The sequence below is a fragment of the Mustela putorius genome, unplaced genomic scaffold (assembly GCF_011764305.1).
Source record: "Mustela putorius furo isolate JIRA1106 unplaced genomic scaffold, ASM1176430v1.1 tig00000139_pilon_pilon_pilon, whole genome shotgun sequence".
Classification (NCBI taxonomy): Eukaryota; Metazoa; Chordata; class Mammalia; order Carnivora; family Mustelidae; genus Mustela; species Mustela putorius.
The window spans coordinates 7,924,492-7,980,337 of record NW_025421293.1 but is presented as its reverse complement, the minus strand read 5'-3'; the positions used below and the strand labels follow the sequence as shown (position 1 = coordinate 7,980,337).

Sequence of the window (55,846 nt, the reverse complement as noted above, 5' to 3'; positions counted from 1 at the left end):
CACAAAGGACTATATCAAGATTAGAAACTGATTACGGAAGCTCTCCCAGCTTGTTTCTTAACGAAGCATCTACCTTACAGAGTGCTGATGCATTATATGATCTATGCAGATAACTTACTGTACCTTTAGGCACTGTTTTCAGGTGCCGGTTGGTTCATTGAACCCTCCCGTAGCAACCTTATGCAGGGTTCTGGTTAATCCCCATTTTACAGATGAGAAAACGTTGCCAGGTTGTGCTAATGTTGATGGTACCCGTGCAGAGTGAGGAGGCGGGGTGGGGAGGAGGCGAAAATCCCATCTCCCGGAGGTTCACAAGTCCTGTCATCTCTGCTGGAGGGGACAACACCGCAAAGGCCGGTAGGAAAGCAGCAGGAGGACGTTGTGGACAGACGGTGGCCTGTGCAGCCGGGGCTCACCGGGATCAGCGGCCGATGGCTCCCTCCGATGGCTGACGCGGAGAGCGCAGCCGGTGGGATGTACCGGCCGTGAGGGGCGGGCCTCCGCGGGGGTGAGGGCCGAGGCCGGTACCCCAGAGACATTCCCGGGATTCGAGAAGCTGGACGAATGGGACTCCGGAAGGCGCCGAGCGACGTGGCCCTGCGTTCCCGGCGACGCACCTGGGCCAGGTGTCACGGCCCCGCCCACCTGCAGTTACCTTCCGCGGTCACTGCACGCCCCTTTCAGTGGTGGCTCCTCTGGGCGCCTCCGTGAGCTCGGATTGGGGTCCGCCCGTAAAAGCGGGCGCTTGTTTGCTTAGGGGCGGATGGGCGCCTTTGGAGCCGTGGCCTACACCATGCCCTCAGGGACGACCTAGAGCAGCATCCCGGGCGCACGTGGAGTGGGAGCCGGGGCCGCGCGGGTCCCGGGAGCCCGAAAGGGGCGGGGCTTCCTGGGCGCACCCACGGGGCGGGGCTGAGCCCGGGGACCAATGGGGCGCGTGGGCTGGGGGGGCGGGCTCCCGGCCTGGCATCCCGGTAGCCGCAGCTGGCTTTTCCGGCACCCGCGCCCCCTCGGCCGGTAGCAGACCCCCCTCCGGCTGTCGGGGATCGCCCCCGGCCGGCTGCGTCCTCCGGGTGGGTGAGTGAGCGCCCTGCCGCACCCGGGCTGTGGTAATGCGCCTGGCCGGAGAGAAGCGGATCTCGGCCCCCTCCAACCCGCCCAGGGAGAAAGTGGGCAGGAACCGGTGGGGGGAGGAGGACCCACCTTGTGTTGCTGGCCTGCGTCTTTGTTTTGGTAGTCGAGGGGTGTGTTTGGGTTGGTCGAGATTGGAAGGCGCCTTGTGTGGGTGGGAGGAATCTGGGGAGGCTGGGGGAAAGGAGCTGGTCTGATACGGGTTGGGAGGGAGGATTGATGGAGGGCGGGGCTTTGGAAGATTCGGAAATTCTTGTAGCCACGGATGAGGTGAGTGCTTGGGGGAGTTGGGAGGGGGACAGCTCAGGACATCGGGGGAGGGGGTGAGGAGGGCTTCCTGCCCGGAACTCACTTCCCTTTTTGGGGGATTTATTTCCTCTTGCACTGCTAGTTGAAAAGGGAGAGTACCTTTGCCTCTTCCCAGAGCCATTGCCATCCTTAGTCTCAGGGATATGGGGGCGGGGGTCCCCAGGAGCTGGGAGGGGACTTGGTACCCAAATGCTAAGGGTGCAGCGTCTGCCATTGTCCCTGGAAGTGGCAAAGACCAGTCTGCCCCTCAGGAACTCTCTGAGTTGCTGGTGAGTTTTTGCAGTCTTCCCTTTTGGGGAAGTTTCCAGGTGTTTTTGAGGGGCTCTGTGGAGCTGCTTTCCATTAAGCAAACTGTCTTTTGCAGGCCTCATAACGCACTCTGGCATGGCCAGCGAGAACTCTCCTCTGCTGGCCTACCGGCTCCTGGGAGATGAGGGGGTTGCCTTCTCTGCCAATGGGGCCGGGGGTCCTGGAGGGGCATCTGCCCGGAAGCTCTCCACCTTCCTTGGTGTGGTGGTGCCCACGGTCCTGTCCATGTTCAGTATAGTTGTTTTTTTGAGGATTGGTGAGTGGGGTGGTGGGGCTTCCTCAGGGGTGCAGTGGGGTGGGGGAGGGGTGAGACTGGGGTGAGGTGGGGGAAGGGTCCTGGGAGAAGCGGGTGGATGAAGGGCTTGGGGAGAGGGCTTCCTGTGGCCTTGTGTTCAGCTCTGCCCCAGCAGGTGACTGATGCTGAGGACCAGTGTGGTGTGGGAGTACATGAGCCACCCTCTGACCTGCTTTGCCACTCCCAACCCAGGGTTCGTGGTGGGCCATGCTGGGCTGCTACAGGCTTTGGCCATGCTCCTGGTCGCCTACTTCATCCTGGCGCTCACCGTCCTCTCTGTCTGTGCCATCGCCACCAACGGAGCTGTGCGGGGGGCGGCGCCTACTGTATCCTCAAACATTGGTGGACTGGGGTCTGGGCTTTTCTGCCTGGTAGGGCAGAGGTGGGGCTGGGGCCAGGCAGGAGGGAGGCAGGTTCTAATTGAACGTTCAGCAGGCAAGCCCATATGGGAAAGGTGACCAACATGGCTTGACATGTATGTCAGTGCTGGTCTCCTGTCCGCCAGGTGCTTCTCAGCTGTCATCTTGGTTCTCCCAACAGTCTCGTCAATTGGATCGTTCATTTTACGAATGAGGAACTGGGAGCTCAAGAGTATTAGTGACTTGTGTAAAGCCACGTGGCTTGGGAGTGGCTGTGCCAGGCCAGCTTGACACTGGGGATGGTTCTGGTGTGTGCAGGGAGACAAGGCTGCAGAGTGCTTTGTGCCCCGACCCATTCTCCTGCTCCGTTTCACTCTCGTTTCCCTTAACGCTCACCTCCTTACACATTTAGTCATGATCAGCCGGACCCTGGGGCCTGAGGTTGGGGGCAGCATCGGCCTCATGTTCTACCTGGCTAACGTCTGTGGCTGTGCCGTCTCCCTGCTGGGGCTGGTGGAGGCCGTGCTCGATGTCTTCGGGGCTGGTCTGTGCTCCAGGCGGCTCTGCGGGTTTGCGGGGTTGGGGATTCTGGGGGCGACGTGCTCCGTTAGCTTGGCTTTCTTTTTTTTTTTTTTTTTTTTTTAAAGATTTTATTTATTTATTTGACAGAGATCACAAGTAGGCAGAGAGGCAGGCAGAGAGAGAGGAGGAAGCAGGCACCCTGCTGAGCAGAGAGCCCGATGTGGGACTCGATCCCAGGACTCTGAGATCATGACCTGAGCCAAAGGCAGCGGCTTAACCCACTGAGCCACCCAGGCGCCCTAGCTTGGCTTTCTTGAGCACCTCCTGTGTTTCCCGCCTTCTGGGGTCATCTGAGAGATGGTCCTGGCCCACAGGCAGCTTACCCTCTAGTTGGGGAAGCCCAGACTCACACCCCTAGCAAGATAGCTGCTCCCCAGCAGGGAGGGGTAGGATACTAGAGGACAGTTGAGTAGGGGAATGAGAAAGATAGCCTTTGAGGACAGTGGAGGCAAAGAGGGGATTTGTTCCTGCTCTGATTCATGGTTGGGATCCCTCCTAGGGGTCTGGTCCTCTAACTCTCTTTCTTCTTCTTTGTAGACTCCACGAAGCCCAGTGGGCTTCAGGTCTTGCCCCAGGGCTATGGCTGGAGCCTGCTCTATGGTTCCCTGCTGCTGGGCCTTGTGGGTGGGGTCTGTACCCTGGGGGCGGGTCTCTATGCCCGCGCCTCCTTTCTCACATTCCTGCTGGTGTCTGGATCCTTGGCCTCGGTGCTGGTCAGCTTTGTGGCTGTGGGGCCCAGGAGCATCCCCCTGACCCCTCGGCCCGGCCCCAATGGCTCCTCCCTGCCGCCCCAGGTCGGCCACTTCACTGGCTTCAACAGCAGCACCCTGAAGGCCAACTTGGGTGGTGAGCTGGGCACAGGGGTGACAGGGTTCTCCGGGCAAGGGGTAAGCCCGTGTGGGAGCCGGGCTTTTGGAATCCCTGGGAAAGAACAGACAAAGGAGAGAATCAGGGGGCGGAGGTCAGATCTCTGAACAGTGCAGGTCATTTAAGATCTGGCTCGCATGTCTGGCCCAGTGGGGCCCCAGCATGACCACGAGACAGTTCCTGCCTTAGAGGAACTTTATTTGGTTGGAGAGAGAAAATGGACATTCAGGAAACAATTACATCGCACAGTAAGACCGAGAATGATGCAAGTGGATGAGAGTCAGGCGAGGTTGGGATTTTGGGTAGGAGCCAGAGGGAAAGTGTCTCAGGAAGGAGCAAGGGTGAAGGCCTGGAGGGAGGAAGGAGAATGGGGTTGGGGGGAGGAGGTGAGGGGCCCGCTGAGCCTGGGCCTGTGGTGGGTCAGGGCTGGGGTCTTGGGGTGGGTGGTGGGGGAGGCACAGGGATTGCGGGCATGTGGGGAGAGGTTGGCAGGGCCAAAATGCCTGGATCCCTGTGAGGGGTACAGACGCTGTCTCCTCCCTTGGAACCATCCCTTAGCTGGCTACGCCAAGGACTACACCACGGGGGCCATGATGACCTTCGCCAGCGTCTTTGCTGTCCTTTTTAATGGCTGCACGGGCATCATGGCCGGAGCCAACATGTCAGGTGGGGGAGCCTCTGCCCCCTGCCCCCTGTGGGCAGCCACCCTGGGCCCCTGTGGGAGTGCTGAGGGCTCCGGGATGTAGGGCATGGGGAGGGCTGACCTCTGTCTTTCTCCTCCTCTTCCTCCAGGGGAGCTGAAGGACCCCAGCCGGGCCATTCCTCTGGGCACCATTGTCGCTGTCGCCTACACCTTCTTCATCTACACTCTGCTTTTCTTCCTCTCCGGCTTCACCTGTGACAGGTGCCTGGGGAGGGGGCCAGCCTGGCCTTTGAGGGGGTGGAGCGGGGTGGTGGCACAAGGCTGCCACACTTGGATCACCCAGGACAGCACAGGCTCGGGGGCAGGTACCCCCCATTGTCAGGGTGTAGGGAAAACCAAGACTGTTCCTCCCACCGAGAGAGAGAAGGCTCTGCTGCCGCCACGGATAGGGGGGACAGCTAGCTAAATGCCGGTTGCCAGCCTATAGCCTGATTTGCTGTGTCCCTGGGACTCCTGTGGTGCTTGGTTTGGGGGTGGGGGATGGCTTTCTAATCAATTTGTATTTCCATAAATATTTGGGTTCTTGTACAGATACTGTTAGGAATGTCTACCATGTGAGGAAACCCGAAGCAACCCAGATGATAACCGGAGAATGCCCTGTCTTTCCCCTCCGGGTACACATGATGCATTACAATGGGCTTTGAGTTTGGGGCTGGGAATGCCAGCTCCTCACCTCCTGCAGAGTCAGAGCGCTCCTCTCCCCATGGCCCTGGGATGGGGGCCCCTGCGTGATCTGCCTTCTCCTTTCCCTCCCCCACCCAGGACCCTGCTGCAGGAGGACTACGGGTTCTTTCGTGCCATCAGCCTGTGGCCCCCACTGGTGCTGGTCGGTATCTACGCCACGTCGCTCTCAGCCTCCATGAGCTCGCTCATCGGGGCCTCCCGCATCCTCCACGCTCTGGCTCAGGATGACCTCTTTGGTGCGCCGTCCCCTGCTCCTTGCCTGGTTCTGTGTCTCCACTCCCCGCCCCGACCCCGCCACCCCACAACAGTCTTTCTCAGTTGCCACTTGGCCCAGGCTGATGTGTCTGTTGCATTTCTGGTTGCACAGGAGTGATCTTGGCGCCGGCCAAGGTTGTGTCCCGAACGGGGAACCCCTGGGGGGCTGTGCTCTATTCTTGGGGCCTAGTGCAGGTAAGCCTTCCTTTCAAGCTGTCCCTCCCCTTCCCCTAAGGCCCTCCTGGTTCTGCTTCCAGGAGGGGCTTGGGCTTGGGCTGGAAGAGGGATCGACAGAGGCAGGACGGGTTGGCCTTTAGCCCGGTGGGGTGGGGTGGAGGGCCGGGGTGGGGGGTGGGGGGGCGGTCATGCACGACCGCCCAGCCTCTGGGTCCTTGTCTAGCTGGTGCTCTTGGCTGGGAAGCTGAATACACTGGCTGCTGTGGTCACTGTCTTCTACTTGGTGGCCTACGCTGCAGTGGATCTGTCCTGCCTGAGCTTGGAGTGGGCCTCGGCCCCCAACTTCCGGTGAGATTCCCGGGTGCCCAGAGTCGAAGAGGGAAGAGTGGGAGGGCTCAGTCCGGGGCGGGGGTGGGGGGTGCTGAGGTTGGCGATGGAGTGCAGCGGCAGGCCCCGAGCACCCTCTCTCTCTCTCTCTCCCCCGCCCCCAGCCCCACCTTCAGCCTGTTCTCCTGGCACACCTGCTTGCTGGGCGTGGCCTCCTGCCTGCTCATGATGTTCCTCATCAGCCCCGGGGCCGCCGGAGGCTCCCTGCTTCTCATGGGGCTGCTTTCTGCCCTGCTCACAGCTCGGGGCGGCCCCAGCAGCTGGGGCTACGTCAGCCAGGCCTTGCTTTTCCACCAGGTTGATGGGGGCTCAGGGGAGGGCGGGGAGGGGAGGAGGCGGTCTGGGAAGCGCCCCCCACCAAGTAAGCCCCCTTTGGCCGTGGCTGGAGTCGGGGTTCCTGTCCGAGAGGTGGTCAGTGGGGGCTGCCCGTTGGAGCCCTGCCTCTCTGCACCTTACCCCCGGCCCCAGGTGCGGAAGTACCTGCTCCGGCTGGACGTCCGGAAGGATCACGTGAAGTTCTGGCGGCCCCAGCTGCTGCTCCTGGTGGGGAACCCCCGGGGCGCCCTGCCTCTGCTGCGGCTGGCCAACCAGCTCAAGAAGGGGGGCCTCTATGTCCTGGGCCACGTCACCCTGGGAGACCTTGGTGAGTTGCCCGCCTCGTTCCCTCCCCAGCTTCCTTCTCCCTCTTGCCTCTTTGTGTTTTTTGGGTCCAGAGGCCTCATGCTTCTTCTCTGATGATGCTTCCAACCAGCCAGAGCCCTGCCAAGACCTTTCTCTTTGGCCCATTTGGTATTTGGATTCCTGGAGAAAAGTACGTGGGTTTGGCCCACATCTGCCTCCTCCCTTCTCTGCAGACTGCCTGCCCTCTGACCCTGTGCAGCCCCAGTACGGGGCATGGCTGAGCCTGGTGGACAGAGCCCAAGTGAAGGCCTTTGTGGACCTCACCCTCTCGCCCTCCGTGCGCCAGGGGGCTCAGCATCTGCTTCGGATCTCTGGCCTTGGTGAGCTACTCCTCCCTGGGTCCCCTCGACACCCCCTCTGCGGCCTCTTTCAATCTCTGCTACCGTCTGCCAGAGAGTAAACCACAAACTGCAAACTCTGAAAAGAACTCAGGGTCTAGTGCAGATAAGACACAGTGCTCAAGTTTAAAGATAACAGAGGACACGAAAGTCCCAAGGAAATGCTTAAGGACTGAAGATGAGTGCCACTGACCGTGTTTTGTTTGGTTTTTTCTTTGACCCCCAACATTAGGGCACAGGCTCTGAAGACCATGTTTTGTGTGTCTGGGGACAATGGGAGAATGATTTGAGGCTGGGGGGCTGCTCAAATCTAGGGCAGATGGTTTCTAGCCATCTGATTTCAAGACCGCTATGCACTGATGTGGCTGGGGACAAGATGGTATCTCAGCTGGGGCTTGGAAGGGGCAGAGGAGGAAGGGGTGGTGTGACATTGGCCTCCAGAGACCGCAGAGGATGCAGAGGGTGTGTGGGGCTGATGCGTTCTGAGCGCGTGGAAGATTCCCCCCGGCTTTGCTACCCTGCCTTGGTGCCGAGGCCTCCAGCCTTGCATCCTGGCTTCTTGCAGACCCGGGCTGAGCTGCCACCTCCTTTCTCAATGCCAGGCGGGTGTCAGTCCCTTCCCTGAGTGCGTATGCACTCCCTTCTCCATTGAGCTCTGGCTAAGGTTCAAGTGTTGGACAATATCCTGTTCAGGGTAAATCAGAGCTCTGGGCAATGCTCAGGAAGGGGTGACGGGTTCCACTTGCAAGATCGGCTGGAGTTCACGCCGGCACAGGTGCTTCTGGGCTGTTGTCAAGTGTTATTAGAGAGCCTGGTGTCCCCTCAGCCCCACCCTTTGTGGGGGGAAACCGTGCCGGGAGATCATTGCTTTCTACCACATGGATGCTGTGGAAAACGATTCAGATGAAGGGAAAGAATTAACTCTGAACGGGAAAAACTCCTCCTGGAGTGCAGACCTGGATTTATGGGTGGATTTTCAGCAACCTGGTTCACGAGAAATAAGCCTTAGACAAGATCTGAGAGTCTTTCTGTAAATTCAGCCCCGTTAAAGTGGGCGGTGGTGGTGGTGGGGAGGGGTATCCAGTTTCGCCATGGTTCTTCAAAAATTTAAAAACCAGGACACACACACACACACACACTCAACTCACACACACACAGGTCAGAGGCTCAGAGATTAGGCTCTGGTGCTGGGTACCTTGTGATCACCTGCGGACCCCAGAGATCAGTCAGGAGATCTCCTGACTGTGAGCCTTGGGGCAAGTGACTTCACTTCTCTGTGCCTCGGGTTGCTTATCTGTGAAAGGGGTGAGTAAGGAGTCCCTACTTCATAGTGTTGCTTTAAGCACGAGAGGAGTTAAAACACAAAGTGTTTTTAGCAGGACTAGCTCTGAGTAAGTGTGCAGAGGGTACCTGTTTCTTCCCCGGAGAGCAGGTGGGGCCTCGCCATCATGAGTGGTCGGTAGATCAGGCCAGTTCCCTTCCTCCCCCAGCAGAGGCTGGGGTGCTGTCTCCCTGGGGACTGAGGCCACGACCTTGACTGTTGCCTACTCAGGGGCTCTGCTCGGGCCCCATGAAGTCAGACCCTCCTCTCCCATCACGAGCTTGGAGCGGAGGCATCCAAACTGCCATGGACCGGAAGTGCTCATTAGTTCAGAAGAATCGCTCCTGAGGCGAACTTCGATTTACGTGGGGGGGGAGATGAGTCATGCAGATGCAACAAATAAACTCATGCAAAAGCATTTGGGAAAACGAAAAGTCATTATGCAAACGTGCATAATGTCGTGGGGAAAGCCTGAGCGCAGAGCCAACGCCATACCTGATGGCTGACGTGTGTCGCTGACGGGTGCGTGTTAGTGTGGGGTGAACTCAGCCACGAGTGTGACTCCTATCCGTTCCCTCCCAACCTCCCCCTCTCTCCCCCCAGGTGGCATGAAGCCCAACACGTTGGTCCTGGGTTTCTACGATGATGCTGCACCCCAGGACCACTTCCTGACTGACCCGGCTTTCTCTGAGGCTGCTGATGGCACCCTGGAGGGCGGGTCCCCAGCCCTGAGCACCCTGTTTCCTCCACCCCGGGCTCCCGGGAGCCCCCGGGCTCTGAGTCCCCAGGACTACGTGGCCACGGTGGCAGACGCCCTCAAGATGAACAAGAATGTGGTCCTGGCCCGGGCCTGCGGGGCGCTGCCCCCCGAGCGGCTGAGCCGGGGGTCGGGGGGCACCTCGCCGCCGCATCACGTGGACGTGTGGCCCCTCAACCTGCTGCGGCCCCGGGGGGGGCCTGGCTACGTGGACGTGTGTGGCCTTTTCTTGCTGCAGATGGCGACCATCTTGGGCATGGTGCCTGCTTGGCATAGCGCCCGGCTCCGGATCTTCTTGTGCCTGGGGCCCCGAGAGGCCCCCGGGGCAGCGGAGGGGCGGCTCCGGGCACTGCTGAGCCAGCTGAGGATCAGGGCCGAAGTGCAGGAGGTGGTGTGGGGCGAGGGGGCTGGGTCTGGGGAGCCTGAGGAGGAGGAGGAGGGGGATTTTGTGAACGGCAGGCGGGGGGACGCCGAGGCAGAGGCCCTGGCTTGCAGTGCCAACGCCCTGGTTCGGGCCCAGCAGGGGCGCAGCCGGGGAGGAGGGCCCGGGGGCCCCGAGGGTGGGGATGGCGAGGGTGGGCCTGCCACGGCCCTCACTTTCCTGTACCTGCCTCGGCCGCCGGCTGATCCTGCCCGCTACCCTCGCTACCTGGCGCTGCTGGAGACTCTGACCCGGGATCTGGGCCCCACGCTGCTCATTCATGGCGTCACCCCCGTCACTTGCACTGATCTCTGACGCCCGGGGCCTGAAGCAGAGGGTGCCCGGCTCTAGGGACCCACTTTGATTCGTGGATGTGGAAGGGAAGGGCCGCAGCCTCCCGCCCGTTCCACATGCGGGGCGTGGAGCCCGGTGGAAGGACTAGGGGATCCTGGGCTGGGCATCCTTCTGTCCCTGGGAGAGGGGCTCTCGTGCACTACTGCAGGCAGCTGTCCCGTCCCCACCACGCTGGGGGTGGAAGCCAGCAGCCCTCCCCACTGGCCTCCCTTCCTTCACCGGTGCCTTGATGGAGGCTGGGTCTCTGCTTTGACTCTTGGCTACCTCAGTCTCCCCTAGCCCAACAGACTCGCAGACCCCTTGAGGTTGTGATGTTTTTGTTCTGTTTTATTTTTCTAACCGCTGATCGTGAATAAAAGACCAAAACACTACAGGCTGGCGGAGCACTGCTGTGGGTGGGGGGGGGCCGTGAAGGTGGGGCGGGGAGAGGGAGAAATCTATATGGGGGAGTGTGGGAAAGAGCCGCACTGGAGCGTCCCAGCGGCGAGGTGGCCTTGTGCAGGACTTGGGGCGCCAGTCTGGGGGGGACGGGTGGAAACGGAGGCGGCCGTGGAAGGCCCTCCCTGCTCGGCAGGAGGGGGCTGACTGGGGGAGGGACGGCGGTTTAGGGCCTAGGGGCCACGTGACCCTCCCCCAGGAATGCGGTGACGTCACCGGGGGCGTGGCTGTCCCCAAAATTGGGGAGGAAGGGGGGGAAAAAAAAAGCCAGAAAAAGTTTCTTTCCTGGAGTTCCAAACGAGGCGTGGGACGGAAGAAGCGGTCAAGACCAGAGGCTCGGGACTACACGGGGCCTGACTGCTATCTGGAGTCCCCTGTTCCAGGCCATGTCGGGGCCCACCTGGCTGCCCCCAAGGCAGCTGGAGCCTGCAAGAACCTCTCAGGGGAGAGCACTCCCCCGAGGCGCCCCAGGGCCGTCGCCCGCCCATGGAGCAGGTAAGACAGCCCCGGTGCCGCCGAGGAGGCCACTGGCCATTCCGCGCTCACCTCTGTCTTCTGCCTCCTGCCTCCCGCCTGTCCCTGCCGCCCCCTCCCTGAAGCCCTTCCGGCTTCCTGCTCCTCCTGCTATGTTCTCGGACCCCAGGTGTGTGGGGGAGGGAGGAAGAGGGACCCAAGAGGGCAGCCTCCACACGTGTCACCCTTCTCTCCTTCTCTGTCTCCACCTTGGCTCTCTCTTCCCTCACCCCAGCACTTCAGCCCCACCCCAGGGTCAATTTTTGCCCCCTCCCATCTGAGCAGTGTTACCAGGCCCCCGGGGGACCGGATGATCGGGGGCTCGCCTGGGTGGGGTGCCATGGAGCACCCCAGCGCTCACAGGTGAGAACTGGAATGGGGGGGTGGAAGGTGGGGGCACTGGGGCAAGTGATTTGAATTCTCCCTGCTTTTGCTTCATCCCCAGGGGCTCCCCCCGGATAGGGGGGCCTTGCGTCCAGGGAGTCTGGATGCCGAGATAGATTCGCTGACCAGCATGCTGGCTGAGCTGGATGGAGGTCGTGGTCATGTTCCACGACGGCCAGACCGGCAGGTGACCCCCCCCACCCCCCATCCCTGCCCTCCTCCACATTCCCCAGCCTGGTCCCTTCTCTAGATTTTCAGCCTAGCCCCCCTCAACCTCCTCCCCCTCCAAGTGTGAGTGATGCATACAGGAGCATGGAAGAAGCTGGACCACCAAGGCTTTTTGTTTATCAGCCTCTTGAACGTGGGCCCTTGTCAAAGCCCAGCTCTTGCCTTGGGGTCACACCCACACGGGGCGGGGGGTTCCTACAGATGTGTGTCCTGGAACGGGTCTGCTCACTCCTGGTCTGTGTTTCTCCCCAGGCTTATGAGCCTCCTCAGGCCCATGCCTACCGCACGGGCTCAGGCTCCCTGAAGCCGAATGGAGGGGGTGTTCCTATTCCTCCCCAAGAGCTCTCAGCATCTCCCTACGGGGGCCCCACTCCGGCCTCCTATGCCACAGCCAGCACCCCCGCTGGCCCTGCCTTCCCTGTGCAAGTGAAGGTGGCACAACCAGTGAGAGGCTGTGGCCCTCCCAGGCGGGGGGCCTCTCAGGCCTCTGGGGCCCTCCCGGGCCCCCACTTTCCTCTCCCAGGCCGAGGTGAAGTCTGGGGGGCTGGCTATAGGAGCCACCGGGAGCCAGGGCCGGGGGTTAAAGAGGAGGCTACAGGAGGAGGAAGAGGAGGCGGGTACGGGCCCCAGGTAAGCCCCGGGTACTGGGATTTGGGGGTCCTCACAGACACTGATTGGGTGCAGTGGGGGTGGTGTTTCATGTCCTGGTGGTCGGAGGCCAGGGGTGTTGGTGCTCTGGATCCCCCAGGGGTGTGGTGCTGGTCAGGAGACACAAGAGGGAGGAGCGGGAGCTGTACCTTGGCTCCTAGGGGTGCGCCCCTGGGGCCCTGGGCTGAGACCTCTTCAGATGAGCTTTTGGGTGGAATTGCCTGGTCCCCTCAGTGAGTCTGACAGCATAGGGAGCGCTGAACCCCTGGTTCCCCCCTCACAGGTCCCCCTGAGCCAGCCTCCTGAGGAGGAGCTCGAGAGGCTGACCAAGAAGCTGGTGCACGACATGAACCACCCTCCCACTGGGGAGTACTTCGGTGAGCGGGCAGACCGGAGGTGGGAAGAGCGGGGGACCGGGGACTGGAGAGTCAGAAGGACCGCCAGTCCACCTTCCTGATCTACGCTGATGGACCCTGTCCCTCCTTGTCCCCAGGGCGCTGTGGCGGCTGTGGAGAAGACGTGGTTGGGGACGGGGCTGGCGTTGTGGCCCTGGACCGCGTCTTTCACGTTGGCTGCTTCGTGTGCTCCACGTGCCGGGCCCAGCTTCGGGGCCAGCATTTCTATGCTGTGGAGAGGAGGGCATACTGTGAGAGCTGTTACGTGGTGAGTAGGTGTGCTGGGGGCTGGGGGCTGGAGTCAGCAGCAGCAGGAGGTGGGGGGCTTCCATCTAAGGTGGGGACTAGATGTCCAAGCCCCGAAGAGGAGCTCAAAGCCAGGGGACGAAACCGATAGGAAAGAAGGGAGGAAAGTAGCAAAATCACTGGCTGCTGGAGGGAAAGGACAAGACTCCTTTACGAACATGAGACGTTTATTTTAGAGTTAAGGGGATGTATGTTGTTAAATTCCCACACCACTACCCCCCGACGGAGCAGCCATTCCTACGGAAGGAAACCGAAGCTCAAAGACAAAAATCACTTCTCCAGGAAGCCGCGGTGCTGGGACTTACACTCAGATCTGTTCAAGGCCGCTTTTCCCTGAATCCCTTGCAGGGAGCTACGAAAACAGATGGGTGGCCCGGCAAGGTGCCTGCCTGGCCTGGGCCGCCTCAGCCCCGAACTTCCCACCTTTCTTTCTAACAGGCCACCCTGGAGAAGTGCTCCACGTGCTCCCAACCCATCTTGGACCGGATCCTGCGGGCTATGGGGAAGGCCTACCATCCCAGCTGCTTCACCTGTGTGGTGTGCCACCGTGGCCTCGATGGCATCCCTTTCACCGTGGATGCCACCAGCCAGATCCATTGCATCGAGGACTTCCACAGGTCAGGCCGCATCTCCCATCTTTGGCTCGGGGTGGTTGACCCTCCCCATCTTCATTCCTCCTTCTTGCCCCAGTCCCAGCCTCTCCAGTTTCCCACCCCTGGCTTTGTTTCTTTCTTGTTACCCGTCTCTCTCTCTTCTAAGATCCAATACCATACCTCGGACCTCTTCCGTTCCCTCGAGTATCCGACCCTCTCTGGTTTCCATGGTTAGTCCCCTCCAGCTCAGGGACTTAACAACCTTGTTGGTTCCCTTCCCCCCTCCCCGCAGGAAGTTTGCCCCGCGATGCTCGGTGTGTGGTGGGGCCATCATGCCGGAGCCAGGTCAGGAGGAGACCGTACGAATCGTTGCTCTGGATCGCAGTTTTCACATTGGCTGTTACAAGTGCGAGGTCAGGGGGCCTGGGCAAGGGGAAGGGGAGGTTCTTGGGGGTCCTGGGTGCTGTGTGGAACCCAGGGCTCCAGGCCTGGTAGAAAGCTGTTCCTTCTGTCTTCACAGGAGTGTGGGCTGCTGCTGTCCTCCGAGGGCGAGTGTCAGGGCTGCTACCCATTGGACGGGCACATCTTGTGCAAGGCGTGCAGTGCCTGGCGCATCCAGGAGCTCTCGGCCACTGTCACCACTGACTGCTGAGTCTTTTCAGAAGCATTGTAACACTCCCCCTTCCCATCAGCCACCCTCCCTGACATCAGCCTTTACAACTTTGTCACCAAAGGCTGTCTCCTCTTCCTCCGATCGTGAAATAATAATTCCTCAAGAGTTTCCAAAATCACTTTGAAGTGTATTGTCTCATCTGATTCTCACAGCAGCCTAATGCAAGCACACCTGCTGCGAGTGTCTGCCTTTTTGTAGAAGCCATCAGACTGCACGTTCCCCGATGGCCACGATCAGAACCTGGCTGGGTCTTCTTAGACCTAGTTTTTTGCAACGCCACTAGGCACTCTCGCAGACGTAGTTACTTGATGTAAAGACACCCCACGTCTCGGTACTTGGAGTGAGGCTGCAGCATGCCCTATGAAGCCTTTCCACTCCGCTCCCCGGACAGGCACTTGGCGTTATCTGCGGGGTTGGTGGTGCATTTAGACGGCGTCTGTCGATCAAGACCTCAACCTATAACCAGGCCAAGTACTGGTTGGGGAGAAGACAGGTCTGCGGCTTTGCCTACAAGTTGGGGCGCCTCTGTGGCAGAACAGCAGTAGTAGGGGTTTGCAGGTGGTAAATACCGAGCCGGCAATAAGGCCGGGCTCTGGCGCAGCACAAAATGGTGGGAGATGCTTTAAAATGGTGCTAAAGGCCTGCACTCCCCAACTCCGCGCCTTGCGCCAGAATAAGGGGAAACAGCCCCGCATGAGGGCAGGAGGCTCCCCGAGCAGAGTTGGGGGGTCAACAACTGGACACGAACTGGTTCAGGCCCCGGACACATCCGAGGTAGGGCAACCTTAGACCTCGGCAAGAAGAAGGTCTCCTTCAAGCCCAGAAACCCCAACCGTCCTCCCGAGGCCTCGCTTGGACCACCTCGGCTGCCGTAACCACTGCCGTCCGCGCAGTTCTCGCTCCGGAAAGCGCGCGAGACTTCCGGATCCCCGCCCCTTCCCATCAACCCCGGGCGCTCCCTGCCTCTCGCTGTGTGTTTTAAGTTCCAGCTCAGGCCGCGGGGGTGTAGTTTGTGGCTGGGGCTCCGTTCCGTCGGTGACGCGGGCGCAGCGGGAGCGGCGCGCGCCGACCGCCCATTCCCGGCTGTCCCGCTTTCTCTTCGTCTCCTTGGCCCTCTCGTTAAGAGCCCCGCGTCTCCCTCTCATCGTCCGCGCCGTCCTCGTCGCGCGCCCGAAGCAGGAGGCGGGCCCAGGTCTCCCGGAAAACTCGCCCGCGGGAACGCGAGGCTAACGGCCGCGACCGCTCCCAGGTGGGGGAGGGGCGGGGCCTGAGGAGCCGGGGATGCGGCGGGCGGGAACGGGTTCGGGCGGCCGGCGGGCGTGGGCAGGGAGACTCCCCCCCCCACACCCCCCCCCCCCGGGGCCCGTAGAGTGTTGGAGCAGTCCACCTGCGCGGGGAGAGGGCGTAGGATGGAGGGGACAGCGGAAGGCCGGCTTTTGTGGAGGGAGGCGAGCGTGCAGCTCCGGAGCGGCTCTGGAGCCTTTCCTCTCCTCGTCATTGTTCTGCACCCTGACCCCCCCTGTCTGGGCTCCAGGCCCCCTCAGACCGCGCCATGGGTGACAGCGATGACGAGTATGACCGAAGGCGCAGGGACAAGTTCAGAAGAGAGCGCAGCGACTATGACCGTTCCCGGGAAAGAGATGAAAGACGTCGAGGGGACGATTGGAATGACCGGTAAGACTTTGCCCCAGCTTTGTCCCCCTGCCTCATTCTGTGGCCCTCCGCCCTCATTGCATTGCCTTTATTACTATTTTATAGAGCGAACCCCATGAAGTCGCTTATACTCCACCGTTTCGGGTCGGTCAGCCCATTCGAGGTTGGCCAGAGATTTTTTTTTTTCCCCCCGCTCGATTTTTGAAACGTCCACTAGTTTGAGTAGGAGGAAGTAACATTTATGCATGTACTTTAAGATGCGTGAGTTTCATTGTTTGTAAGTTACCCCTGAAACAGGTGGATTCAAAGAAAGTGATGTTTTAGAGTTGACTGGACTGGAGGGCTTGTCAGACCAGACCTGTTCCCTGGCCGAATGTGGTTCAGTTTCTTCCCTAAAATCAGAAAGAGTTCTCTGGGGCAGTGAGGGTTAGGCTAATTCAGCTAGTCATTCGCGTTCTGGGATGCCCTTGAGTTAAATATTTTTAAGGTTTTTTCATTGAGGGAAATCTGACATCGTTTCCGAAAAACTAATTAAGAGAAACGATTTTTTAAAAAAGATTTTATTTATTTATTTGACAGACAGAGATCACAAGTAGACAAAGAGGCAGGCAGAGAGAGAGAGGGAAGCAGGCTCCCTGCTGAGCAGAGAGCCTGATGCGGGACTCGATCCCACGACTCTGAGATCATGACCTGAGCCGACCTGAGCCGAGATCATGACCTGAGCTGAAGGCAGCGGCTTAACCCACTGAGCCACCCAGGTGCCCGATATTTTTTTTTTAAATCTAAAGGATATCACAAAACTTTGAGGTGACTTACTGGCGTAGCATTTATTCATTCAGTATTATTTTGAAAAACGAGGTCAGGGAAGCTTCCAGTCTGTAGTCCGTGTATTTCTTCAGTGGGGAGACCATGTGGTGCTTTTTCTCCCCTTCTGTTTTGTAAGGAAGAAGAAAGTCAGAGGTGTTCCGAATTCTGAGAAGGGCCAAGAAGTAATTACTGTGATTAAATAATCTATAGTCTGGGGCCCAGAGTGGAGGGCAAAATGGCCTTGGGTGTGCTGCAGTTGAGTATGTACGAGGGATCGTCATAAAGATGGTAAAGAGTTGAAGGAGCAGATCTCAAGTAGGGGAGTCGTGTTGGAGGTGATCATGTCGGAGAGAGCCCAGGAAAGTGACACTTAGCAAGACTTGGAGAGATGAATGGGAATTCCCCAGGCACAGGTGGAGTCAACAGTTTGGACTTGGGGACATAAAATTGTGTGCAGAAAAGAGCCCATGTTCTAGTTCTTATTTGTTTGTTTTTAAGTAGTTCTTGGGGCGCCTAGGTGGCTCAGTGATTAAGCTTGTGCCTTGGCTCAGGTCATGATCCCAGTGTCCTGGGATTGAGCCCCATGTGGGCTCCCTGCTCCCCAGAGAGCCTGCTTCTCCCTCTCCAGCTCCCCTGTGCTTGTGTTACTTCTCTCGCTATCCCTCTCTCTCATAAAATAAATAAAATCTTCTTTTTCTTTTTTAATAAAATCTTTAAAAAAATAAAGTAGTGGTTCTCAGAGGTGGCTGGGAGGGTGCATTCGGTTAAGTGTCAGACTATTGATTTTGGCCCAGGTCATGATCTCACAGTGTGGAGATGGGCCCCGTGCTGGACTCCTGGCTGGGCAAGGATCCTGCTTAAGATTCTCTCTCCCTCTACCGCTGCCTCTCTCCTCCTCTAAAAAAATGATAATAAAGTAGCAGTTTTCAAAATCGGGCCCACAGACCCCAGGGACTTGTGGTGTTAGAAGTATTTTTATAGCAACTTTAAGGTAGGATTGTCGTTTTCACTGTGTTGCTGTTTGCATTGTTGGTGCTGTAGCATTGGTGGGAAAACTGCTTTTGTCTTAGTGCAAATCAAGGCAGTGGCACCAAGCATTTTTTAAAAAAGCCAGTTTTGGGGTGCCTGGGTGGCTCAGTGGGTTAAAGCCTCTTCCTTCAGCTCAGGTTGTGATCTCAGGGTCCTGGGATTGAGCCCCACATAGGGCTCTCTGCTCAGCAGGGAGCCTGCTTCCCCCTGCCTCTCTGCCTACTTGTGATCTCTCTCTCTCTGTCAAATAAATAAAATCTTTAAATAAATAAATAAATAAATAAATAAAATCTTAAAAAAAAAAAACCTCTCTTGTCAAGTTTTGGGTAGTATCAAAGTATAGTTTCAGTTACTTGAAAAGACTATTTATTAAGGTATTTCATTTTCTTTCTTTTTTTTTTTTTTAAAGATTTTATTTATTTCTTTGACAGATCACAAGTAGGCAGAGAGCGGGGGAAGCAGGCTGCCTGCTTAGCAGAGAGCCCGATGTGGGGCTTGATCCCAGGACCCTGAGATCAAATTAAAGGCAGAGGCTTAACCCATTGAGCCACCCAGGCACCCCAGAGTATTTCATTTTCCAACTATGCATCTGTGAGGCTAGATTTTCTTCATGTTTTTTAACCAAACAACATACTACAATAGATTGAATGTAGAAGTAAATATGGGGGTGCCTGGGTGGCTCAGTTAGGCATCTGCCTTCAGCTCAGGTCACGACCATCCCAGATCCCAGAGTGCTGGAATCTGGACCCGTGTAGGGCTCCCTGCTCAGCTGGGAGTCTGCTTCTCCCTTTCCCTCTGCTCTCCCGACACCCCCTCCCCCCACTCCTACTCTATCTATATCGCTTTCTCAGTTTCACTCTCTCAAATGAATAAATAAGATCTTTGAAAAAAAAGTAAATATGAGAATTCAGCTGTCCGTATCAAGCCAGGCCTTGAAAAGATTTGTTAAATGCAAAAACAATGGCACTTTTCTTTCTTCCTTTTTTTAAGGATTTTATTTATTTGAGAGAGAGAGCGTGAGAGAGCTTGTGCGTGAAAGCAGGGGGAGTGGGAGAGGGAGAAGCAGGCTCCCAGCTGAGCAGGGAGCTTGAAGTGAGGCTGGATCTCAGGACTCTTAAGATCACGATCTGAGCCGAAGGCAGGCGTTTAACTAACTGAGCCACCCAGGCACCCCAATGGCACTTTTCTTTCTTTTCTTTTTTTTTTTTTTAATATTTTATTTATTTACTTATTTATTTAAAGATTTTATTTATTTGTTTGACAGACAGAGATCCCAGGTAGGCAGAGAGGCAGGCAGAGAGAGAGGAGGAAGCAGGCTCCCCACCTAGCAGAGAGCCCGATGCAGGGCTAGATCCCAGGACCCTGAGATTATGACCTGAGCCGAAGGCAGAGGCTCAACCCACTGAGCCACCCAGGTGCCCCCAAGTAGCACTTTGCTTATTAAAAAAAAATTTTTTTTTGAAAATAGCTGTCTTTCATAAAAATGTAATTCATGTTAATTTATAACTGCATAATTAATAGATATTGTTCTGTTTTGAGTACAGTATTGATGTCATCCACATAAAGAAAGCTCTTTAATCTGTAATTTTATTTAAAACATTTTTTAATTTATTTTAAAGATTTTATTTGAGAGAGAGCACGCGAGTGTGTGCATGCATGGTGGGGTACAGAGGGAGAAGCAGATTCCCCGCCGAGCGGGGAGCCTGATGATGTGGGGCTGGATCCTAGTACCCTGGGATCATGACCTGAGCTGAAGGCAGATGCTTAACCGGCTGAGCCACCCAGGTGTCCTGCAGTAATTTTAGAGTGTGTGGGGGGGTGGCTAGCAGTCCCTAGACCAAACGTTTGAAAACCCCTGGGCCAGGGCAAAGGATGTCTATTTGGTTAAGGTCGGGATGGGGGTGGCTGGTAACTGGTGGAGAGACTGCAAGGACAGCAGGACCAAGGTTTCGAACGGTGTAGTGTACTGGCATTTAGCAAGGAAGGGTATGGCATGATTGCATTTATGTTTGAGAAAGATCCCTGATCGCTTTGACAGGAGAGAAGTGGGAGGGACTAGAGATTGGGTCACCAGAGGCTGCAGTTACAGGGGAAATGACCAACGTCAGGGCACACGGACGGGGGCAGGGTAGAGGACAGCTTTGCTAGGCTCTGAGGCAGAAGATTAGCAAGCCAATAGGTTGCGTGAGCTGTGAGGGAGACACTTGATAAGTTGCGTACCTGTTAATGGTTGATATCCCTGCTCCCACGGAAAGCGGAGAAGCGAAACAAGCTTGGAGAGCCGTCCGCTTGAGGGTACTGGCAGAAATGATGGCAATGGGCATCACTGAGTCTTCCTTTTTTGTTTAGAGAATAGTTTCATAATTGGGGGCTTTTAGCCGTGTGTTTTGGGATAGGAAGGGCCTGTCCAGGAGCATGCCTGGCTGTGTCCTAATGCCGTTGCTCGTTCTTATCGCCAGAGAGTGGGACCGTGGCCGGGAGCGGCGCAGTCGGGGTGAATATCGGGATTATGACCGCAGTCGGCGAGAGCGCTTCTCTCCTCCCCGCCACGAGCTCAGCCCCCCGCAGAAGCGCATGAGGCGAGACTGGTGAGGTGGCAACGGTTTCTCTGGCTTCCCTCCTCAGCCTCAGTTCCACTTGGCCCCGGCTGTGTTCTTCACCTCACTGAGGACTTTATCGTTTCCTTTTCTCAGACTTCTTATAAACCCATCTTTCTTATCCCCTAAACCCTTGGGTGAGAGACCACATTCCATATGCCCCTTCCTCTGTCCCATCCTCCGTCGTGCTCTGGAGACATGATTCCCTTCTCTGTCTGACTTTTGTGTCCCCCACCCTCAGGGATGAGCACAGCTCTGACCCATACCACAGTGGCTATGAGATGCCCTATGCTGGGGGGGGTGGGGGCCCTACCTACGGCCCCCCTCAGCCCTGGGGCCACCCAGACGTCCACATCATGCAGCACCACGTTCTGCCTATCCAGGCCAGGTAAAGACCTGGGGTTCCGGGGTTCTTGGGAGAAGGGAGATGTTAGGTTTGGGGGACGGATTGGGGTTGCCAAGGACCGTGGCTGGAGCCAGGAAGCGGGTTAGGGACAGAGAGGGGTGCCTGTGGGGGTGGTAGCAGTCGGTGCCTGGGGTGGTGTCCGTGGTGGGCAAAGGAAGGGGGCAGCTGGCTACCCTGGCCCCCCCATCCCCCCCACCCTCTCCCCCGCAACCAAGACTTCCTGACCGGGCCCCCCCCAGGCTGGGCAGCATCGCAGAGATTGACCTGGGTGTGCCACCACCGGTGATGAAGACCTTCAAGGAGTTTCTCCTGTCATTGGATGACTCTGTGGATGAGACCGAGGCTGTGAAGCGTTACAATGACTATAAGTTGGATTTCCGAAGGCAGCAGATGCAGGATTTCTTTTTGGCTCATAAAGATGAGGAGTGGTGAGTGCCCCGTCTTCGTCCTCTCTGTTCCCGAGCATGTTTCCCCTGGCCCCGCCAGCGGAGCCTGCAGCCCTGTCCTCTTGCCCTTCTCCCCAATCCAGAACTTCCTGGGGGTGGGGGATGGGAAGTACAACAGCACTGGCTGATGGGTTCTCCTCCTCACTTCAGCGTCTGCCACGGCCTCCCACCCCACCTCGCTTCCCCTCTGTCCTCAGTGAGTGGGACACCTCCAGGCAGCTGGCCAGAGCCACCTGTTCCCTTGGGGCAGCAGACAGCCTGCTTCCCACTCGCTGGTATGGGGTCATTGTCGTCCCTGATCGCCGGGACCCGGTGTGGCTGTGCTGTTCTCCCAAAAGCAACGAGTGAATCCAGACAAGAAAAAGCACAGATCTCAGGGTCGTTGACAGAAAAAGAGTTTTAATTTTTTTCCTTTTGTGGATGTTTTAATTTTAATCAACCATCTTTTCCCCCCTTCCTGCTCCTCCTCCTCCTCATCCTCTTTCTGCTCCTCCTCCTTGAAAAGAGCCAGAACTGGGAACTACACCCGCTCATCGACGGAGCTCGGAGCAAACCCACCTCCACCCCCACCATACCCAGCCCATACATGAGCCCCCTGGGCTGAGCTGCGCTGCCCCGGCCAGGCAGACAGGCAGGGCACTGCTGTGCACAATGCAGCGGTTTAGCTGAATGTGATTGCTCAGGCAGCTAGTCAGTCAGGGCCCCCACCGCGGAGCCCCGCGGGGGTGGGGCATCTGGGCCGGGACGCCCCAGCCAGGAGCCAGCCGGTGGCCCACCTGCCAGCATGGGCCCTGGGCGCGGCTAGTTAAATCTTGAGCTCTGTTTGACCAAGCGGCCAAGGTAAAGATCCTGGAGGTGATGCCTGCGGCTTTCCTTTCCTCTCACGCTCAACTTGTAGTTCTGTTTTGTCTGTCACTGTCCCCTCTTTCTTCTTTCTCTGTGCCTTGGTCTCATTCTCTGGTACTTTTCATTCTTTCTCCATCCCTGTCCTTGCTCCTCGCCTAACCACTTGTTTCCCATTTTTTTTTCCCCCAGTTTCTCTGGCCTTCAGTTTTTTCCCTTTGTTTTCGATTTCTGGGACTTCCTCACACTTTGGCTTTCTGCTTTTTCTCATACTCCTCATTTCTTCTGTTTTTTTCTTTTTTTCCCCCCTCAAGGTCCTATTTTAAATGTTTTCTTTCCATGCTCCATCCTAATCCTCTACCCCTCTCCTCTCTCTCTCCCTGTGGGCAGTACCTGACGTTATAAGGGCACTTCAGTTTCTCCCTTTGGTCTTTCCCTGTCCCTCCACCATCTGCTTTTCTTCCCAGGCGGGGAGAAAGCTTTTCTGCCTTTTTTGGCTTTTCCTATCTGGTGCATTTCAGGTTTCCCTCTGTCTTCCACCTAGGGATGGAGGGAGTTGGTGGGAGCCATCCTGTAATGATTTTAGCTGGGGGTTGGCAAGGAGAGGGAGGTTCTTTGGGGCCTGTTGCTTAGCCTTCCTCTTGGAAGCTTTGGGAAACTACACTTCTTTAACTTAGCGTTTCCCAGAGACTCAGGGCAATCATTCTGCCTCTCTAACCCTGGCCTCCCCCTGTAGTCATTGCTTTTCCCAAATCCAGAGCTCTTAGTTCCTGGCTGTCCCCCAGATCTTCTCAGAGCATAACCTCTGGTTCCTTTTGGGGGTATTGGGTGGTTCTAGTGCACCCCTCTCCCCAGTCTTTCTGCTTTCATAGTTTTTTGTGGGTGTGAGAGGATGGGGACTAAGCCCTGACTTGCCCGGGCCCCTCCCCATGTCCTGGTCATGGCATCCAGTGACTATTTTGTCTCTTCCCTCCCTACTTCCTTCCCAGGTTTCGGTCTAAGTACCACCCAGATGAGGTGGGGAAGCGTCGGCAGGAGGCCCGGGGGGCCCTGCAGAACCGACTGAGGGTGTTCCTGTCCCTCATGGAGAGTGGCTGGTTTGATAATCTTCTCCTGGACATAGACAAAGCTGATGCCATTGTCAAGATGCTGGATGCAGGTGTGTGGACTGGGGGGGGAGGAGGATGTGTGGTGACCAAGGTCTTGGTTGGGCAACAGAAGTCAGTTGATGAGCCAGAGGCTAAAGGCCAGGGCCACTGTGACCTCTGCTCCCTTTGTTGGTAGCGGTGATTAAGATGGAAGGAGGGACCGAGAATGATCTGCGCATCCTGGAGCAGGAGCAGGAGGAGGAGCAGGCAGGAAAGCCTGGGGAGCCCAGCAAGAAAGAAGAAGGTCGGGCCGGACCAGGCCTGGGGGACGGAGAGCGCAAGGCCAATGAGAAGGACGACAAGAAAGAAGACGGCAAACAGGTCCGGGCGGGCCTTGCTGGGCGCTGCCTGTGAGCGCCTGGGGAGGGTGACGGGGCAGCTTCAGTGGTCGGGGTCCTGGAGGGCTGTGTGATGGGTCCAGGAGAGGCGGAGGGCTAGGGAAGGGCCGGCATTCTGATCAAGGTTGCGGGGAGATGGACATGCCTGGGATTGTCTTTACCTGCAGGCTGAGAACGACAGTTCTAACGATGACAAAACTAAGAAATCTGAGGGTGATGGGGACAAGGAAGAGAAGAAAGACGACTCTGAGAAAGATGCCAAAAAGGTAGGGTATCTCTTGCCGCGGGATCAGTGTCGGGCCCAGGGGCCTGGTTACCTGACTCCCCACCCTCCTGCCGTGGCTCACAGAGTAGCAAGAAGCGGAACAGGAAGCACAGTGGTGACGACAGCTTTGACGAAGGCAGTGTGTCCGAGTCAGAGTCGGAGTCGGAGAGTGGCCAAGCTGAGGAAGAGAAGGAGGAGGCTGGTGGGTTTTATTTTCTGCTTCTAGTCCATTCTCTTCCTCCTGAATAGGGGTAGGGGAGGTGGGAGTGGGTGAAATTGATCAGGGGCGGCCCTTTTGGGAGATGAGGGTGTGGAGGTGGGAGTGTGACTGCTTCTCCGTCTTCCCCTCCAAAATCAACAATAAAAAAATCCCCCAATTGCCACCACTTTCTGCCCAGAAGAGGCACTCAAGGAAAAGGAGAAGCCCAAAGAAGAAGAAAGGGAGAAGCCTAAGGACACTCCTGGGCTGGAATGTAAACCTCGGCCCCTCCATAAGACTTGCTCCCTCTTCATGCGCAACATTGCACCCAACATCTCGCGGGCAGAGATCATTTCTGTGAGTGGGGAAGAGCGGTCATGGGGGCAAGAATGGCACCCGGGCTCCATCTTTGGTGGCAGGGTCGGGGAGCTGGTGAGGCAGGGAGAAGGTACTGTGACTCTACTTCTGATGTATACCCGTTTCTCCAACAGGGAAGCTCCTTCTCATGGGCCCATGCCTTCTGTGGGCTGGCCCCGATCGCCCCATTGGCCTTTAAGTGCCATTACTCTTAAGCCCTTTATTGGTGTTTCCTAACCTGAGGAAAGAGTCAAGGCAGTCCCAGGGTTCTGAGGACAGGGGGATTGGAGGAAGAAGTGAAACGAATCACTCAGTGGGGTTTCTGTTCCTCTGTTTTTCCAGCTTTGTAAAAGATACCCAGGCTTTATGCGTGTGGCGCTGTCAGAGCCCCAGCCGGAGAGGAGGTGAGGCGTGGGGAGGAGAGTGACCCTGGATACCCTGGAGATACGGCACAGGGGGTGGGTGATGGCCAGGATCCCTTCCACCCCAGGGTTATGCTGACCTTTCCTTCTGCAGGTTTTTCCGTCGTGGCTGGGTGACCTTTGACCGCAGCGTTAACATCAAAGAGATCTGTTGGAACCTGCAGAATATCCGAGTAAGTGCTGGGAATGGGCTCTCTGTGCTGCACACAATCTCTGATTCCTTTGGTCTTTGATTCATTCATTCTGCCCCGCCCCCCCAACCGTCCAGTCTGCTCACATTAAGCGTATACCGGTGTCTGTGAGTAAGACGCTCCTGGTCCCTGTTCTCGGGGAGCTCACGGTCCAGTCGCTGGTCCTGTCAGTAGGCCAGTTCCTGGAGCTGCTGCTTCCTGGGCAAGTGTTGGTGAGCTTTGTGTTGGCTCCCTCTAGCTCCGGGAGTGTGAGCTGAGCCCTGGTGTGAACAGAGACCTGACTCGCCGAGTCCGCAACATCAACGGCATTACCCAGCACAAGCAGATAGTGCGCAACGACATCAAGCTGGCCGCCAAGCTGATACATACGCTGGATGACAGGACCCAGCTCTGGGCCTCGGAGCCTGGGACACCTCCTCTGCCAACAGTCAGTGACTCCCGTGAAACTTCTCCAGAAGCAGCCCATACCGTGTCTTCTGCTGTGGGCATCTCTGGTCTTGTCTGTAGCGTTAATCCCCTGTTCTCAGCCTATCTGAGCAGCATGTCCAGCTTCCACTAGAACAGACTGGCATAGTGATGATGTATTGGCTAAGAGAGAATAAGTAAGGAAAAGACAAATAACAGCAGTGGTAACAGGCCAGGGGAACCCTGGATTCCTTTCTGCTTGATGAGGAGCTGCTGGGACTATCTGTCTGCCTCAGAGTTTTCTCTTGTCATCTCACTTGCCCTTCTTCTTCCTCCTTCCCAGAGTCTGCCCTCCCAGAACCCAATCTTGAAGAACATCACTGACTATCTGATTGAAGAAGTGAGTGCAGAGGAGGAGGAGCTGCTGGGGAGCAGTGGGGGGGCTCCCCCTGAGGAGCCCCCTAAGGAAGGGAACCCGGCAGAGATCAACGTGGAGCGGGATGAAAAACTGATCAAGGTGCCAGCTAGAGCAGGCGGGCAAGGGTCCTTCCTGGCTTGGGGCAGCAGAGGGCCCAGGAGAGCATGGTGAACTCAACGGGTTTTGATTTCTCTCAGGTTTTGGACAAACTCCTTCTCTATTTGCGCATTGTGCATTCCCTGGATTATTATAACACTTGCGAGTACCCCAATGAGGATGAGATGCCCAACCGCTGTGGCATCATCCATGTTCGGGGGCCCATGCCTCCCAACCGCATCAGTCACGGAGAAGGTGGGCTCCCAGCCACTCCCGAGTCCCCTTTGGTTTCCCTTTCTCAGCTGCCTCTGGTCGTAGATGTGTTCTGGGAGCAGTGCCTTCCCAGCCTCGCATTTTTTTTCCCTCCCTCTTTAAATATTTTAAAATAATCTTCTGTCTAACGTGGGGCTCAAACTCAGGACCCCTGAGATCAAGAGCCACATACCCTGAGCCAGCCAGGCGCCCCTCGTCCCTTCCTTGCTTCTGGCTCCCTTCTCCAGCTCGCTTTTGTCCCTGTTCCCAAACCACAGTGCTAGAGTGGCAGAAGACATTTGAGGAGAAGCTGACTCCACTGCTGAGTGTGCGGGAATCTCTTTCTGAGGAAGAGGCTCAGAAGATGGGGCGCAAAGACCCTGAGCAGGAAGTGGAGAAGTTTGTCACCTCTAACACCCAGGAACTGGGCAAGGATAAGTGGCTATGCCCTCTCAGTGGCAAGAAATTCAAGGTCTGGGATGGTAGGGAGCTGTGTTAGAACTGTGGGCGGAAGGGGGTGAGCCAGGAAGCCGCCTCTGGCCTGGGGAGGAATTGGCTCTGGAACTGGTGGGCGGGGAGGTCGATTAGCCTTGCACATTGCTTGCTCTGTTCTGATCCAGTCTCTCTTTACCCAGGGCCCTGAGTTTGTACGCAAACATATCTTCAACAAGCATGCAGAGAAGATTGAGGAAGTGAAGAAGGAGGTTGCATTTTTTAACAACTTTCTCACTGATGCCAAGCGCCCGGCTCTGCCGGAGATCAAGCCGGCTCAGCCACCTGGCCCTGCCCAGAGTAAGATACGATCCATGAGGGTCTGCCACATTCCCTCTCCCTTGACTATCAAGGACTCCTGGTTCTCTTTATCCTATGATCCTCTGAAAACATTCTTTTCCACTCAGGCAGTATTCCTAAAAGCCAGTTGTCATTCCCCACCTCCCATCCCCCTCCCCCCTCCCGCAGTAATTCATGTTTCTGTCCATGTTGTACTCCCCCCAGGCCTGACGCCGGGACTCCCCTACCCACACCAGACTCCCCAGGGCCTGATGCCCTATGGTCAGCCCCGGCCCCCCATCTTGGGCTATGGAGGTAAGTATAGGGGAAGACTTGAAAGGGCTTAGTGGCTGCGAGGGGCTGGGAGAAAGGAAGCTAAACCAAGGTATAGTTGAGGTCACAGATTTTCAACTCAACCCCAATCTCTTTGTGTAGCTGGTGCTGTCCGCCCTGCGGTCCCCACGGGAGGGCCTCCATACCCTCACGCCCCCTATGGTGCTGGCCGAGGGAACTATGATGCCTTCCGAGGCCAAGGAGGTTATCCCGGAAAGCCTCGGAACAGGTGAGAATGAGCTAAGAAGTCCAAGCTTTCTTGCCCTCTTCAAGCTCCCTTTCAGGGACCCTCAAGCTGTCCTCCTACCTTACCTCTTCCGTATCTCACAGGATGGTCCGAGGAGACCCACGGGCCATTGTGGAATACCGTGACCTGGACGCTCCAGATGATGTGGACTTCTTCTGAGCCCTCTACTGCTCACTCCTGGCCTCGTCTAGAATTGTGAATGCCTGGTCCTATCCAGCTGATAATTTTTTTTGTACGTTCAGCCCTACTGCCAATAAAAGCACTTCCATAGTGATTATTTATTATGTACCTCCCCAAATTCTCCCAAAGATTGGCTGGGGCCATAATTAGCAGAGCTGCACCATTTTAGTGACTCCAAAGACCCAGGCAGCTTTTGCCTTGGAGTAAAGGGTTTATTTAGGTATGTTTGGGTCCAGAGATAGTCTCCATTCTGGGACCTGAGCCTCAGTCCAGGGCGTGCTGCTGCTTCTGGGAGTTGCAGCTGGTCAAACACAGGTTGTAGAAGGAGTTGCTGTCAAAGGCTGTGCCTACCTCTTTCCATCGTACCCACCCAGCTGCTTGTAGGTCACTGGGATTTTTCGGAACACCCCAGAAGTGAGGGTCCAATACCAGAACATAGGCTTCTGTGCCTGGACCCAGGCAGACTCCCAGTAAGGCCTTGGACCGGGCATCTGCATCTCCCCCAACCATTACAGGCCCCCCGCCCCCAGCGAAGTGGGAGTAAAGCCTCTCTAGTTCCCCCTGAAGCCCTGCTCCACGGGGTACGTGACACAGGCGTCCCTGGGGCCCTCCGAAGTGGTCGAGGCAGAGGCTGGCTTCTACACAACCAATCCAGCTCCGGGAGCCCCGGAACCCGGGGGGCTTGTCACCCATGTCCTCCAGAGCCGCCTGCACGGCGGTCAGTCCGGGCACGCCCGCGGGCCGGCCCTCTGGCCACGAGCACAGCGTCTGCAGAGTGCGGTAGCCGCAGCCCCAGCCCCGGTCGTCCAGGCCATCGCAGCCGTAGTGATAGTAAAGGTAGTGGCCCGAGAGCAGGGCCAGGCGAGCGGGGCCGCGGGTGGGCGGGGCCAGGCCCAGGTGGACGTCCTTCAGCGGCTCCAGGGCGGGCGGCGGGGTCCGAGGTCGGGCAGACGCTTCCTGATGGCGCGGACGGAACTCCGGCTCCAGCGCTTTCTCTCGGACCTGGGTCTTGAGCTAGCCGCCGGCAGGACCGGAGCGCGGGCTCTCGGGGACGTTCTCGCCGGTCTCCCGCAGCGCAGAGTCCCGAGCAGCAGCTGCGGGGAAAGCGCCACCCGCAGGGCTCCCACAATGCACCGCCGCGCAGCCGTCGCTACTGCGCAGGCGCGAGCCCCGCCTCGTGAGGTGGGGCGGCGGGCGCGGCCGGGTAGCGTGGTGGGACCCGGCACGCTCCGCCCCGCTCCTGAGGTCTGCAAGTTCGGGTGCCTGTCACACCCGCTCCGCTCTGTCTACTCAGCCCCGGTGTTTGAGGCCCGCTCCCCGCTCCCTAGTCGCGCACACTGCTGTGGCTGTAACAGTTTATTGGCAGCCCAGAGGGGCGAAGGCACCGCGGGGGAGGGGCTCGGCCCGAGACATGCAGAGGACGGGGAGCCTCCGGGGATACTCGGGGAGGGGGGCAGGGTCTAGGGCTCCTCCGTATTATATCCCAGCCCTAAAATAAGTATATACAGCTAGTGGGCCGGGCGGGGCGAGCAGGGCGGGGAGACGTGGGGGTCCCGTCTGGGTCACAGGTCTGAGCAGCGATCCTGCTTGCTGTAATGGTCAAACTGGTTCTTCCAGTGCACCATGTAGGAGCTCCAGCGGTGGAACTCGGCCTTCCACTGGCGCTCCGCCTCGTCCAGTGTGTCTGCGGCCAGGGCGCCCGGCAAGTGGGTTGGAGGAGGACAAGGGGAAGGTCAGGGAACGTACATGGTGGGGGGGGGCGTGAGTGCAGAATACAAGGAGAATGCAGGGGGGCACGCAGGACAGTGGAAATAGGATCAGGAGAATATGCGAAAGACAGAAGACCAGAGGACGGATGGGAGTGGAGGAGGGGCCAGAGCAGGATGGCGGGAAGGAAGGGGTGGGGGAGGAGAAAATGACCGGAAGACAGTGGGACAGAAAGGATCAGAAGAGGGAGGATCCGTAGGTTGGTGGGAAAAAGAGAAGAGACAGAAATGGTTGACTGTTATAGCCCCACTAGGGGGTGCTGTCTAGCGCCTGGCCCTCCCTCTGCCCCCGACACCAGGCTTCGGCTCCAAATAATTTTGTAAAAAAAGAAAATTGGCGTTTTCATTTCCATTTAGACAACAAAGGCGTGTGGGTCCCTGAGATGGGTCATATGTCACCACCCCCTCCCAGCCCTGGCCGGTCTGAGTGTCGGTTTGAGGAGGGAGGGTGCACTAGGTCGGAGATCCCTGAGTGGGGCCCTTCCCCACTGTCCGACCACTCATTAGAGGAGGGGCCCCCTGAGGCCGGGGGGGGGGGGGTGGGTAAGTGGCCGTGGTCACAACCGCAGGAGCCGGGAGAGGTGGAGGAAGAGGAGGAGAAGGAGGGGCAGGGGAAGGCCGGGCCTGGGCCTCGGGGCAGCCTCCCCATGGGCGGGGCCTGAGCAGGTGCTGGGAGCCTTCGAGGCTGGTGGGGGGAGAAGAGAGGGGTTACACCCGGCCGGCTCCCACTCCCCTCTCTCTTTTCGCGCCCCTTTTCTGCCCTCCTCCGCCCAGCCCCTGTCCGCTGGCCCCTGCATACCGGTGGCGCTGAGCAACTTGGGGAGGAAGCGGTTCCAGAAGGCGCAGGCCTGGGCGCGCAGCCCCCGGCGCACCTCCAGCGGCCGCAGGTTCAGGCTCACGTACTGCTGCGCTCCCGCCGTGTACGGTGGCCACTGCGGGACTTTGGGGTCCCGGGGGTCATTGGGGTCCCTTCGGAAGGAAAGGGAAGGCTCAGCCTCAGGCAAGCCTGCCCCGCCCGCCCTAGGGACTGTGGACTGGCGATGGACAGCAGGAGGAGGCAGGCTGCCCCCTGACCCGAGCCCTCTTTGGCTCCCTGGAGAACACATCCCCTCCTTCCCAACACCTCTTTAACCCTTCCCTCTGGTCTCCCGGATCCCCCATCAGCTAGAGCCATCCCTTTCCTCCTGCCCTCCCTCTTTCTGCCTTTCCCTCAGCTTTACTGCCCCATCTTTGTCTTTGTTTCTCCCATTTAAAACATCGCTAGGATTTATGAGCCCTTACTGTGTAAGCAGGCTCAGTCCTAGCTCTACAAACATCTTGTTTTTGCTTTTGACAACACCCGTGTGATGTCGGAGTTGTGGTCCCCTTCTTCGGACAGGTAAACCGGTGTGTGACTACATATACATGGGCAGTCAAATGCTACTACACATCCATGTGAATGTATCGCTGGCCTACCTGAACCCAGCGGTCTACAGTTCTAGCTCCTAAGTCCTACGGTAACTTCTTTGTCTTCCTGTCTCTCTTCTCCACGCTTCCCTCCCCCCTCTCCTGGTCGCTACTGGACCTGCCCTTTCGGTCTGTCCCAGTCTGTCCGCCTCTGCCTCTCTCCCTGTCCCCTTCTCTTGCTTCTCTGGCTCCTGGGGGCCTCCTCCCCTCAGTACTGCTGACCCTGTGCGGGCGAAGTTGGCCCAGTATCTCATCAGTCGCTGTGCAAAGGTTCTCTCCTCGGCCGTATAGTTTAGCGAGGGTTCCAGAGGGAGTCCAAAGATGAACTCGATCTCGTAGCCATGGGGCACCCCCATCCACAGGGGCCAGGAGAGCGTAGAGGCGCGGTGTTCAAAGATGTAGGCATAGACCCGAGCCCCCTGGGCAGCCAGTCGCCCAGCCAGCTGGGCCACGGGGCACACGACGTTATGGTCTCCCACGACATCACTCATGGCTTCTCTCAGGCGCGCTGGGTCCTCAGGGTGCAGCCAGTCTGTGTAATGCAGGACCACAGCCTCGGCAGCTAGGTCACTCGCCTGGGGGACCCCGACCCGCACCCCGGCCAGGAACTGGGCCCGGCTGATGAGAGATTCGTTGTCTTTGCTGAAGCCTGGGGCCCCGTAAACCAGAAAATAGGAGCCCTCATCCTTCACCACACCCACCAGCACCTGAAGGGACAGGATGGAGGGATGGGGGGGGGGGGCACAGACAGACAGGCAGACAGAAACAGATGGACAAAGAGCCAGAGAGATCAATAGTTATAGACCCCAGAACCATGGAGGAAAAGAGCAGGAAGTTGGGGAAGGGACAGAGAGAAAGAGAAAATATACCCATGTTTCCTTTTCTCTCTGCCCCACTGACCACCCCAGGATCTGAGCTCTCAGGGAGGAGGGGGGTGGCCATGGGGCCAGAAGCCCAGGCCTTTGGGAATTGGATCTTGAGGAGCCTTCATGCCTGGGTCCCCAGGGGCCTGGGGGCTGGGGGTGGGTGGGAGAACAGGCCTAGAGGAACCAGCTCCAACCCTTCCAGCCACTAGTCACCTGCAGACCGTGGAAGTCTCCAGCATTGATGAGGGCCTCGGGTGTGTCACTGAGGAAGTCTCCATCCACCACAGGCACGAAAGAGAAGCGGAAGACACTTTCCTGAGGCAGCACGTGCCACTCGTGGTCTACGAGGTCCTGAGCGGGCCTTGTCCTCAGGCAGGCAACCAGCTCTGTGTCATTGCCACCAGCACCCCCTGGGGGACAGCCTACGAGGCGGGCCAGCAGTGTGGCCCTGCGGCGGGCCTCTCCCACGCCCACCGTGGCCCAGGGGCCGTTGGGCGCACCGCTCTGCAGCACAGCCCTGTGGAAAAGGCCCCGGCTAGGAGGGGACAGCAAGTGCATGCCCACCGAGGCAGCACCGGCACTTTCCCCAAACAGAGTCACTGACGTTGGGTCGCCCCCGAAGGCGGCCACGTTCTCTTGCACCCACTGCAATGCCAGCCTCTGATCCAGTAGACCCACGTTGCCTGGGGCCTCCCGGCTCCCTGGCAGGGCCAAGAAGCCAAAGGCTCCCACCCGGTAGTTCATGGACACCAGCACGGTCCCCTCAGCCTGGGCCAGGAAGCGGCCGTCATACACGTCCAGGGAGGAGGCCCCGCTGTAGAAGCCACCCCCGTAGATCCAGACGAGGACAGGGGTGGGGGACGCAGGCCGGGGGTATGGTGTCCACACATTGAGGTAGAGGCAGTCCTCACTCAGCTCACGGTTGGGGTTCCACATCTCGGTGCCCTCGAAGCCGGGGTACAAGGTGTCCACATATTGGTAGCAGACACTTTGGAAGGCTGTGGCGTCCAGCACCCCCGGCCAGGGCCGCTTGGGCTCCGGTGGCAGAAAGCGACGGGGGCCCACAGGTGGCTCTGCGAAGGGGATGCCCAGAAAAGCGGAGACAGGGCCCCCAGGGGCCATTAGGCGGATGCCCTGCAGCCGGCCCCCACGCACAGTCACCAGCAGCTCCGGGTCCTCAGCCTCTGCCCTTCCTCCCAGGAGGAACAGGAGGAGGAGCAGGATTGGGGAAGCCAGGGAGGGCGTGTGCAGGGGACACCAGGGGGGCCTCATGGCTGCCAGGCCAGGCAGGCGTCTGCTGGGAGACAGAAAGGCAGAGGGTGAAGGTCTGAGGCTGCCAGGAGCGAGGAGATTAGGTAACACTCTTGCCCAGGGGTTATCGTGGAGCTGCAGAGGAGGTGGGGCAGGTTGGGAGACTGGAGAAAAACGGAAGGAGGGAGTCAGGCCAAGACAAGGACACAGGCAGACAGAGAAGCAAGAGGGGACAGAGATCGGGCATACACACGACACCCAGACAGACCAACGGAGGCAACAGAGATGAGGCCTGCCAGGCTATCCCTTCTCTTGCCCCACTGAGCGCCCACCACCCTCACCTCCTTCCCCTAGCTGGGTGGACTGCGTTGGGCCCAGCCGGAGCAGCGCAGGCACCCGCACCAGAGGCCGCAATCCACACACAGGCCACCAGACAGGGGCGGGGCCCTCACTGACGGGAGGCGCTGATGGGGAGGCTTGCGGTGGTGGTGGTGGTGGTGGTGGTGGTGGTGGTGGTGGTGGTGGCCTGAAGGCGCAGGCTCTCTTGAGTTGGCCAGGGTCGGGGGCGGCAGGGGGGGCCCTGGGGGCTGGATTGGGCATTCAAGGCTGTGGGAGCTACAGGTCTCGGGGTACCCCAAATCCTGCTTACTCCACACCCTGTCCCACCCTGCCCTGCCCCTCCTCATCCACTGTCTGGCACGGGGCGCTGGTACCCGTGGGTGCCGGTCAGCTGCGCACTCGTCTCGCCTAGCCTCAGCGATCAGGGTCGCCAGCCCCGGTCCCCCAGGACTGGAGTCCCCCATCCATCCGATGCTACGGGGCACGCTGCCGCCAGTGGGGGGCAGTAGAGACCGAGAAAAGAACGGCACTCCCCGCCCCGGGAGTCCGAGAGCCGGGAACTCGGGGCGGGGGTCTGGAGGCTCGCGGGCATTGCGGAGGGGTCTGAAGGGCGAACCGGGACGCCTGTGTTCTCGGAGCTCCGGAGATCCCCGGCTGCAGGGGCGAGGGCGCTATTTTGGGGCAGCAGCTGCTGTGGTTCCGGCATCTCCAGCCAAGGGATCAAAATTCCCCGGGTCGGAACTCCCCCCTCTCGCGGCGGTCACCTCTCACCCAGCCAACCCCCGCCGCCCTGAGGCTGGGGTGGTGGTGGTGGTGCTGGGGATTAACTAGGAAACCCGAGTGGGGCTAATTATAACTCGGGGCTTCCGCTGAGCCTCCCCTTTCCCCAAATAGAGACGGAGTCCCCGTGGGAGGGGGACGCCTGGGCCTCGGAGGGGGCTTCGGCTGAGCGCTGCGCAGGGGCGCTGGGGTTGCGGGATCTGGGTGGGGGGGGGGGTAGTCAGCCCGGCGCCAGCAACATGCGCAGCTCGGGTTCCGCCCCAAGGAGGGGGCGTCTTCCAGTGGCCCCACACTTGGGGGCGGGCGGGGGAAGGGGCGCTCGGGGGTCCCCCCCAGGAATTCGAGAGCAGAGGCGGTGGCCGGCCCTCCGGGGTGCGGGCTCCCGCGCGGACGACCGTAAGTATGCGGCGGCGAGGGAAGAGTTAAGGATGAGTGTGGGGCGGCGGGGGGCGTCGCTGGGCAGGCCGGGGGGCGCGGTGGGCGTCCCGCTTGGGGGGCCTGGATCCCTCCGGGAGCGCACATTTTCCCGGACGCGGAATGGGCCGCGGGCCGGGGGAGAGTCCCGGCCGGGGCGGGAGACTCACCTGAGGCGGCCGAGCCGGGCCGGGCCGGGCCGCGCCGGGAGCTGGAGGCGGCCGATGTTCCCCGGCGCTGGCTGAGCCGACTCTGACAGCCGCCGCCTCCGGCCCCCCGCACACACCCCCTCCGGGCCGCACGGCGCCCCCGCCCGCCCCCGCCCCCGCCCACTGTCTCCGCCCCCGCCCCTCCCCGCCTTCCCGGGCTGCCACCTCCCCTCCCTCTCCCTCCCTCGGAGGCGAGACCCAGAGACCCCGGGGGCCCCGGACGGACTCCAGTGCCAGACGCCGACAGACGGACAGACACATAGTGACACGACGGAAAGACCTGCAGCGGCGGAGCAGACACCCACAGTGACAGACGGACAGAAGCCGCGGAGACAGACACGTAGACGGACAGTCGCAGCCAGTGACAGCTCCAGACAAACGGTGACCGACAGTCACAGACGGACGGACACACACTCGGACACACTGACAGCCTCGGTCGGGACTGGGAGTCGAATAAATGCACATCCTTGGCCACAACACAACGGGGGTGGCTTGGGAGGACCCGCACGTGAAAGTGTGGCTGAGGACCCCGCTTAGGGGTCCGGGGTGGTACTGGCGGAGAAAAGGTGACGTGGGACATTCCTGGGGGATGAGGGCACACCTGTGGGAATGCAGATGAGGACACGAGATCACGAGTGGAAATGAAGGGGGGCCCCACGGAAGAAGACCCCCGGGGCAAGGGAGAGGTGACTCGGGGACACCCCAGAAGGCAAAACGTAGTGGCACGCGCGAGGCTGTGGGGCGAGGCCGCACTCTGCTGCCGCAGTGGAAACTTCCGGAACCCCCGCGGGTGGGTTTGCTCTGGTTCCCTGACGGGTGACCTGGGACTTTCGTCACCAGGGTCCGGTCGGGGCATGACATCACCAGACCAGGCTCTCATTGGCCGCCACGGCCGGCAGGTGGGAGCGGCCTGGCCCGGGAGCCCCCAGCCTGCTCGGAAGGGCCTGGGCCGCACGGACCCCACGACCCGCCCTCCAGGGGGTCACCCATGGGAACAGTGCGGCCGCGGCGGCGTCCCCACTCCCCAGGTGAGGGTGGAAAAAGCGTGCAGCGGTGTGCCCGCGGGAGTGCGCCCCTCGGAAAGGCCTCCCACTCCCCAGCACTGGGCTCCGGTGCCCACCACCCGCTGCGTGGGAGACCGGCCGGCGCGGGCAAGCGTCGGGGCGTGCGTGCGCGCGCGTGTTGGTGCGGGATGCTGCGCGTGGCGCGCGGGTGCGCGCACGTTGACTCGGGCGCCCAGCGTCCCGCAGCGCTCCGGCCCGCGACTGCCTGTCTGCGGCAGCTAGGGGCCGGCGTCCCCGGGTCTTCTCAGTCCCTGGCGGGGGTCGTGGGGTCCGCCCGAATCCAGAGACGTTCCGCGCCCCGGGCCGCGCGGTCCCGGCTCTCCAAGCTGGGCGCCCCCTCCCCCAAGCCCGTCCGCCCCGCGGGAACCGGCTTCCGCGGAAACCGGCCCCCGCAGGCGGGGAACCCGCGCTGGGTCCGCGGTCCGCTCGCGCGCGACGGCCGCCAGGTGGCGCCGAAGGGAGCCGCTTCGGGCCTCGGAGCCTGGGATGGAGCCGGGCGTGCGGAGATGAACCCGGCACGATCTGTTCCGTTCCCACCGTTTCTGCTGTCCTCCCTTCGCTCTTCAGGCTCTCCAAATGCCCCGCGTGGACACCGAGGTTCCTTGCACCCGCCTTTCAACGTCCTGGCCCCGCTGGTTGAGAGCTCCCCACTGATCAGATCACGTCCCCAGTTCCACTCCCTTAAGAGCAGGCATGCGGGCTGTGGGTTTGGGTAGGGGACAGAAAAATGGGCAGTCGCTGTTGCTGCGGGAGAGAAGGCCCTGGGGCAGGTTTCGGAGCGTGGTCATTATGAATTATTAGAACGGTGAAAACAAACTGTGATGAAGCCCCAGAGGCTTTCTCCAGGCCTGAAGCAATAGGGATTTGGGGCCCGCAAAAGGCCCTGATCGTGATGGGGGTTTGTCTCCTTGTCACTTTCCGAAACGCGCTGTAGCACGCGGTTGCCTCACCTGATTTTTTAAATCATGAGCTCCTAGGGAGGACAGGGACGGCTTATAGCCCAGACAGTTATCAACCAGTGATCCCTTACGTGGCTTAGAAGGTGAAAGGTATGTTGTGGGAGCTGGCCCAGCTCCTCCTTGGAGGGGCCAATGCTGAGTTCACACTGGATCTGCCTTTGAGTCAAGGACAAGGCACCCAGGATGGGCTGGAATTTCCCAGGGGAAAAGACCTTGTATTCAGCTGGGTGGGGGCCAATGGATTTTGTCAAAGGGAAATGGTGCGCCGATGTGTCTGCTGGGGCTGGAGTTGAGAGCAAGGACAAAGGCAGTTCCTGCCTCCTTGGGCATGGCATCCTCGGGTTAGTACCTGAGCGATATCCATGGGAGGTAAGGGCAAAGCAGTATTGTGAAGTCAGTCAGAGCTTGATTCTTTCCAGGGACAGGAGTGGGCTATGGAAGTTCAGCCAGCAGGAGAAGGAGGGGGAAAGCAGTATCCGAGGATGCTTGAGAATCTGGGGCAGGAAGTGACAAAAGCATCCATTTATGTCAACACCATCTTTGCCATCCCCCAGGCATGGGGAGGGCAGGGTATGGCGCGCAGGGAGAGGAGAGGGAGGGCATGTGGCAGGTCTGGTAGAGGGGAGGTTGGGATCCCAGGAGTGTGTTCTGTTCCTGGAGAGCCCCTGAGGTGCTCCCCCAGGCCCTGGCTCAGGGAGGGGTCAGCTGAATGGCCAGTCAGCTGAATCTGCAAGTCTGCATGGAGGCCCAGGGTATGCAAGGTCTGTTCCTGCCTAGCAGGTGCGGCCAGAGCTCTGCAGTGCAAGCAGATGGGAAAGATGTGCTCAGGGGACACAGGGATATCCCTCAGTCTGCTGTTTGTCCCAGGTTTGTGAGGATGGAGGAGGCTGTGCAGATTGTGTCCGATCTCAGGCAATCTTTGAATTACAAGGGACCACCTGAGAGGACCAGGACGGAGGATTCACAGGGCATTGCAGTAAACCTTGGACTGGTGGTGCTGATTATTAGGTTCTTGCCCAGTGCTCTGCTGTCAGGGAGACTTCTGGAGAGTTCCACTCCTTTCCTGGGCCTCAGTTTCCCCACGAGTAAAATGGTGGATCAGACTTCAGCGTATGTCAGAACACATAGGACCACTAGAGGGATTGATCCCGCCGGTGTTGGGTGGAGTCCTTGAACTCTGCAGTTTTAGCAAGTCATTAGGGCAGTCTCAAGAGGGTAGTCTGATCTATGCTGGAACTGACCCCCTGAAAGTGTGTGGATCAGAAGAAGTTGCTGTGGGCAGCCAGCAGGTAGAAGAACTAACAGGGACCCACTCTGGAGACAGTCAAGGATTTGAGCCTGTTCTTAGAAATGGTTAGAAATTTCAGTAACAGTCCTCTTTTTACCTTGAGCTTCTCCCTAACTTTTGTTAACACAAGGGACCACTACTTCTAGCACATCCTTGCCCCACTTCTGCCAACAAAGAGGATTTTTATCTCCTCTGTTTATTGGTTAGGAATCAGTTCAGTTATGTGAGATGGAAAACCAAACAATAGTGGTGTGAATGAAATATAATGGAAATATATTTCTCACTTACATAAAAGAGACCCAGGAGTAGACCACACAGGATGGACAGAGCACCCTTAACGTCAGGGACCAGGTTCCTTTGCACAGAATTTTGTTACTTAACCATCCTCAGCATGTAGCTTCCACCACATGGGGTAATATGGCTGCTTGTGCATCGGTCATCACATCTGCATTCCAGCCAGCCAGCAGGAGGAAGGACTGATGAAGATCACTCCCCCTCTTTTTAAAAAATTTTTAAGGGTTAAACAATTTTTTTAGATGTTATTTATTTATTTGACAGAGATCGCAAGTAGGCAGAAAGGCAGGCAGAGAGAGAGAGAGAGGAGGAAGCAGGCTCCCCGCAGAGCAGAAAGCCCAAAGTGGGGCTCCATCCCAGTACCCTGGAATCATGACCTGAGCCGAAGGCAGAGGCTTTAACCCACTGAGCCACCCTGGCGCCCCCCAAAAATCACTTCTCCCTTTAAGGACATTTCTTGGAAATCATATAGCACTTTGGTTTATATTGCTTTGGCCAGAATTTAATACTGAGGTCATAGCTGGCCATGCCCGAGGTTCAGAGATGTAGTTTTTGTTCTGGAAGACTGTGTACTCACCTAAAATTTGGCTGTTCTAATAGGGAGGAAAGGGAGCAGCTACTGGGGGACAGCCATCCTCTGTCAAATCCCGTGGTGCCTTCCTTTTTTTTTTTTGCCTCTGTTAGTGCAAAGACTGAAACACGCTTCTAAAACGTCTCAACTCCGGGACGACTCCCCCCGCGCGCTTTTTCTCATGACCACCACCACACCCTGCAGGTTTTTGTGACCTGTGACCCCCCCCTGCTCTAGCGGCTTCTCCACGGGAACGCAGTTTCTCGGGCCATCCGCTGGAGGGCGCTGGGCAGAGGCCTGGCGGGGCCGCGGCTCTGCGGCGGGCGCGGCTGCCAGGGGTGGCGCTGAGCGTCTCGCGAGCTGCCGGAGGAGGGGCGGCCAAGGCGGCGAACGAACCGGTGAGCACGCTGGGGTGGGGGCGAGGGCGGCATAGGGGTCCCAAAGAGGGGACGGTCCGCCTCTGGAGGCTCACCGCCCCGACCTGGATCCTCCCACCTTCCCCGCGTGCAGAACAAGGCAGGGACATTGGCACCAGATGTCCTCAAGGGATGCCCCACACTTAAGGCTAGAGGGCACCTGGCGAAGCCACTGTCCCTATCCCCATTTGGTGGGGTTGTTGACCTAAAGAGTTGGAAGCATGAGCCATGCAAGACACTCACTTCCCTGTCCTCTGACCCCTTCTGCAGGTTGGGCTAAAATTCACACTTGATCAAGTTACCTCCTTATGCATGATTCCTGCTCTTGGAATCCCCCGTCGATCCGATTTGTACCTTGGTTTTTGTTGTTTTTTTTTTGTTTTGTTTTTGTTTTGTTTTGTTTTGTTTTGCTAGTTTTGAGCATTTCACACAACTTTTAGCTTGTCTCTGGATAGACTCATTTTGGGGGAAAGATTTTATTACATTTATTTGTCAGAGCGAGAGAGCGAGAGCGCACAAGCAGAGGGAGCTGCAGGTAGAGGGAGAAGAAGGCTCTTCGCTGAGCAGGGAGCCCGACGTGGGACTCGATCCTGGGACCCTGGGATCATGACCTGAGCCAAAGGCCGACGCTTCACCGACTGAACCACCTAGGCGTCCCTGCATAGGCTCATTTTTTCACCCTTCTGTTAAATACGGAACTGGTTTGCAGTATCCCCCATGCAGTTCATCCAACATCCTTTGGCTTATCCTCATCCCCTCTCTGGCTGGGGAGAGGATAAGTGGGGGTGTCAGACCCTTGTGCTCCCAGGTTGATTAATTACAGACATCAGCATGATTCTGGGGTGGATCTCTGCCCACAGCTGAGAGTTGGGAGATGTGTGCTGTAATTCACCGGGGACACCTTCAGTCCTGTGTTTACCATTTAGCTGCCCACATGTCAGAACCTCAAAGGAACCCAGGATCCTGGAAGAGAACTCAGCGCCCCCCCTGACAGGGTCTCTGGTGTGCTGACCCACAAGCCTGTTCCAATCCTATTTCCGCACAGGCATCAGCCAACACCGGTGCTGGCTGTGTTTGAAATGTTAGCAGCAGATGCTGGGTGACTTTCTCAGAAGCAGCTGGTGAGGTCACACTAGGTACTCTCTATGTTTGACACCCAGGGAGCTCCTGAAAACATTGCCAGCTGCTCCTGGCTGCCCCGTAGGTATCAGCCGGCCAGGGAGAGCCATCCCGAGGCGGAGGTTGCCCTTGGATGAACCTGGCTGTGGTTACGGGGACAGGAAGCCTCAGACACACACGTGGGGCAGAGGTAGGCCTGGCGTGTCTGGGATTCCCCCACCTTGCCTGGGGACCGTGCTGGCTGGCTGCAAGGTTGACTGTATGGCCAGCGGTCTTGTGGACAGGGGGAGCCCCGAGGTGAATAGCCACACGGTTGGGGACGCCAGAGTGCTGTTGGCAAGGAGCCGCGACCCCGTGTCAGGTCCACAGTAGCGTTTCTGGCAGCTTGTGGCTTAACAGTCGCTGGCCTGAACGCTTTGCTATCATCCCGCGGAATTCTGGCTCCAGCCTTGCGGTGGGGTGGGTGCCCCGGTTCTCTCATCCTCGTGATGTAACAGTCGGGAAAACGAAACTGACGCACAGCAAAGTTACATTTTTGCTTACTTCCTCCTCCGCTGCGAAGCGCTGGCCCTGGATGAGAACTCTGACCTGTGACCGCGTTGCCATGCCTTGGAGTCACTCGCCTTTTTTTCTGTGACTTCCAGTAAATTAACCCCAGAGTCCGAGACAAGAGAATGTGTGGGGGCAGGTGTCCTGTGCTTCCTGGACAGCTTCGCCTCTGCCTCCCAGTCTCCCCTACCGCCTTTCTGTCCCTCCGTCCTCTCGGGCCTCAACCGGGTCTGGTCCGGAGGCCCTGGGCATCGCCCCAGCATTTTGAATGAAGAGAGCAGGTGCAGAACACCCAGCTCTGGAGGCAAAGAAGGCTGTGTGACCGTCTCTGCGGTCTCGAGGCGCCCTTCCTCCTCCCCGTTTGGGACCTCACACCTCCACCTGACTCCCATAGCCAGAGACCTCTCCCGATGGGCGAAATATGGCCCTCCCGAGCCAGGCCAGAGCCCAGGGGTGTGGAATGCCCAGGCTCCACCGTGGCCAGAGAAACTTAGTGCCTCCGGAGGCTCCCTGTTCTGTCCCGGGTCCACAGCCTGGGGCAGTCAGGGGCCGCTTCTGGAAACTCTTCCTTCCGCCCAGACCACTCCATTTCCTGGGGCTCCATGATTTTCATGATTGAGACTGAAGCGGGTAAAGGCACGCCATCCCCTAGGTCCTTCTCTGTAGGCTGGAGGGCTGGTGGGGGTGGGGAGCATGAAATCCACAGGGAACCTGGGGTTGGAGCGAAGTGGCATACCCAACATGGTGCTCAAACTCACGGGGCGGAGATTAGGAGTCGCCGACTTTACCTACTGAGCCAGCCAGGTGCCCCACATAGGCACGTCTTTCAATAGTGAGACAGGCTGCTGGGTACCTCTTCTTCTCTCCCTGGCAGCCGGTACTTGGTGGGGAGTGGGGATACTCTGGAGAAGCCCCAGGGGAAGTGGGGAGCATCTAGCTTTCTGTGAGGAAGGGGGGGCTGGCAGGGCCAAGAGGCAGGGCTCCGTCCCAGTAGCAGGGGTAGGGCAGCACGTGTAACTTCTATCAGGCCAGGGGAGGGGCTGAGACTGTGGGAGGGTGAGTTTGGGCCATGGGCAGGGAGATGGATTAGCTTGAAGCATCTGGGGCTCTTTGGATTTAGGACAAGACCCCCCCTTTAGGGATGCCTGGGTGCCTTCAGCTCAGGTCATGATCTCAGGGTCCTGGGATCGAGGCCCACATCGGACTCTCTGCTCAGCAGGGAGCCTGCTTCCCCCTCTCTCTCTGCCTGCCTCTCTGCCTACTTGTGATCTCTCTCTCTCTCTGCCAAATAAATGAATATATCTTAAAAAAAAAAAAAAAGACCCCCCCTTTAGTTCAGCTGTGATACTGTAGCTCCCCTCCCCCGCACAATGCCTGCAGGGTTGGCCAACGCCATGTCCAGAAATGAGAGCTGAAGGATTTCAGAAGAGAGAGAAGTTATTTCCTGGCTGGGGGATTTCTCTTGAAATTAAATTTTATTTATTTGAACCGTTAATTCAAAAGGCATAAAGTACAAAGTCCCCTTCTTACCCTTGCCCCGGACACCCAGTTTTCATCCCTAGAGACGGGAGTAACTATTGGCTGTGCATTGTGATTACTGGCAGTAGATATTCTTCTGCTCCCCTACCCCCCAATTTTCACAGAAATTGTAGCATCTTCTCTTTCTGTACCTTGAAATTTTCTTTTTCTTTTTTTTTTAAAGATTTTATTTTATTTTATTTTATTTTTTTTTAAAGATTTTATTTATTTATTTGACAGAGAGAAATCACAAGTAGACGGAGAGGCAGGCAGAGAGAGAGAGAGGGAAGCAGGCTCCCTGCCAAGCAGAGAGCCCGATGCGGGACTCGATCCCAGGACCCTGAGATCATGACCTGAGCCGAAGGCAGCGGCTTAACCCACTGAGCCACCCAGGCGCCCTAAAGATTTTATTTATTTATTTGACAGAGAGAGATGACAAGCAGGCAGAGAGGCAGGCAGAGAGAGAGGAGGAAGCAGGCTCCCTGCTGAGCAGAGAGCCTGATTTGGGGCTCGATCCCAGGACCCTGAGATCATGACCTGAGCCGAAGACAGTGGCTTAACCCACTGAGCCACCCAGGCGTCCCTTGACATTTTCTTTTAACCAAACAATGTAATGGAGGAATAGTTCCACATTGCTACATAGACTTCTTTATTCTTTCTTGTTTTCCTCCTTTAAAAAAAAAATTAAAAGATTTCATCTATTTATTTGAGAGTGAGAGGGAGAGAGACTATGAGCAGGGGTGGGAGCTGGAGCGGGAGAGAGAGAAGCTGACTTCCCCCTGAGTGGGGAACCTGATGCGGGGCTCAATCCCAGGATCCCGAGTGGTAGGCAGATGCTCAACCAACTCAGCCACTCAGGTGCCCTGTTTCCCACCTTAAAAAAAATATATTTTATTTATTTGTTTGAGAGAGAGAGAAAGAGAGAGGGCAGGGGCGGGGGTGCAGAGGGAGAGAATCCCAAGCGGAGGGTAGAGCCATTTGCCCAGCTTGATCATGACCTGGAGGTCAAGACCTAAGCCGAAATCAAGAGTCAGAGGCTACACCGACTGAGCCACCCAGGTGCTTCTGTTTCCCTCCTTTTTAATGAAAATCTGGGAGCTTTACATTGCATGGACGTTGCTCAGCCTAATTTGCCCTGCACTAAGGGATATTTAAATTGCTTTCAGTTCACTCGCTATTCCAAACTTTATACATAAATCCTTCTGTAATGCTGTGAGTGGATCCTGGGATAAATTCCCAGATTTGTGTTGCTCCGGCAAAAAGAGTTACAAGTTCCCTATAGTCTTGCCAACACAGCCTGTTAGGTTTTTTTCTCTCCCCCCTCTTCTTCCTCTTTCTCCTTCTTTTTCCCCAAAGAATGGTATTTCAGTATAGGTTTAATTTGTACTTCTCTTATTATGAGTGAGTTTGGGCATCTCCATTTTTCTGAGTTGGATATTTAATTCATTTCATTTTTTATGTATTGATGTAATTACTTACATGCTATGAATTTTCCTCTGACTGTTGCTTTAGCTGTATCCCATAGAATTTTGTGCATTCTACTCAGTATTTCTGTTTTCTAGTTGCTCTGTAATTTGGGTTTATACCTCCACTTTGTCCAAAGAGTTTTTAAGAAAGTGTTTTAAAATTCTAGGTGATAAGATTTATTTTTAATGGGTTTTTAATTTAATTTCCAGATTTATTGCCTTAAGATCAGAGAATGTTGTCTGCTCTACCATATTCCATTGAATCCAAGATGTTCAAGTTGTAAGATGTGTCATTAATTTATTTCTGAACTTTTTGATTTTGGAGCTTTATTTTCTAAGATATGGATTTGATGCTATAAATTTCCCTCTAAGCACTGCTTCTGTCTATCCAACAACTTTTGATGAGCTGTGTTTTCATTTCCATTAGTTGAGCGTATTTTAAAATTTCTCTTGAGATTTCTTACCTGACTTGTGTGTTGTTTAGAAGTATGTGGTTAAATCTTCACATATGTTGGGATTTTTTTCCCAGTTATCTTTCTGCTATTGAGTTCCAGTTTAATTGCATTTTGGTCTGAGAACAGACATTTACGATTTCTATTTAAATCTGTTAACATGTGTTTTATGGCTCACCATGTGGTTTATCTTGGTGAATGGTCCATGTGAGCTTGAGAAAAAAGGATTTGCTATAATAGTCCAGTCAACAATGTTTTATTTAAAATCCATTGGGCTAAATTCCCTGTAGTATAAAGTATAAGAATAGTACTGGGCCTGGTAATATTTTTTAAAAATATGCATTCATTCACACCATAAAAGTAGAACTATGTTGTAAAAGCAGTTTCTAGGAAAGAAAAATGTTATGTAAATGTTACCCAGAACAGTTAGTGACCCAACATTGTGCCCCAGAAACTCAGTTTTCTAGATCTCTATGTGTATAGTATATATTTTATCTTAAATTTTACTTTAAAATAAAATACACACTTTAACAAATTCAAGTAAGACCACATGCTATAGATACTTAAGATTGCAGTTTAAGAATAGTACTTAGTAGTATTTTAATTAAGTTTTATTGTAATAAATAAAACTGCTTACACTGTTGGTGGGAATGCAAGTTGGTGCAGCCGCTTTGACACTTTGGAAAAACACTTTGGAGACTCTTTGCAAAACACGTTGGAGATTCCTTAAGAAGTTAAAAATAGGGCGCTTGGGTGGCTCAGTGGGTTAAGCCTCTGACTTCAGCTCAGGTCATGATCTCAGGGTCCTGGGATCGAGTCCCACATTGGGCTCTCTGCTCAGCAGGGAGCCTGCTTCCGCCTCTCTCTCTGCCTGCCTCTCTGCCTACTGCGATTTCTCTCTCTGTCTGTCAAATAAATAAATAAAATCTTTAAAAAGAATAAAGGTCTGATTCTGCCTTAAAAAAAAAAAGAAGTTAAAAATAGAGCTACCCTATGACCCTGCAATTGCACTACTGGATATTTACCCCAAAGATACAGATGTGGTGAAAAGAAGGGCCATCTGTACCCCAATGTTCATAGCAGCAATGGCCACGGTCGTCAAACGGTGGAAAGAACCAAGATGCCCTTCAATGGATGAATGGATAAAGAAGATATGGTCCATATATACAATGGAATATTATGCCTCCTTCAGAAAGGATGAATACCCAACTTTTGTATCAAGATGGACAGGACTGGAGGAGATTATAGCTGAGTGAAATAAGTCAACCAGAGAAAGTCAACTATCATATGGTTTCACTTACTCGCGGAGCATAAGGAATAACATGGACAACACTAGGAGAAGGAAAGGAAAAGTGAATTGCGGGAAATAGGAGGGGGATATGAACCATAGAGACTCTGGACTCTGAGAAACAAACTGAGGGTTTTGGAAGGAGGTGTGTGGGGGGATGGGTGAGCCCGGTGGTGGGTATTATGGAGGGCAAGGATTGCATGGAGCACTAGGTGTGGTGCATGAACAATAAATCTTGAAACACTGAAAAAACAAAATTAAATAAAAAAAAACCCTGCTAAGCATACTTTTTAAGATGACCAACACAGAAAAACCAGTTTGGCTTTTTAAAACATTTCAGAGATCTGGGGGGCAAAAGTATTTACCAACATGGTTCAAGTTGGAGGTTGATCTAGATACCAGGGTTGAAAAGAACCCCAAGGAAACCAAACTCAGCAAGAACTGAGGTTCTCCAAAGCCAAAAGGTGAATTGTACATTAATTTCTTCTTGTTTTATTTATTTATTTATTTATTTTTAAAAGATTTTGTTTATTTATTTGACAGACCGAGATCACAAGTAGGCAGAGAGGCAGGCAGAGAGAGAGGAGGAAGCAGGCTCCCTGGGGGAGCAGAGAGCCTGATATGAGGCTCGATCCCAGGATCCTGGGACCATGACCCAAGCCGAAGGCAGAGTCTTAACCCACTGAGCCACCCAGGTGCCCCTTCTTTTATTTTTTAAGATCTTATTTTTAAGGGGCACCTGGGTGGTTCAGTTGGTTAAGCAACTTCCTTTAGCTCACGTCATGATCTTGGAGTCCTGGGATCGAGTCCTGCATCGGGCTCCCTGCTCACTGGGGAAGGCTTTTTTCTCTTCCACTCTCTCTGCTTGTGCTTGCTCTCTCTCTGTTAAATAAATACATAAAATATTTTAAAAATCTTATTTTTTAAAAAAGATTATTTATTTATTTATTTGACAGACAGAGATCACAAGTAGGCACAGAGGCAGGCAGAGAGAGAGGAGGAAGCAGGCTCCCTGCCGAGCAGAGAGCCCGATGCGGGACTCTATCCCAGGGCCCTGAGATCACGACCTGAGCCGAAGGCAGCGGCTTTACCCACTGAGCCACCTAGACGCCCCTAAAAAATCTTATTTTTAAGTAGTCTCTATAGCCAGTGTTGGGGATTGGACCCACAACCCCAAGATCAAGAGTTACATCCTCTAGGGACTGAGCCAGCCAGGTGCCTCCATCAATTTCTTAAACAAACAATGCTAGGAGAAAACCTGAGCTTTACGGAAGTAACTTTTCCAACCAGAAAACAGACCAAACTAAACTCAAGCTGACTTTGGAAGCAGCAAGAAAGACTGTAATTCATAAGGAGTAAAAACTGAGGGGCTGTTTATGGCCTCGGCAAAGCGTTCAGTGCCATTAGCTTGGTTCAGAGCTTCAGTCATGGTTTGGGTGAGTGTTCACAATGCAGTATTCTGTTGAACTAATGGCACTCTCTGTACTTACAGAAAACAACAGCTGTTCCTGGGCTGACCGTGGTGGGTAGGCTTGTGTTAACAGAACTTCCCGATACACCTGACTCTAGAAAGAAAACTGGATCAGAGAGAAATAATGTCAGAGAATGGTTAAGTTTCAGTTTCCCGGGTTTGATATCACTTTGTTGAGCCATCAGAAAAATCCTGGTGTGACTTCCTTATGCTCAATCTTTAGAAATCAATTCTCTGAGAAATGTTTGCACAAGCTTTCCTTGAACTTTTTGTTTTAAAGATTTTATTTATTTATTTGACAGGCAGAGATCACAAGTAGGCAGAGAGACAGGCAGAGAGAGAGGAGGAAGCAGGCTCCCTGCCAAGCAGAGAGCCCGATGCGGGGCTCGATCCCAGGACCCTGGGATCATGACCTGAGCCGAAGGCAGAGGCTTTAACCCACCAGGGTCGCCAGGGTCGCCACCCAGGCAACCCTCCTTGAATTTTTTTAATACATATATATATATATTTTTTTAAAAGATTTTACTTATTTATTTATTTATTTGACAGAGACAGAGATCACAAGTAGGCAGAGAGGCAGGCGGGGTGAGGGTGGGGGGGAGCAGACTCCCCGCTGAGCAGAGAGCCCGATGCGGGGCTGGATCCCAGCACCCTGAGATCATGACCTGAGCTGAAGGCAGAGGCTTAACCCACTGAGCCACCCAGGCGCCCTGAGTTTTTTTTTTTTTTTTAATCCTATCATAACTTTCATTTCTCTAACTTAATGTGAGCCTTTCTCCTAAGGGGATAAATCCCATGCTTAAGTTTATTACGATCTTTGTCCTCCTTAGGATAAGAAACAGCAGCTTATTAAGTCATATTATAAGCTGGCTCTAGCTCTCTCCCTCCCTTCCCCTACTTTCTTTTCTCAAGCCGAGTGTTTGCTTTAAATCATACAGCCTGTGATGAATTTACAGAAACTAGATTATGGCAAGGGTGATCAAGTAAAATTGCCAATAAGAAAGTTAAAAACAGAACTGAAATGCCACTTGTGATCTTAGTTTGCTGAGTAGTGTGGGCTAAATCACTTGGTTTTATTCTAGGACTCACTCTGCATGCATAAACCAAACAAGGAGAGAGAGAGAGAGAGAGAGAGAGAGCGAGCGCATGGGATTCATGGGAAAATTTCATGTGGAATAAATTTCACATGGAAACAGAAGTTTCAAAAAATATATTGAAAAACATTTGCCCATCACATCCCTATATCATAAACACATTACAAATATACAGTTGACCGCCGAGTACATGAAAAGATGCTCAATGCCATTCATCATCAGGGAAATGCAAAACAAAACCACAAAGAGATTTCACCTCACACCTGTTAGAACGGCCGTCCTCAAAAAGACAAGAAGTAGCAAGGGTTGGCAAGGAGGTGGAGAGAGAGGGACGCTTGTGCACTGCTGGTGGGAATGCAAATTGGTACAGTCACTAAGAAAACAGTACGGAGGTTCCTCAAAAAATTAAAAATAGAACTGACCAATGATCCAGCAATCCCAGCAATCTGATAAATCTGGGGATTTATCAGAGGAAGCAGTAAACACCAACTTGAAAAGGTACCTTAACTCTGGGGCGCCTGGGTGGCTCAGTGGGTTAAAGCCTCTGCTCAGGTCATGATCCCAGGGTCCTAGGATAGAGCCCCACATCGGGCTCGCTTCTTAGCGGGGAGCCTGCTTCTGTTCCTCTCTCTCTGCCTGCCTCTCTGACTACTTGTGCTCTCTGTCTGTCAAATAAATAAATAAAATCTTAAAAAAAAAAAAAAGGTACCTGTACTCCATGTTCCCTGCAACAGTATTTACAGTAACCAAGACATGGAAACCACCTGTGTCCATTAATGGATAAGGAAAGTGTCACACACACACACACACACACACACACACAATTAAAGAATAATAATAAAAGAAAAAGAATGAGGGCTGCCTGGGTGGCTCAGTGGGTTAAGCCTCTGCCTTCAGCTCAGGTCATGATCTCAGGGTCCTGGGATCCAGCCCCACATCGGGCTCTCTGTTCAGACGGAGAGACTGCTTCCTCCTCTCTCTCTGCCTGCTTCTCTGCCTACTTGCGACCTCTCTCTCTCTGTCAAATGAATAAATAAAATCTTAAAAAAATAAGAATGAAAGAATAATATAAGAATAAAAGAAAAAAGAATAAAAGAATAATAAAATAATAAAAGAACATGATAAAGAATAGTAATAAAAGAATAAAAGAAAGTAAAAGTACACCCATGTACCGACTGTCCAGCTCAGGAAATTGACCATTACATCCTTTAAGAACTCCCTACATGATTCTCACTGATTGTATATGCCTCTTCCCTCCATGATAACTTCCTGAATTTTATATTAATGGTTACTTTTTTTTTTAAAGACTTATTTATTTATTTGACAGACAGAGATCACAAGTAGGCAGAGAGGCAGACAGAGATAGAGGAGGAAGCAGGCTCCCCGCTGAGCAGACAGCCCGATGTGGGGCTCAATCCCAGGACCCTGAGACCATGACCTGAGCCAAAGGCAGAGGCTTAACCCACTGAGCCACCCAGGCACCCCTTAATGGTTACTTTATTTTTTTTTTTTTTAAAGATTTTATTTATTTATTTGACAGAGAGAAATCACAAGTAGATGGAGAGGCAGGCAGAGAGAGAGAGAGAGAGGGAAGCAGGCTCCCTGCCAAGCAGAGAGCCTGATGCGGGACTCGATCCCAGGACCCTGAGATCATGACCTGAGCCGAAGGCAGCGGCGTAACCCACTGAGCCACCCAGGCGCCCCTTAATGGTTACTTTAAAAAAATTTTTTTACTTACTTATTTGACGGCGAGAGAGAGCAAGAGGGAGAGCCCAAGCAGGGGGAGTGGGAGAGGGAGAAGCAGATTCCCCGCTGACCAGGGAGCCTGATGTGGGGCTCGATCCCAGGACCCTGGGATCATGGCCTGAGCTGATGGCAGAGGCTTAACCGACTGAACCACCCAGGCGCCCCTATTAAATGCTTACTTTTATATTCTTCAGAGCATTTCTATACATGTATGAACTCCTAATCAAAATATTGTTTAGATTAGCATTTCGGAGTCAAACTGTATATATATTTTTAAAGATTTTATTTATTTATTTGACAGACAGAGATTACAAGTAGGTGGAGAGGCAGGCAGAGAGAGAGGGGGAAGCAGGTCCCCACTGAGCAGAGAGCCCGATGTGGGGCTCGATCCCAGGACCCTGGGATCATGACCCAAGCCGAAGGCAGAGGCCCAACCCTCTGAGCCATCCAGGTACCCCAAACTGTATATATTTTTCTGTGAATGGATTGTTATCCTATTACCCTATTTCAAGATGTGGAAGATCCTTTTCTACCAGCTCCCACCAGTATTAAAGTTCTTTCCATTGCTGCCTTATCTCTTCTGCTAAGTGCCTGGAAATGCCGCCAGGTGCTAAGGTCTTTGCTTCTCACACCACTTCCTGTGTTGGCACAGGACCCGGTGTTGAGAGTGCCTCCTTCCCATTGACAGTATTCGCTTCCTGTGCGTCTGTGAGCACTTTGTCAGATCTCCTCTGTTCTGGGAGGACCCTCCCTCTCCCCAGGTTTCAAACATAACTGCAGTGTTTAGTTTCTCCCTTATAGGACTTCCCTCTCCTTCACTATGGGTGGTTCTCCCAACCTTAATCACTGGATTGAGCCCACCAAACACCCGTAATTCTATCATCTCCATTAGCAGAGCTCCGAGAAGCCCACAAAGACCCATGGGGGGTCAGGGGTACGCCTGGGTGGCTCATTCGGTTAAGCATCTGCCTTTGGCTCAGGTCATGATCTTGGGGTCCTGGGATGGAGCCCTGCGTTGGGCTCCCTGCTCAGCTGGGATCCTACTTCTTGCTCTCCCTCTGACCCTCCCCCGTCTTGTTCTCTCTCTCTCTCTCTCTCTCACTAGCACTTGTTCTCTCTCTCTCAAATAAATAAAATCTTAAAAAAAAAAAAAAGTTCTCCAGGGGTTTGATCATGTCTACTAATGTCACTGATGGCTCTTTTTTAAAATTAAAAAAAATTTTTTTAAGAGAAGGACAGAGGTTGGGGGAGGGACAGAGGGAGAGGGAGAGAGAGAGAGAATCTTGAACAGGCTCCACGCCCAGCATGGAGCCTGAAGCAGGGCTCAGTGTCAGGACCCTGAGATCATAAACTGAGCCAAAATCAAGAGTCAGATGCTTAACTGACTGAGCCACCCGGCGCCCTACTGATGGCTCCTGATTAACATAAACCATAGCTACTGCTAGGATCCTAGCCATGGTAGGTTGTATTTTTGTTCAACATGTTTGTTTTCCCTCCCTGGGGTGGATTATATCTCCCCATGCCACTGATAGCAGGCTTGGCGTCAGATGTGTGGTTCCTCTCCCTGATGAAGGATTTTACATTCTTGTCCCTCAAACTCAGGGCACCCAAGTGACTTGCTTGAGGGTGGAAGGTATGCGACATCATGTCTGGAAAGAAGCTCTAAGGGGCAGCTCATGGTTTTGCCATCTGTCCTTTCCCACCACTGTGAGGCTGGCAGTGTCTCACACAGGGGCTGCTCCATCAGCCTGGGTCCCTGAATGAACAGCACAGATGTTGGGATGGGCAGGTAGATGAGTGGGAAGAAAGGTCTGCTGTGGCAAGCCACCGCGTCTTAAGATTGTGTAGTTCAGCATTGCCTGATCTCTCCTCACTAATAGGCCAACCATTACTGGCTCCCACTTGTCGTAAAACCAAGTATCAGGTTTTCATCTGCCATCATGCAAGTCGATGTCCCCTCCCCCCCCCTGCCACCTTATCATGACTTCAGAGACAACTCTAGTCAGCACCTTTATTCCTACTATCTGACACCATCCATGATAACTGCTATCACAATTCAGATTATGACACAGTGGAGGGGACGGTGAGCACACTTGTCCTAACCTTTCCAGAAAACTTGACTCACTCATGAGCAGTAAAGGGGTGACCTGTCCTTGGTCTTATCTTTACACTTTGTCCTTAAACCTTGGCTTTTGAAGGATGGTCCCAGCCTCTATTTTCCTGGGTTGATGTTGCCCCCGGAGTACCTGTGACAATAGTGGACTCTTGGAGAGAGACCAGTACCCCTCCCTGTCCTACCATGAACTACACTTTAATGTCACCTGGGGGGTGAAGTGTGGGTGGTGGGAATGGGTCAAATGGTGGGTATCACTGATGATGAGCCTCACCTCACCATCCTCAGCCCCCAGTCTCCCCACTCCCCAGCAGGCTTCTTGTTCATCTCAAACTCTGGCTGGGACTATATTCATTTCTGGAACCACCTCTGGGTCTCGAGTGTAGGTTTCCCAGCTCCAGTGCCGCACAGTGGTACAGGGGACTAAGGTGCTTGCTGCTGTGTTCCTTCCTTTCCAGCTTTCTCATGCTGGCTGGAGCCTGGCATGGGGCTGAGGCTTCCCCCCAAAGCAGCAAGAGGACTCTGGCTGTTTTAGATCAACCATCTCCTCTGTTAGTCAGGTGGGGTTCTGCTAGCTCAGGGAGAAAGTAGCCACTGCCCCAGCTCAGGGTGCACCATTGTCATCTTCCCCTCCCCTTCTGGGCAGGCATTCAAATGACTAATACCTTCTACCAAATGATAACTGAGTGTCATGGGAGAGATGTCAGCATAAATACCAGGATATTTCAAGAGTGGGAGAGGTCGCTTAGTGATCACACATGGCTTCCTGTTGGAGAAAAGAAGCAAAGCCGTTAAGAATGGGTAGGATTGGGGTGCCTGGGTGGCTCAGTGGGTTAAGCCTCTGCCTTCGGCTCAGGTCATGATCTCATGATCTCAGTGTCCTGGGATTGAGCCCCGCATCGGGCTCTGTGCTCAGCAGGGAGTCTGCTTCCCCCACCCCCTTGCCTGCCTCTCTGCCTACTTGTGATCTCTCTCTCTCTGTCAAATAAATAAATAAAATCTTAAAAAAAAAGAACGGGTAGGATTTTTACAGGTTGAGAGAAGGAATGGGAGGAGACAGGGCTGTCCTAGTGTGCAAAACAGTTCAGAAGACCAAGACCAGACCAAGACCAATACCAAACCAAGACCAGAAGGTAGGAGAAGCCTATTGGGTGCAGTAGAAACAAGTTTGTGCAGGAGAGGGAAAAGAAATTGAAAGTGGGGGATGGGGAGGAATCAGGGAACCTGATGTTGGATTGGGATCCATCTCCCCAGGAGCCTGGTCACCCCTTACAACAGGGGTCCATTCTCGTCTGTATCCTTGGCATGGTAACTGGCTTTTCATGCTTTGTTTCCAGAATCTTGGCCAACACTGGTGCTTGACCACATAGCTCCAGCCTCAAGGAGACTTTTCTGAAAAACAAGAACAGATCTTTCCAAAAACAAACTCTTTACTATTTTGCAACTGATCAAAGTGGAGGATCCCAGAGATGTGTTCCTCCACGAGATGTGAGAGGCACAGAGGCTCAGGGAGCTCCCAGAGGGCCTGGCCAACTGCCTTTCCACTTTGCAGCAGCCCCCCGAAACTTCCTGAGTCTTGGGCCTCCCAGGAAGAGGATAATTTATGGGGTTCCCTTCTCAAAGACTCTAAGGCCTTAGGGATTATCATATCTAGTTTTAGATTTATAATTTTGTATTCTTTTCTATAAAGAGAAACCCCCAGTTGTGGCAAGTGGCACTTTGACTTCTGCCTTCAAATATTCCCCGCTGGACTCTAGTCCTTCCCACACCTACCTCTGCCTCCAAGATCTATGGGCCCCCTGCACGCTTCAGTTCACCTGCAACAGAAGCACTACCCAACTGTGTCAACGTGGGCTAGAGCTGATGTCCCCTTCTGGTCTGAAGTCACATATGAAATCCATTTCTTGGCTGAATGGGGCTTCCATGGTAGATGCCACTTTCTGGGGCAGCAGCCCACAGTACCCCATGTGTATGTTCACATTCCTGGGCAGCCAGCCTCACCATCCACTTTTCTTCAATCTTTTTTTCCCAGTCTTTCTTCCCATTTGACCTATTTAATAATCCATGGTCCTGTCTTCAAGTTTGTTGGTTCTTTCTTCTGCCTGCTCAGATATGCCTTTGAATCCCTCTAATGGATTTCTCATTTCAGTTGTTGTGCTTTACAGCTCTTTCTTTTCAATTTCTTTTTCGTTTTTCCATGCTTTATTGATATTTTTCATTTTGCTCATGCATCATTTTTTTACTCTCTCCATATCTTCCTTTTGTTCTTTGAATATCCTTAAACCAGTTGTTTTAGAATCTTTGTCCAGTATATCTTCTATTAGGTCTTCTTCAGGGATGTTTCTATTTAATTCTTTTTTCTTTGAATGGATCATACCTTCCTGTTCCTTTGTATGCCTTGTGTGGTTGTTGTTTGTTTGTTTGTTTTTTGTTGATGTTGTTTTATTTGTTGTTGTTGTTTTTTAAAAGATTTTATTTTTATTTGACAGAGATCACAAGTAGGCAGAGAGGCAGGCTGAGATAGAGGAAGGGAAGCAGGCTCCCCACTGAGCAGAGAGCCCGATGCGGGGCTTGATCCCAGGAGCCTGAGACCATGACCTGAGCTGAAGGCAGAGGCTTAACCCACTGAGCCACCCAGGCGCCCCTGTTTTTTTTTTGACACAGAACATTTGACTCTAATAATGTGGTAACTCTGGAACTCAGATTCTCCTCCTTCCCCACAGTTTTCAGTTATTGTTTTTGTTGGTTATTGTAGAGTGTCTGTGGCTGAATATGGACACAAGGTGTAAACTAAGGTCTTCTTAGGTCTGTTCTAATCCTTTCCCTGAGCATGCTCAGTCACTTCCCAAAATTTCCCACATATACAGTCATGTTCGAATGTCCTAGTGTTTAACATGCAACTCTCAAAGGGGGAAAAGCAAACACTGAAGGGGAGGAAAAAGGAGCTTAACCTTTTAAATCCCCTGGAATTCATTTCAAATGGGGGGGGGGAGGGCTTGTAAGAACAGCTGTTTGCCTCTTTGTTTGAACCTTTGTGATCAGAAACTATAATCAGGGATCGAAGTATGTTACATCAGATAGATTTTACTAGAGCAGTTGCAGTTATAGTCTAGGTGGGGAGCTGGATTCCTGGTTCCTACTCCATTATTTCTCCAGAATCTTCCTCCTCCTCCTCCTCCACCTCTCCCTCCTCCTTCTCTTCCTTCTCCTCCTCCTCCTCCTCCTCCAGGATTTATTTATTTATTTATTTATCTATCTATTTATTTAGTTATTTTAGACTGGACAGAGCATGGGTGGGAGGGAGAGGGAGAGAGAGAAAATCTTAAGCAGACTCCCTACTGAGTGGCAGCAGATTCGGGGCTTGATCCTAGGACCACAAGATCACGACCTGAGTCAAAATCAAGTTGGAGGGGCACCTGGGTGGCTCAGTGGTTTAAGCCTCTGCCTTCAGCTCAGGTCATGATCTCAGGGTCCTGGGATCGAGCCCCACATCAGGCTCTCTGCTCAGCGGGGAGCCTGCTTCCCCCTCTCTCTCTGCCTGCTTCTCTGCCTACTTGTGATCTCTCTCTGTCTATCAAGTAAATAGATAAAAATCTTAAAAAAAAAATCAAGTTGGAGGCTTAACCAAATGAGCCACCCAGCTGCCCCCAGAATCCTCTTCTCAATTACTTTTACATTAGCTTCAAAAGCATAACACTATCTTTAAGTTGTCAAAGATAAACAAAGTCATACCCTAGTTAAAGTGTTAAGGACATATTTTAATCAGTAACATACTGTTGCAACAGGTAAGAGTCCAGCACGAACCGAACTCTGGTTTGCACAGAGGTCACTGGGTGATTTAAGGGAGAGAGAGGGA

At 55.0% G+C, this 55,846-nt stretch overlaps 5 protein-coding genes across 13 annotated transcripts; 3 read left to right on the top strand and 2 right to left on the bottom strand.

The window, feature by feature from the left end:
• Window positions 1–1,083: 1,083 nt before the first annotated feature.
• Window positions 1,084–10,301, top strand: SLC12A9 (solute carrier family 12 member 9). The gene is given in 15 exon segments (XM_013060975.2): window positions 1,084–1,233; window positions 1,805–2,005; window positions 2,237–2,350; window positions 2,353–2,370; window positions 2,816–2,947; window positions 3,523–3,831; window positions 4,411–4,518; window positions 4,645–4,756; window positions 5,318–5,475; window positions 5,607–5,689; window positions 5,895–6,019; window positions 6,163–6,355; window positions 6,527–6,701; window positions 6,913–7,059; window positions 9,002–10,301. Coding segments are annotated over 15 exon segments (2,886 nt in total). The 5' UTR covers window positions 1,084–1,112; the 3' UTR covers window positions 9,892–10,301.
• A 130-nt stretch (window positions 10,302–10,431) lies between these two features.
• Window positions 10,432–14,226, top strand: TRIP6 (thyroid hormone receptor interactor 6). The gene is made up of 9 exons (XM_004761567.3): window positions 10,432–10,863; window positions 11,117–11,244; window positions 11,327–11,452; window positions 11,746–12,123; window positions 12,425–12,518; window positions 12,635–12,804; window positions 13,281–13,459; window positions 13,728–13,848; window positions 13,956–14,226. The coding sequence occupies exons 1-9, from the start codon at window positions 10,755–10,757 to the stop codon at window positions 14,085–14,087; spliced, it is 1,437 nt and encodes a 478-aa protein (XP_004761624.1). The 5' UTR covers window positions 10,432–10,754; the 3' UTR covers window positions 14,088–14,226.
• An 817-nt stretch (window positions 14,227–15,043) lies between these two features.
• On the top strand, window positions 15,044–27,605 carry SRRT (serrate, RNA effector molecule). Of its 5 annotated transcripts, none has more exons than XM_004761566.3 (20): window positions 15,044–15,357; window positions 15,643–15,782; window positions 20,057–20,185; window positions 20,436–20,582; window positions 20,840–21,028; window positions 22,879–23,048; window positions 23,174–23,358; window positions 23,543–23,641; window positions 23,725–23,842; window positions 24,042–24,196; window positions 24,539–24,600; window positions 24,713–24,791; window positions 25,048–25,236; window positions 25,558–25,731; window positions 25,830–25,983; window positions 26,259–26,452; window positions 26,616–26,772; window positions 26,977–27,066; window positions 27,187–27,313; window positions 27,415–27,605. In XM_004761566.3, exons 2-20 carry the CDS (start codon window positions 15,661–15,663, stop codon window positions 27,488–27,490), a joined length of 2,616 nt encoding a protein of 871 aa, XP_004761623.1. In that variant the 5' UTR covers window positions 15,044–15,357; window positions 15,643–15,660; the 3' UTR covers window positions 27,491–27,605. The 5 variants fall into 5 exon arrangements, with proteins under 5 accessions (XP_004761623.1, XP_012916433.1, XP_004761622.1 ...); XM_013060979.2 differs by having other exon boundaries at window positions 26,965–27,066; XM_004761565.3 differs by having other exon boundaries at window positions 24,039–24,196.
• A 69-nt stretch (window positions 27,606–27,674) lies between these two features.
• UFSP1 (UFM1 specific peptidase 1 (inactive)) lies at window positions 27,675–28,760 on the bottom strand. Its single transcript, XM_013060992.2, has one exon. It carries the CDS (start codon window positions 28,202–28,204, stop codon window positions 27,776–27,778), a length of 429 nt encoding a protein of 142 aa, XP_012916446.1. The 5' UTR covers window positions 28,205–28,760; the 3' UTR covers window positions 27,675–27,775.
• Window positions 28,761–28,854: 94 nt separating this feature from the next.
• On the bottom strand, window positions 28,855–34,657 carry ACHE (acetylcholinesterase (Cartwright blood group)). Of its 5 annotated transcripts, none has more exons than XM_045075031.1 (6): window positions 34,544–34,652; window positions 33,182–33,427; window positions 31,803–32,886; window positions 30,946–31,430; window positions 30,077–30,246; window positions 29,202–29,962 (listed from the first exon to the last, which is right to left on the bottom strand). In XM_045075031.1, exons 3-6 carry the CDS (start codon window positions 32,859–32,861, stop codon window positions 29,835–29,837), a joined length of 1,842 nt encoding a protein of 613 aa, XP_044930966.1. In that variant the 5' UTR covers window positions 32,862–32,886; window positions 33,182–33,427; window positions 34,544–34,652; the 3' UTR covers window positions 29,202–29,834. The 5 variants fall into 5 exon arrangements, with proteins under 5 accessions (XP_044930967.1, XP_044930966.1, XP_044930965.1 ...); XM_045075030.1 differs by having other exon boundaries at window positions 31,803–32,883; XM_045075032.1 differs by lacking the exons at window positions 29,202–29,962; window positions 33,182–33,427 and adding an exon at window positions 28,855–29,195 and having other exon boundaries at window positions 31,803–32,883; window positions 34,544–34,650.
• Window positions 34,658–55,846: the final 21,189 nt, after the last annotated feature.

What these genes read in the sequence shown, in the direction of transcription:
- TRIP6 (XM_004761567.3), top strand. Translation starts at nt 10,755, where the DNA reads ATGTCGGGGCCCACCTGGCTGCCCCCAAGGCAGCTGGAGCCTGCAAGA. An exon ending in GAGCACCCCAGCGCTCACAG is followed by an intron (nt 11,245 to 11,326) that starts GTGAGAACTGGA and finishes CTTCATCCCCAG; the next exon opens with GGGCTCCCCCCGGATAGGGG. An exon ending in TCCCACTGGGGAGTACTTCG is followed by an intron (nt 12,519 to 12,634) that starts GTGAGCGGGCAG and finishes CCTTGTCCCCAG; the next exon opens with GGCGCTGTGGCGGCTGTGGA.
- SRRT (XM_013060978.2), top strand. Translation starts at nt 15,661, where the DNA reads ATGGGTGACAGCGATGACGAGTATGACCGAAGGCGCAGGGACAAGTTC. An exon ending in GAGCCCCAGCCGGAGAGGAG is followed by an intron (nt 24,601 to 24,712) that starts GTGAGGCGTGGG and finishes TTCCTTCTGCAG; the next exon opens with GTTTTTCCGTCGTGGCTGGG. An exon ending in GGGATGAAAAACTGATCAAG is followed by an intron (nt 25,732 to 25,829) that starts GTGCCAGCTAGA and finishes GATTTCTCTCAG; the next exon opens with GTTTTGGACAAACTCCTTCT.
- ACHE (XM_013060985.2), bottom strand. Translation starts at nt 32,861, where the DNA reads ATGAGGCCCCCCTGGTGTCCCCTGCACACGCCCTCCCTGGCTTCCCCA. An exon ending in GAGACTTCCACGGTCTGCAG is followed by an intron (nt 31,431 to 31,802) that starts GTGACTAGTGGC and finishes CTGTCCCTTCAG; the next exon opens with GTGCTGGTGGGTGTGGTGAA. An exon ending in GCCAACTTCGCCCGCACAGG is followed by an intron (nt 30,247 to 30,945) that starts GTCAGCAGTACT and finishes TTCCTTCCGAAG; the next exon opens with GGACCCCAATGACCCCCGGG.
- UFSP1 (XM_013060992.2), bottom strand. Translation starts at nt 28,204, where the DNA reads ATGGGTGACAAGCCCCCCGGGTTCCGGGGCTCCCGGAGCTGGATTGGT.